This window comes from Parambassis ranga, chromosome 8 (genome assembly GCF_900634625.1).
Source record: "Parambassis ranga chromosome 8, fParRan2.1, whole genome shotgun sequence".
In the NCBI taxonomy this organism is placed as follows: domain Eukaryota; kingdom Metazoa; phylum Chordata; class Actinopteri; family Ambassidae; genus Parambassis; species Parambassis ranga.
Genome location: NC_041029.1, coordinates 3160800 through 3221747, shown reverse-complemented (window position 1 = coordinate 3221747; position 60948 = coordinate 3160800). Strand labels below are relative to the sequence as shown.

Here is a 60948-nt window from a genome sequence, read left to right as displayed (position 1 = left end):
TCCTCTCTTCATCCTCCTTCATCTCTTTCATTTCCTGACCTCTGCTCTCTGTTTGCTTCTCACACAAACTTCACATAATTACTTTTTTCTTTTTTCTCCCCTCACTTCCCGCCCAGCACTGCATGCACACACACACAGAATCCAAAACCACACCCAGCTTCAGGTCTCCAGCCCTCCCACTCGCCCTGCCGGCCAGAGAGTTTCTGCCTCTCTCTCTCTCCCTCTCTCTCTCTCTCGGAGTGTTTGTTTCTGGGAGTGTAGCAGACATCTGCAGCTGCAGTTTGAACACATTTATCGCTCTATATTCACTTTGTCATCACAGAATCTGCACAGCTGGAAGGCTCTGTTTGATCTCTGATCTAACCCTGGTGAGTCGAGGTTCATTTTTATTTTTAGAGTTTAATTAAAACTTTTTCAGTTTTTAAAGTTTTAATTTTTTTTAAAAGTTCTTGTTGAAGTGTGTCGTTCTGTCTAAGAGGTTCATTGTAGAAAAAGACCACGTTGTTGGTGGACTGTTTTCCTCCTCCTCTGTATTTTTACCCAGATCGTAACTCAGACCTCTGAAAGGGGTGTTGTCAGTAACCACTGAGTGTGTGTTCTGAATGAGTGTGTAGTGCTGCAAAGAAAGTTTTTTTTCAGATGATGCAGGAAATGTGTGTGTGTGTGTGAGATCATTGGCGGGCTCTTGTTTGTATTAATTAAATGGCTGCTGTAATGTTCTGAATTTGTAATTAAGTACAATACAAACTAAACATTACATTACAGTTGTACTTTAATACTTAGCGCCCTCTTGTGGTGCACATTGAGATAAAAGCAGGTGAACCACACTAACACTGAGAGGTGGTCATGCTAATGGACAGAACATTTTCAACATGAGGTATTTACACAGCTAGCAGCTATATTTGACACCACTAAATTAAGAAACCTTTATTAGTCCCACAATGGGGAAATTGCTTAAGGCAGCCCGGCAAGGAGCGCCATACAGCAGTGAGTACACTGGAGGCTATGCGGGTAAAGTGTCTTGCCCAAGGACACACAACAGTGACTAGGGAGGAGTTGGGATTGAACCACCAACCTTCCGGTTATGGGACAACCCTGCAGCCAGTTAGCTGTAGCCTACAGTATGTGACATTAGGTCATAGCTAGCAGCTGTATCTGTAGTAACAGGTGAGTTAGCTGAGGCTGAGCTAGCAGCTACAAAAACAAGCTTGTGAGGATGTCAACCAACATGTTTACACAACAAGCAGCCATATTTAGTATGACAAAAACCACTTAGCGAGGGAGCTAATGTTAGCTGCTCCATCTGTTGGAGGCTGTTGGCTCTCAGCAGCACAGAGAGTCTCCTGATTGGTCAGAGGAGGGCTCACTTTAAAGCGTGATGCTTGTGTGGCCTTGCCGTGTGAAGCTGGGCCTGAACATGGCGGCCCCCCGCCCCACCGGATGCTGCGTGTTGATGCATGTCTGAAGATGAGCACAAATCAGCAGTCCTGCTGTCACGGCAGCGATGTCACCCAGTGAGGTTGTGTGTGTGGAAGTCATTACTCAGCACTGTCACAGCAGGAATGTGTGAGGGAAAAACATGAAGGACCCCTGTGTCAGCTCTGGTGTGTAGAAAGCTAGCTGTATATGATCCTCCAGGCTTCCATCTTAGAGCTCGTGTTGAACCACATGTTTGGACCAATCAGCATCCTGAGACCTCAGTTCTGTTTGTGTCAGTTGCTCTGCTGCCTCCCACAGACAGTCCTCTACAGACACGCTAACTGCCTCATGCTAGCTGTCAGAGATCCTCTGGCTGGCGGTTTCCCCTCTGATGACTCGGTGAAACCTGTATTCCTGGCTGTTTTTGGATGTTGACCCACTCTGATGTAGAATATTAGGTCTATCCTCTGGTCACACCTGCAGTTCAAACAGGAACATGTTTGTTCAGCTTGTAGTAACAAATGAGAAAGTTTCCTCAGTGTCTTATCAGCCACGTTTCTGTGTGCTCTCCTCATAAATTATACATTTATGAATAAATTACAACCCTGCGGGCTGTTCTCAGGCTGATCTTGGACAGTTCTCAGGCTGATCTCAGACTGTTCTCAGACTGATCTCAGGCTGATCTCAGGCTGTTCTCAGACTGATCTCAGGCTGTTGCTGTCCTCAGGCTGTTCTCAGGCTGTTCTTAGACTGTTCTCAGGCTGTTCTTAGACTGTTCTCAGGCTGTTCTTAGACTGTTCTCATCCGGTTGTCAGGCAGTTGCTGTTCTCAGGCTGATCTCAGGCTGTTCTCCGACTGTTCTCAGGCTGTTGCTGTTCTTAGACTGTTCTCAGGCTGTTCTTAGACTGTTCTCAGGCTGTTCTCATCCAGTTCTCAGGCTGTTGCTGTTCTTAGACTGTTCTCAGGCTGTTCTTAGACTGTTCTCAGGCTGTTCTCATCCAGTTGTCAGGCTGTTGCTGTTCTTAGACTGTTCTCAGGCTGTTCTCATCCGGTTGTCAGGCTGTTGCTGTCCTCAGGCTGTTCTCAGGCTGTTATCAGGTTGATCTTAGGCTGAAATTAAGCAATTTCCCTCTGGTATTAATAAAGTATTTCTGATTCTGATTCTGACTGTTCTCAGGCTGTTCTCAGGTTTGTACAACTGTCCATAAGAAGCTGCAACAGAGATTTCTTTTTTTTAGAGGAGACTGTTGGAAACATCAGAACATGATGGAGGGACGTTTAGGGACATTTGGACAAATATGAGACACACACACACACACACACACACACACACACACACACCTTAAGACAACAGTTACTTTTAATGTAATGCTGCAGATCTTTTTTAGTTTGGTTCAGGATGTTTGTTTGTAAGAGAAACTGATGCATTGAAAATCTTTCTTTCTATGAAGTAGTCACATGATTTGATGCAGCCAGCATGTGCCTGAAACAAGACATGACATTACATGACTGTTTGATGTAACAGGAGGCTGAATGAGCCTGAAACTGAAGCTCAGCAGGCTGCAGTGAAGGTGGATGAGGGGCCAGAGGGCTCCACAGGAAGCCTTTCACTTCCTCAATCACATGTTCCAAAGAGAGACACAGAGTGTGACAGAGAGAGACAGACAGAGACATACAGAGACAGACAGAGACACACAGGAAGAAACACAGGGGGAGTGAGACAGACAGGAAGAGTGAGACAGACAGGGGGAGAGTCAGAGGCCCAGTTAAGTCTGTGGCTTTGTGTTTTATGAAGAGTAAAAAAAAGGACATTAAAAGTCAGCATTTTCCACCAGGCAAAGGAATCAGTACACACACACACACACACACACACACACACACACACACACACACACACACACAGTGAGTCCCCCCAGTCTCCTATTATAAGGCTGAGTGGAGAGGAGGAATGGCCTGTTAGTCAGTGTGTGTGAGTGAGATGGTGAAGATGGCTGTGTGTGTGTGTGAGAGAGTGTGTGTCCAAAAGTTAAGCTCACAGTGTCACACTGTCAGAACAAACACAGTGCAGTTTTTCCATTTTCCAAATAAAAGCCGTCAGAGGAAGTTTAGCTCTTCTTCTGTGGTGCTCGTCTTCATCCTGATGAGTTCGTTGTGTGACTGTTGTGTTGTGCTGATTGACACACACAGCTGAGGGACATCCTCCTGTGTGTGTCTGTTATGAGAGATAAGGCATGATGATCTGTGAAATATCTGCTCTATGCATACCAGAGTAGCACGACTAATGTATACAACATGCTGACTGTGTGTGTGTAGCTGCTGAGATGTCAGTCGCTTTATAAGGTCCAAGCTGTAGACGGGCAGACAGGCAGACAGACAGACAAACACACAGACACACACACACACAGGCAGACAGGCAGACAAACACACAGACAGACAGACAGACAGACAGACAGACACACAGACACACACACACACAGACAGACAGGCAGACAGACAAACACACAGACACACACACAGACAGGCAGACAGACAGACACACACACACAGACAGGCAGACAGGCAGACAGACAGACAGACAAACAGTATACAGATCATTTATAGAACCTCATCAGCAGCTTTTATCTTTTCTGCCTACAGAGCTCAAATGAAGCTAAATCACTGGAAGTCTCTCATTTTTGTGAGTTACATAGCAGACTGTATTTTTGTGGTTTTGTGCGTGTGTGTGTGTGTTTACGCTCTTTTCTCTCCAATGGGGTTCCCTTCCTCCTCTCCTCCCTCTACCTCCTCCTCACTGAGATGAGAAGACAGCTGTGTGTGTGTGTTGTGAAGAATGTTCCTGCAGGTTAGTCTGGCTGAGAGGCTTAGCAGAGGATTTAGTGAATCAAATTGTTGGTTTTCTTTGTCTGCTCTGTTTTCCAGTCTCCTGCAGCAAACATGTGCATATGTGTTAGATATAGATTAGATTACAGGATTAGGACCACCATAAAACCCAAATATGTGGTTTAGACTTTTTGAAAGAATTCAGACAAGAAAAACTTTGAATCTTCAGAAAACAGTCCAAATTTCCCAGAAAGAACGTCAGGGAGAATCTGGATTCTGTGGCGCTCAGCATCCTGAGTTTAATCTCAGAAAAAGTCAGAATTGATAGATTATTTTTAGACATAAGGCGGAATTCTTCAGCCTGAGGTCTCTCCTGTCGTCACAGCTGTGAGGTCTAAATTCTCACACACACATTTCTGAGTGTTTGTGTGGGAACACTGTGCTGAAAAAAGACGACCTCTGACATGTTGCTGGTAATCCCAAAATAAGTGTGTGTCACATTTCCACCCAGTGTGACCTGCACGTTCACACTCATCCTTCACACAATAATCTGTGTCATAAAGCACGGAGGAGTCCTCACATCAGACTGGATGCTGAAAGATTAACCAAACACTGCAGCTCACTGATGTTACCCCAACACTACACTACACACACACACACTGGCGGCCTGCTTCCTGTTGGCAGAGGCTGTTTTTACTGTGACTCCATTTTGGCGGAGAAGACTAATTCCTCTGCTGTTTGCCTGTGTGTGGGTGTGTGTGTGTGTGTGTGTGTGTGCACTCTCACATGTGTTGCTCTGCCTTCACAGACCTGCTGGTAGAGGCAGAAATCAGAGTCATCTGTGTGTTGGGCAGAGTGCAGATGATGGATTAAAGGACCGTCTCTTCTCTGCTGCTGTCTTTCTTCTGAACTGAATCAAATCAGATTTTCTGGGTGTCTCTCTATTTGTTGTAAAACATAAACCAGAATAAAGCTGTCCATACAGTCATATCTAAATCCACATCTGTCTCACCTGTTGTGACTGTCAACATGTTATCTAAAGCCAGACTCCTCTGGACATTCACTTTAGGCTGCAGCTGGCAGCTCACACTGCACACTGAGGTAGTGTTATAGTGGCTGACCTTAGGCAGCAGTGGCTCAGTGGTATAGCAGGGTTGTCCAATAACTGGAAGGTTGGTGGTTTGATTCCAACTCCTTCCTAGTCACTGTTGTGTGTCCTTGGGCAAGGACCTTACCTGCAAGGCATTTTACCCGCATAGCCTCCAGTGTACTCGCTGGTGTATGGTGCTCTTTGCTGGGCTGCCTTAAGCAACTTCCCCATTGTGGGACTAACAAAGGTTTCTTTCTTTCTTTGACCTGTTCTCCATTATTTCTGCTCATGTTATAATGCTAAGCTAATATAGCATCCTTTATTGCCTGACTAAACAGACAGACGTGAACAGTCGACTCCTCGCTGCTCTCAGCATGTCTGGATTGAAGCCTGCACATTCTACAGGAATGAAGTGTGTGTGTGTGTGTGCGCAGACAGAAAACACAACATGCACATTTTGTGTAATTTGAAAGAAGCTGAGTGTTTCATTAACTCTGTTTGTTTGGAAATGCTGCATCTTTGGTAATTGGCTCCAGATGTAACAGCGGCTGCAGCACCACCCTGTGCACCTCCACCCTGTGCAGGTCTATGCTGTGCAGGTCTATGGGTGTTGTTGTTTTATGGTGTCATCATAGAGGGTTAATCTTTCTATGTGTTTGTGTGTTTTTGTTTCTCCTCACAGATTCCTTTTATGTGACACACACACACGCACACACACTGACAGACCGAGCTCCTCTGACAGCACACTGACGGGCGGCCATGTTGATCATCTTAGCCTTCATCATTCTCTTTCACCTGGCTGCAGCCATCCTGCTCTTTGTCGCCACCATTCACAATGTAAGTGCACGCGCGCACACACACACACACACACACACTCTCTCTCCCTGCAGTGTATGTTCTAACCGTGGCTCCCTGACAGGCATGGTGGTTGGTGTCGCCAGCCGGGCTTGATGTCATCTACACTGACCTGTGGTACTCCTGTAACTCCACCTGTTACCCTGTATGGAACAGCCACACCGCTGACGCAGGTACGACTCTGTGTGTGTATGTGTCCGTAGGTGTGTGTGTCCATAGGTGTGTGACACCTTGTTTTCGTCTCCTCAGCTTATCTGCAGGCTGTCCAGGCCACCATGATCCTGGCCACCATTTTGTGCTGCGTCAGCTTCTTTGTCTTCATCCTTCAGCTCTTTAGGATCAAACAGGGGGAGAGATTCATCTTCACCGCCATCATCCAGCTGCTAGCCTGTGAGGAACACACACACACACACACACACACTCCATGCATGAGTTAAATTTTACGTCTGCCTGACCTTCACTGTTCCTCCTCCTCCTCCTCCTCCTCCTCATCAGCTCTATGTGTGATGATCGCGGTGGCCATCTACACGGCTCAAAAAAACAGCTTCCATGTGAAGAGTCTCCAGGAAGGCTCGTACGGCTCCTCCTACATCCTGGCCTGGGTCAGCTTCCCTATGACCCTCATCGGCGGCATCATGTATCTGGTGCTCAGAAAACGTAAATAGATGCAGATAGAGAAACAGGAAGTAGGACACCCAACGTTTCATCCATTCTTCTTCTTGCTTTTAAATGTTTTTAGTGTGATTTCAGGAGCAGTCCTGACTGATATTAATGTGCTAACGTTGCCTGAGGAGTCTGTGATGGGTTGTTGCCCCAAGTGCCTCATTGCTGACATATCGAACATTTTAAAGGCTCTGGAGTCTGCAGCTCCTCATGAAATCATGTTATCATTAAAAACATTTAAAGGTGGAGGATGGTCAGAGTGGGACACAGCTCTACAGCTCCTGGACTCACCACAGGGTCCACACTGTTTGTGTGAAGCTATAGTCACATTTATTGTGTACATATTTGCAGTGTATGTATAGTTGAACTCATGACATTAAGTAGTTAAAATGTTAACCGTCGCATACAGGGAGTGTAGTGAAGTTATAATATCATGATGTAGGATTTTAACCGTTTGTATTCTGTGTATTCTCCTCTGTGATATTTGGGATTTAAATGACAAAACATGCAAACTTGAAATAAGAACAACAGAGTCTATTTATTGTTTGAAACCACTGCTTTTGGTGTTTTAGCGTCATGTGACTGAAGATGTTTGAAGTACCCCCCCCCCCATTTGTTCTGTTAGTGCAGCAGCTCTGTGCACACATGGATCTAAACACACTTAATGTTGGAACTCCAGCACCAAATGTTTTTTCTCCGCTATCTGAAACTTGAACGTGAACAAAGTGACGTCTTCGAGGCCAGAATGTGATGTCAGCAGTGTGTGTCTGTCATACGCTGTGTGTGGAGCTTTGCTGTATCAATAATCTAATGTTGAGCTGTAAATTAATTTAATTAATCCAGTTAATGTCATTTTGAATAAAACAGTCTGTCTGTTAGCTTTCAGTGTGTAGACAGAGTCATGTGTAGAGCTGTACAAATACCCACAGGGCCACACTGACATCATGAAGCCAGCTGTGTTGAAGTATTAATTCCACTTTACTGCATGTATGGGACTCTTTAGCTTTGACAGCCTCCTGTTTTTTATTGTTTTAGGGTTAATTCATTGATAACAGGCTGTTTATTTAGAGCTCTGTTGCGCTTGTGTTGGTGCACTACTGACACCTGGTGGGCAGACAGATGAACTGCACAGACTGGTGTCAGCCCTGCTCACTGAGTCCTGACCTCAGACAGTTCATCATCTTCTCATCATCCTCACCTGTCAGATATGATCTGTATTTTACAATAAACTCTTTGTACCTCATCTATCAGTCAGTCTGTGATACTTCCACACATTCTCTGCGTAGGACTGTATTGATTGCTGCAGTTTTGATTGATTTTAATGATGTCACCCCTCCAGCTCCCCCTCTGCCTGTAGGCCACTGTCCCCACTGCCAGTCCTGTGCTGGCCCCATCTGGCCTTCTTAACCACCTCAGATACTTTTCTATTAGATTCATGTTTTATGTTATGTATTTACATGTTTATATCTACTACTGTGAGGTAACAAAAAAGTCCTACAAGATGTTTTTTTATTTTCATTCTCTTTGAAACTGGGCTTTATGTAGAAGGTCTGTTGTGGTCAGCTGACTAATGTCTGCCCAGGGTCAGGCTGGGAGTGGACTCTGTGGCTGTCCTGGATTTGGGCAATAAAAACTGGCTCTTGGTTTTTAAGCAACCCTCTAAAACATATCGATTTTTATGGGTCTTGATAGCTCTTAATAATCGTTCTCTATGTTATTATTATTATTATTATTGAAAAATGGAGTCATACTTTATAGTATTTATATCTTGCCAGGGAAAAAGCCAGATGAAATCCATGGTTTTTATTATTAAACTGACACTTAAAATATAAAAAATACACATGTTTCGTTTTTATTTTGAAAGAGCCACACCGGAAGTGTTATTGTTGTAGCTTTTCGCGGGCGGAAACAAAACCGCCAACCCGGAAGTGAATGTGATTAAAGGCAGAAAGCAGCGGATCCGTGTGAGACGCGCTCCGGTTTTAACTTCTGATTTTTAAACCTGACGTTAACGAGCTTCACGAACGGTTCGTCTTCAACTCATTAACCCGGAGTCATAACTTTTAGCTAGTGGCAGATAGCAGCTAAGCTAATTATTCTGTCTAAACAAATACAGTATAAACCGCTGCTTTTCTTATGTAACGATACCCGCTGAGACTCCTTATAATTATATATTGCTACATGTGCAGGAGTCGGGCCCACAGCTGCATCTTTCACAGATCTGAAGCTTATATTCACAATAACCTTCTTCTCTTGTCTTTCAGTGGACAGAGCAGCTGGAAGGATAACAGGTGAGGCCATGAACACAACACATGACAACAGCTTGATGGAGAACCTGTTCAAGTTCATTTTGTTAAATCTGTTATTGTTGTTAGCCGTGATCAGTACAGTGACAGCATTATGAGTACAGTGACAGGCAGGTCTTTGTCTCAGTAAAACTCTACAGTGCAGGTTTAGTAGCTTAAAAAGAACTGTACCCCTTCAGTAAAGATTGATGAGGTGACACAGAGCTCGGGTGAACATTGGCGCGGCGTTTCTGAGGTGGCGAGCACTGAAAACAGCACATGGATTGAGAACTGATGCACAGGTGGCCCTGTGTCTGCTCGACCTGTAAGTGAATGTCCCAGCAGCTTTGTCCGCTCTGTGTTTGTTTGTCCCTATTGGAAGTCATCAAGGCTTTGTCCCCCCGCTTGCTTCTGTCAGCAGTGTCTCTCCTGACCTGTTACCCGCAGCAGGTGTTCTGTGACTGACTGCTGCTGTGCTTCTCCGAGCCCTGTGCACAATGTTTGATCTGTGAGGATGAAGTTTTGGCAGGAAGGAGGTCAACGTTGAGCTCACTAGAAGGAGTAAGAGACACTGTAGTGGAGCAGTCAGTCAGGAAGTTATTCTGTTCTGCAGCATTAGAACTTTAAATGACAAAAAACATGGAGTCTGCTGTTGAGCTGGTTTGAAATGAAAAGCAGTCACTCTATGTGTCTGTGTGAGCTTTCATAGAAATGTTTGTTCTGCGCTTTAATGTCAGACTACAAGAGGAAAAAAGCAGCTGTACATGTTCCTGTTAAAACGAACCGTCCTTCTTGTGTGTGTGTTTGTGTGTCTGTGTGCAGAATGAAGAGGTCTTTCCTCAAGTCAGCTTCTGCTGGAGCCAGGGATGTGAAGAAGTTCTCCAAATCTGAAGTAAGAGGTGACACTACGCCCTCTGTGTGAGTGTTTGTGGTACATCCTGTAAGCTGTGTGTGTTCATCCACAGGTGCAGACACTGGTCAAGCAGGAGGTTCGTCGAGCTGTGAGACAGAATGAAGCCAAGCTGAAGGGTTTGATGGAAAACATTCAACAGCTGGATAGTGGAGTCATCTGTGAAAGGGCCATCCGGAGGCTGGAGGTGGGTGGAGGGAGACCTCCTCTTTGTGTTTAAATTCTGTTCACTTTGTTTCTTCTTGTCCAGATGAAGTTACAAAGACTGTTCTGCTTTGTGTCAGCCATCCTTCATCTGTCAGTCCTGACCTCTTCATCGAGCTGGTTTGTTTGTTCTTCTCATTAGAGTACATCCAGTTGAAGTGTACATATGTCTGTAGAAAATAAAACAACATGTACAAAACAGGTTCACATGAAGACTGTGTAATTTGTTGTTTTATTGTTTTATTCTCCTGAAAAATTATTTGCAGGACCCAAATGTTTATCTGGATGTGAGGGCTTCTTATAATGTTGTAATGGAATAATAGTGATCTGACACATTACACAAACCATGTGACCCTGTATGAACCTCACCTGCTGAGCTGATGGTTGTGTAGTGGTCAGTTGCAGACCTTCATGGCCCTGTGCAGTGTGGGGGTGATGTGGTGATGTGTTGGTCTCTTCCTACAAGATGAGTGGCAGAATGTGAGCAGTTAAGGCTGTTCCATACCCCACAAGAACAAAAAACATTCTTCTGACATCATTTTGTTCTCGGAGCGCTTGTTCGGCAGCTCTTGTTCTCGAGGCATCGTCCATACAAGAACGTTCTTGTTCGCACCAGCTTGTGAGCAAGAAGAAGGTTCTTTGTTCTCGTGGAGTATGGAAGAAGCTTTAGGCTGGCTGTGGTGGATGTTCATCCCTCTGAAGGTCCTCCTCTGCTCTGCTCCTCAGGCTCGGCTTGAAATGGTGGAGAAGCGCTCGGTGGCCGCTCTGGCTCACATGACGAGGCTACAGCAGCAGGTCTGCAGACTAACATCAGCTGTGTGTGAAGAGGCTGTGCTGTGTGTTCTGGGTGTTCATCATGTGATGACTTCTAACATCCTTTAAACATCCTTTCAGAGTCGACCAGCTTCTGCTGATGGAGCGGACCTCCTCAGGTACTCAGCCACAGCGATGAAGACATGACGGGAGTTTGTGGGATTTGTTTTTGACACTTTGATTCCATTTTTTAACCCTGCAGGATCCATCCAAAGAAAGAACCAACAACACAAAGTAAGAGTAAAACCAGAAGCAGGGAATGTTTGAACTTACTGGCACACGGGTTAACTCTGTTCCTTTTTATTTGTGAAGCAGAGGAAGGTGGAGAGCTCTTTGAAATGATGGTAAATATGTTCAGCAGTTATTCTTTCTGTGTTTCTCTGGGTGAGTTAAACATTTATGTTGCCTCACATGGATCTTTCAGTTTGTTCTTTCTCTCTAGGCAACCACCAAAAAATCCTTGAAGAGGCTGCATGAAGACAATGAAAGTAGGTGTCTGAGTAATCCTTAAAGAGACTTTAAATGACCCACATTCAGGGACGTGAGTCAGTCTGTGTGTGAATAAACAGTCCTCTTTCTCCCCCTCTTTCTACTGTCATTAAACATAATCTATGTTAAGCTTTGACGGCTGCCATAGCAGATTTAAGTCAGCCACCTTCACCTCCACCTCCAGCTCCTCACAGTCCTCCTGACAGTAAGGTACAATGTTTTCACTCGTGCACAAGACACTAAACTCATCTGTGTTTGACCTCACCTGCCTGACCTTCTTCTCTTAGGTTGGTGTCATTCAGGACTGTTTGTTTGTAAAGGAGGAGCCAGAGCAGCACCAAGGACACAACGAAAGACACTACGAAGGACACCACGAAGGACACAACGAAAGACACTATGAAGGACACTACGAAGGATGCTGCGATGAGCCAAAGCCTAAGAAAACAAAAGCAGAGCTCCACATCCCAGCACACACTGACACAGAGCAGGTAGGACCCACTCAAATTGACCTGAGGAGTCATTCACACGGTACCTTACCTTCCTCCTCCTCCTCCTCCTACCAGAGAGAGCTCCTGTACCCTCCTCTTCCTCCAACCACCTTCCCCTCCATCCTGAGTATGGAGGCGGCAAAGCACAGCATCCCTCAGAAACCAGAAGTGCGCCTGGCCCTCATCAGGAACCCCACCCGGCTGTCCGTGCTGTGGAATGTGGAGAAGAAAGATCCGTCTGTGGCAGAGATGGATAGTTACACGTGAGTCTCGGCAGTGGACAGCTGTGAATCAGTAGAAATCATTTCTGTAACATCCCATGGTTTTAGTCTGGGTCACCTGTATGGTCTGGTTGGGTACAGTCCTGGAAATGTTGGTAGAAAGGAAAATCCACAAACACCAGCCATTATTGTCACAGCAGGAAAAATTTCAAAAATCCAACAAATGTACAAGCCACAGACAGTTCAATGATGATGGCAGTTTATGCTGCCTTCATAGATGTTATTCATTTTAATTAATCCAATTTAAAAACAAACACATTTGTAAATTTTGGAGAAAAAATAAGTTACAAAACAGTCAAAGTTTTCTATTCCCAGAGAATCCACAGTCAGCTGTAACGTTACAACAAATGTATAAAGTTAATCTCCATCCATCCATCATCTATTAACCCACTTCGTCCTGCAGTGGACCCATAGTTAGCTGCTCCAGCCCCCCATGTCTCTGCACTGCAGGACGAAGTGGGTCAAGTTCATCTGATTTTGAAGTTGACCCTCACTTCCACATTGTGTCCTCCTGTACTGCACTGTCTACATGTTGTGTGACCTGCAGAGGGAGGCAGAGCTCCGTCGGTCTTATCCTTCCTCTGTCTCTGTTTCTGCAGCATCTACCTGACCACGGAGAAGGTTAAGGGGACCTGCGTCTTCTCAGACTGGATGATCCTCGGTGAGGTTAAGGCCATCGAGCTGCCCATGTGTGTGCTGGTCAAAAAGTACAAGCCCGGCCACAAAGTGTGTGTCGCTGTGGTGGGCAAAGACGTGTTCGCCCGCTATGGACCCTATAGCAAAGTTTCAACCGCGGTCATGCCTGAGACGTTGGGATGACGATGCAGCTTCTTACAGTTGGAGTTGATCCAGGTCGGATGTATTTATACGAAGGAGAAAGAACACATGCTGACATGCTGGAGGTTTCTGGGCTGTTTTAGCTCAGACGTCATGTAGGTTGCATTAGTCCCTTTTTTAATTTCACATCATCTCATTTCACACCGAATATTTCATTTTTGTTAAAAGTGCTAATAAAGTTGCACACCTGCTCTGAGTTTTGTTCTGTTTGACAGTTGTTATAATATGTTTGTGTTTAGATGTTGATTTGTGAACATTAGAACGTCCTGGATGTTCCCAGTAAGTCACTTTCAGTCCAGATGTAGGTTCTACACTGTATATTGTTTTTGATGCTTCAAGTAAACTGACTGGTTTCTATGATAAAGCCTCCAGACGTCTTCTCTGACTGCTTCTTCTCTACGTACACCAGTAGCTACTGTTAGCTTGTATCAGGGGTGGCCAAACTTTTTTCGGGGAGGGCCAGATTCGATCATGCCAAACTCTCCGAGGGCCAACAGTCCCCGATGTCATTATTTTAAACTATAAAAAATGTGTATGCTGTTTTGTAATATGTTACATCTTACACAGCAAACAAAATAACATCTTAGCATTCAGATGAACAGATCAGAAAATGTTATCTGAATTTACAGCATACATTTAAAACTTTCAGACACTGTGTGGTTGTGATCACAGAGCAACAGGCAAGTTATTGACTACTGTGAAGGTGAGATCTGATCATATGCGGCAGGTCTGCAGCAGACATCAGTAAAATGTCAGGTAGACCAGGTGGGAGTCATTTAGTGCTGATCTCAAAGGGTCTGTAATTTAATGTTTACACAGGTTTGCAGTGCATGGCAACGAGACGTAAAAACGTAATGACGTGCCTTACGACAGATGCGTACTGAATGACGGAGTCAGTTAAACCAGTAAAACATCACAGTTTATCACAGACAGTCTGCTCACACGACACAAACTACCGTAATTCATGGTTTACAGATGTTCGCATTTCTGGAGAGTTGCTTTTATCCAGCCGCCGGTAAAAAGGCCCGAGGCCAGGACGCAGCCTCCCTGTGCAGCAGGAGCAATGAGCGTCCTTCTCCCTCTCCATCATGTCGCTTTAACTTCTCTAATGGCTCTAATCGCTCCCTGCTGCCCGCTCCTGCCCGCACCGGGCAGCAGGGCGCACGATGCACAGGGAGAGGGACGCTCCGCTCCACCCTCCCTGCGCTCACTGCTGCACGGGGAGGCTGCTCTCTGGCCGGGCAGCCCGCTCCCATGCGCCCCGTCCATGAATTCTAATAGGGCTACTATACTACAACTAATAATAACAATATTTAGTGCGCACGTTATACATAATTCGTGGCCACAATTTATTTCTTTTACCATGTCACAGAGGGGCTCTGTAGTTTTGGAGAACGTCCCTTGTACAGACGCTCTCTGACAGCAGGCTGTTTGCAGCAGCATGTTTAGTCTCGTGGTGAATTGTGTCGAAGGTCTGAACCGGTGTTTGCCCCTTCGGAGCCCTCTGCGTGGCTGGAACCAACAACCAAGCCCTGCAGCACCGCGTGAGGCACCACGATGCAGACAGAGAGATAATGTTCTGCTCAGAGAATCATGACGCAAACGTTACACAATGAGTTAAAAACAAGAATTGCCTGTTGATTTTGTATGATTTACTCTGTTTGGCTGGCGGGCCAAAAATAACACATTTTAATAGAAAATCCGGCCATAGTTGGCCCGCGGGCCGTAGTTTGGACACCCCTGGCTTGTATGACTATCTATTGAAGCCACATAGCTAGGTTGCTTTTATCAGCTTGCTAATGACTGAGTGGATAATAGCGTCGGAACTCCAAGGGATAATCCTGATGCTAAGTTAACTGTTTGTTTGCTACTTCCTTTATCAGCTAAGATTATGAATGAACTCCAGATCCATGCAGTTTAAAGTTACAGCTAGCTGCCAAAGATGAGCTTTCTTGCTAATGTTTGCATGTTATCAAAAAGGATCTTTAGTGAATAGGGATGTTAGCTTGCCTCACCAGCTAACAGTGTGGGTTTTGCTAGTAAATGATGAGTTGAAACAAAGAGTTACAGGAGATGTTTACCAGCCAGGAATTATACAATGGTTAGGGTTAACCCTAACCATGGATTGAATGTTGGTTTGTAGACAGAATTTTAACTTTGTTGTCATTTTTGGTAAAAGATGTCATCGCAGAAGTCTTTAAATATAAGCTCTTCTTTATTGTCCGCGTCCACTCTGAACTTTACTTCCTGTTTGCTGCTGCAGATGTTTCCTTTTCTTGGTGGTTCATGCCAGCTGGCAGCAGCTATCAGTCTTATCAACTTGGAGCTTCCCCTAAAACGGTTAGTGTATCTAACACACACACAGCAAACAAGTGCTTTGTAAACGGAAGTTTAGCTCAACCCTCGGGCGTCATTGGGGACTTTTTTGTCCATTTGGGTAATTTTTGCCTCTTTACCTGGCCACCATTTTATCTGTGTTGGTGCATATGGCACAATTTTCTGTAACAAAGACTCTCTCTAGACACATTTTAGAATTCCAATTTAAATTTTTCAAATACATCACCAGAACATGGTGAAACAAAATTACTACCCTTTTGTATCATTCGTGGACAAAAATGTCCACTTCCAAAAAACTGTTACAAACAGATTGTTTTTTTCTGCTTTTTTCTGCATAGGAATATAATGGGTTAATGTGTTTCTTTATAAAAAAATACTGTGACATAAATTAATGTAACTGGCATTCAAAGGGTTAAATTCCTCAAAATGATTTAATGTTTGGTAGTTTTGAGCAGGGCGGAAGTTGTTTAACTTATCTATGCAGAAAAAAGCAGAAAAAGTGGAAAAGTGGACGTTTTTGTCCACGAATGACACAAAAGGGTAGTAAGACGCCTGAGACTGTCTTCCTGTTTATAAGCCCATCTCATCTTTACAAGCCCTCTACATGTTTAAAGTGAGGTGCTGGCAGAGTGGTGGCCTCATTCTTTGGTCCCATCACACCTCTAAAATGAATAATGTGCAGGAATATTACTCTGTAATTATATAACTGTGAGCTCAGGGAGGATATGATGGCAATCATACTGCCCCCCAGTGAGAATGGTCACAGAGCTTCAGGCTTAGTCATGAAAACTACTTACTAGTTTTACAAAGACTTTCTGGCAGGTGCACATAGCTACTATCTGTGGTAGTTGTTCAACTCTGTGTAAATAGTAATAATAATAATAATAATGCATTGGTCTTATATTGCGCTTTTCTGCTCTGTTGGGCAGGCACTCAAAGCGCTTACATTGAGATGCATTATTCTTTCACACCACATTCACACAGTGGCAGTGGTAAGCTACCAGTGGTAGCCACAGCTCCCCAGGGGGAGACTGACGGAGACGTGGCTGCCAAGGTGCGCCTACGGCCTCTCCGACCCCGCCGATCCATTCATACGCATTCATACACCAGTGAGTGCACTGGAGGCAATGCGGGTAAAGTGCCTTGCCCAAGGACACACAACAATGACTAGGGAGGAGCTGGGGTCGAACCGCCGACCTTCCGGTTATTGGACAACCCTGTGGTGATAGTAACATTAGTCATTCTTATCCGGGTGTAAATAACATAGTTGGCTCCTGATCTTTGGTTCTTTTAATAGCATGCTTTACACCCATGTGAAAAATTTGAACGCATCAAACATGGTTGGTGATGGTCACATCACAGGAACAGTGTTATTTCCTCAGGTGTAAATAGCCACATTGGTTATTCCACCCTAGGTGGAGATGTCAATGCTTTTGCTGTACCCTCAGGTGTAAAAAGCAACCGCATATGGAGATCTTGGCTCACTCAGCAGATGATATTATGCATGTGTGATGTATGCTGCTGTGTAGCAGCTGCATGCCTAGTCCTTTCACTTTAAATTTCATAAGCATGGAGATTGAAGCGACTACACACCAGAAATTCTTTCTCTCCCCCTCCCCCCTCCTCTCTCTCTTTATCACACACACACAGTTTTAGCAGGGTGCACCCATCACGTGTTTACGTCAGCTACGCTTTTGCTTCACCCACAGTGTTTCAGTTCACCGTGTGCTGCAGCTAAAGGACATCACCCACAAAGGTAAGACAGCACATTTGGATATGTATTCTGTAGTTAAAGTTGTGAAATGTATTAAAAGTAAACAAAGTTAAACATTTATGCAACATGTAAGCAGAAGATGCATGCTCATCAAACATGGTGTTTGTTCTCTCTGGGATAAAGGCCTGAGCTCAAAAACCACAAGAGTCCTGAGAGCAGTGGTGCAATAAAACAGCACAGCTATTCATGACATTTGAATACTTTCCAGATGACCGGGTCACTCAAGGAATAGCATGGGAATCAAATGCTCTGTGTTGAGAAGGGGTAAAATGGAGGCCAACCACAACCAGAAGGAGGAAGACGTTTCCTCTACAGTGAGGAGGAAGAGAAACTCATCTCTGCAGGAGGAGGATACAGGTGCAAAGAAAACCGCAAAAGAAACAACTGCTGATGAAAATGATGGCAGTGAGAGGAGCAGACCTCTGGTGCACGAGCAGATTACTGCAGCTGTTACCAGGTGAGGCTTTAAGCAACATTAAAACAGCTTATTGTACACAGACGGAAAAATAAACAAGTCATCAATCACTCCATCAGGACCAGGTGTTGTGGAGCATAATTCTTGTTATAAATTTGGCATCTTGAGTCTCCAGACAGTTGCAGTGAAGATGTCAAAATGGCGACGCCTGAGCTCGATGTTAGCCTCCACATTCTCACAGTGTCAGCTTCACATACTTGAAATGAAACGCTGAACTAAGGCCTGTTGTTCAGCCGAGTGTCCTTGTTTAGGTGTTACAGCTGTGAGACTGAACCCTCTGCACTAAGAAGCTACCAGAACAACAATGATAAGCGTGTGAGAATCCAGTGATAACGTTCAGTCAATGGTGCACAGCGTGATGCAGGTGTGTCAGAGACACAAACAACACACCGCTGCACAGAGTGCAGATGCTTCACATGATTCTTCAGCTTATAGCTGCCACATTCCACTATTAATGTGTCAGCTATATTGAACTGTTTTCAAAAAAGGAAACAAGTAGTTTACAGCGATGAGGTACACCAGTATAACTGAGAACAGACAGTACTGAGATAAAAAATATTCTCAGTTCTATCTTGAAAACAATCAACAAGTAAACAGTGAGAAGGATTAAGACAGCTGCATGGTTTTTTTCTAATGAAATCAATATGAGCCTTGCATAAGAGTTTAGGATTAATCTGGATTCCCATACACCTAAACTTTGTTGAGGGGTGACTGCTCGTTGATTGATTGTAGAGAAGAAGAAGAACATGAGAACATTAGGAGTTATGTGAACAAATAACGTTTCTCTGATGTTTTGATCACCAGTACTAACCACATGGATCCTGCTTCAGCCTTCAGAGAGGAGAAAGGTGAGTTTGTGTTTTAAACACAGCCTGCCACCATGACCAAGTGATCGTCGTCTGTTATGATGCTTTTAGAAAAATGTGTAATGATAATGTTTGAATATTTTTTAACAGAAGCTGCCTGGGTGGACAGCCACAGGGCGGAGCTCATTCAGAGCGTCACTTTAGTGATGCAAATAGCAGATGAGATGCTTGACCGGAATATAATCCAACAGGAAATGTACGACAGAATCAGAGCCAATATGACAACCCAGGATCAGATGAGGGAGCTCTACAGGGCCCTGTCATGTACAGCAGCCAAATCTGCCTTTTACAAAATTCTCCACAATCTTCAGCCTGACACATGTGGAAGTATGTGATCTCCACGGTGTGTTTATGTGAACGATATGGTTGACTTGAATGCATGAACGTGTTCTCTTCTGTTCCTGCAGCAGAGGAGATCATCCAGGAGGCCATCAGAAGGCACAAAGAATATCTGAGGAAACTTTCATTATGGGACTTTGAAGACTTTGAAAAAGCTGAAAGGTCCTTGGACACAATTTACACAGAGCTTCACATCATACAAGGAGAGGTTGTTGATGGACAACATGAGCTCTGTGAGATTGAACAGAAGACGAGTAGGCAAACAGCAGAGGGCGCCAAAATCAAGTGCAATGACCTTTTTAAAAAGGAAGACACTGGAGCATCTGGCAGGGGCAAAGATGTAAAAGAAATCAGGACAGTGATGACAAAGGGGATCGCCGGCATTGGAAAAACCGTTTCTGTGAAGAAGTTCATCCTGGACTGGGCGGATGGGAGAGCAAATCAGGACCTGGACTTCATCTTTATGTTGCCGTTCAGAGAGCTTAATCTAGTCAAAGATGACCAGTATAGCCTTGAGATGCTTGTGAAAGAATTCCAACCAGAACTTAAAAATGTAGCAGCAGCAAGCATATTTAATAACCGCAAAGTTTTGTTCATCCTTGATGGTCTTGATGAGAGCCAGCTCCCACTGAACTTTAAAACAAACACAATATTAAAAGACGCCACGAAGAAATCGTCGGTGGATGTACTCGTGACAAACCTTATCCGGGTTCAGCATCTTCTTCCCTCTGCACATGTGTGGATAACCTCAAGACCGGCAGCAGTTCAGCGCATCCCTCGTCGGTTTGTGGACCAGTGGACAGAAGTCAGAGGATTCAGTGATGAACAAAAAATTCTGTACTTCAAGAGGAGAGTCGAGGACAAGACCATAGCTGAAAGAATCATTGGTTACGTTACCGAGTCAGAGAGTTTATACAGCATGTGTCACATACCGCTGTTCTGCTGGATTGCAGCCAAGGTTTTTGAGTATTTGTTGCAGAATACAGATGATGTTGAAGATGAAAATACAGAGAGACCTACAACTCTGACTGAGATGTTCACACACTTCCTCCTGTTTCAGCTCAGGAGAGCAGCTGAAAAGTATGAACATGAAGATGAGTCAGACACCGAGGCAATCGTCAGGTCTAACAAACAGTTCATCCTAAACTTGGGCAGGTTGGCATTTGAACATCTGGCAGAAAGAAAATTCATTTTTACTGGGGAAGATCTGAAGAGGTATTCCATTGACACAGACAAGGCTGCCGTGCACTCTGGATTGTGTACAGCCATTTATAAAGAGGAAAGCGTGCTGTACAAAAGGAAGCTTTACTGCTTTGTGCATCTGACCGTTCAGGAGTACTTGGCGGCTCTCTTTGTGTACTACAGCTTTGCCAGGAAAAAGATAGATTCTCCAAGCCTTAAGAAGTTCTTGTTGAAGGGGTCTGAGGAAGAGCTCCAGTCCATCCTAGAAGATGAGCCAGAAGCTCTACCTTTGGATGAGCTGATCGAAATAACAATAGCTAATTCCTGTGAGAGAAAGACAGGAGAACTGGACATGTTCCTTAGGTTCCTGGTCGGCATGTCTCTACAATCCACACAGAATCTGCTTCAAGGCCTGATTGAGCAGAAAGAGGAACACTCAGCCGTTGTTGAGGAGATTAAGACCAGTTTGATAAATATAGATTTGTTGGACTGCCCCCCTGAGAGATGTCTGAACCTTGTCCACTGTCTGACTGAGCTCAAAGACACTTCCATCCATCAGACAGTGCAGCAGTATCTGGAACCAAACCATGATCCTGAAAACCAGCTCACCCCTGTTCAGTGCTCAGCTCTGGCTGATGCGATTCTAAGGTCTAGTACCCCTCTCAATGAGTTCAACCTGATGAAATTTAGACCGTCAACAAGAGGTATTTTCAGACTGCTCCCAGCTGTGAAGAACTGCAGAATAGTGCGGTGAGTCAGTCATTGATCCGTTCTTGTCTGTTCAGGTCTGCATTATGATTTGCCGGCAGATGTTTCACACCCCTCTAAGACTATGAACTAATCTCTCTTCTATCTTCTGTAGAATCACAGGTATACACACTTTAGTGTGTGTGCTCGCTAAACCCATCTCTTCAGCTCTGCAAATGCCAAACTCTGTGCTGACCGAGCTGCACCTTACAGACTGTACTTTTGGTAACAAGTCTCCAAAGGTCATGATTGAAGGACTAAAGAATGCTCAGTGCAAACTAGAAGCTCTCAGGTGAGTAACTCGATTATTCTCTTTTCCTTGTTATTCTTGAAGTATATGAATATTCAGGTCCACCTGTTTTTCTGATGTGTTTGTAGCCTTTCCGGTTCTGGATTTACAGACACAGAGTGTGAAAATCTGGCCTCAGCTCTCAAATCCCTCGTCACGAATCTGAGAGAACTGGAGTTGAGTGGTAACGTTCTGCGGGGCTCGTTGCTCCCTGTGCTGTCTGTTGGGTTTGGCTGCTCTAAACTGGAGCAGCTCAGGTCAGTTGTTGCAATGTTTTTGGTTTATGATGGTAGAAGTGGGAGGCTTATTGTATTTATGTATACCTACTTTATGTCATTTTATGCACATTGTTCCAAAAGACTGAACCGGAATCCTCAGACTGCAGAGATCTGCCAGCAGATAGTGACGGCGATCTCGTCCAGCTCGTCTTACCTACGACAGCTGGAGATGAGTTACAGCAATTTTAAAGACTCAGAAATGGAAATCCTCTCAGTGGGCCTGATGAGCTCAAACTGCCCCCTGGAGACACTCAGGTAAATACTCCACTGTTTTAGCAGCTTGTAGTGTAGCCATGTTCCTTAGCTAGGATGAGCTTTCTAGTTACAGCTCCCAGAGTTGAGGTGATTGTTGGCTTGCTCTCCATGTTGCTAATGTGGATCAATGAAATGATATTTCCCTCAGACTCAGTCACAACAAACTCACTGAGAGAGGCTGTGAGACGCTGGCCTCAGCTCTCAGCTCCAAACCTTCCCGTCTGACAGAGCTGGACCTGAGCTACAATGAGCTGCAGGACTCAGGAGTAAGGGCGCTCTGTGGTGCCCTGATGAGCCCACACTGTGGTCTGAGAACTCTCAGGTCAGTTAACAAAGAGCAGCACGTGTCTGTGAGGAGCCTGATGACTGACTCACTTGATGGGTCCTGGGCTGGTCACTAAGTGAACATGTACCTCCACACTTGTAAGGTTCCTGCTGTGTGATTTCTGCAGGTTGTCCTTCTGTAAAGTGACAGCAGATGGAGGTTCCTCTGTGGCCTCGGCTCTGAGGTCTGACCACTGCAGCCTCAGAGAGCTGGACTTAAGCTTTAACCATCTCACAGATCAGGGAGTCCAGCTGCTGACTGACATACAGGAGGATTCAGGCTGCAGTCTGGAACGTCTAAAGTAAGCTTGAACAAGGAAATGTTTGGAATGACTCTGATGCTGATTTACAGGACCATGTGACCATGTTGTCACCTGCTGCCTTTTTATTTCCCATCAGTGTGGACCAAAACGAAGAGTGCTGGGTTGACCTGAAGCTCCTGAGACAGTGTAAGTTTTTCTGAAATGATCTGACATGTATGTTTGCAGGGGAGCTGAAGTCACCTGGCAGAAGACTGCATTCTGGATTCTCTAAATACAAAAGAAAGGAGCTTCAATGATTCCTTTAGCATATGTTATACTGGACCAGCCTTTACCCAAGGAAAGGAGGAAACACCCTTCCAAAAGTCTTCCACGAAAACAAAAGACATGAATCAAAGATCATCCCAGGGCAGCTGACCTTTAGCCCCTGTTAGTCAGACCTGAATATACGTGAGACTAAGAACATTTGTGCGAACAGACTTTTACTGATCATACTTTAGTTTCTGAAGTGTGAGTCTGTGACAAACACTTCAGTGTTTCCAGTATCAGATATCCAAGTCATTCGAAAAGAGGTGAAAAAAAACAATGTGGACTGTTGTGTAAAAAAGTTTGAAGGTGGAGCTCATCTTGCACTCCACACAGGGAGAGTCGCTCCTTTGTGGGTGTTTTTATATTCTCCAGACGTTTGCTAAGACTGCATGTCAAATGATTAGTCGGTAATAAACCTTAATTTTTCTTCTGCTTGCAGACGCCTGTGCTCTGACTCTGGACCCCAACACAGCAGGTGTTTCTGTCTTGCTGACCAGTGAGAACAAAATGGCAGCTTATGTCATCGATGATCAGCCATATCCTGAGCATCCAGACAGGTTTAGTAACAGCCAGGTTCTGTGTAAGGAGGCTCTGAGCGGCCGCCATTACTGGGAGGTGGAGTGTGATTCAGCTGACGTTGCAGTGGCGTATAGAAGCATACGCAGGGCTGCAGACAGTTCCAGTGAATATTCTCTGGGACAGAATGAAAACTCTTGGTGCTGGACTTACAACAGGGGCTATTTGGATAGCACTTCCTGTGTCGAGTTTTTGGACTTCCCTCCAAAACAAAGTGTCATAGGAGTGTACGTGGACCAGCCGGTAGGTGTTCTGTCCTTTTTTGAAGTCCACTCTGACACACTGACCCACCTGTACACTGTGCACACAGCCTTCACTGAACCTCTCCATCCTGGGTTCAGAGTTGATGGATCAGTTCTCCTCCATGAAATAAAACAAGCACAAATATAGAAGGAAACAACAATAAAAAGGAAACATTTTGCTCCATGGACAAACTGAAAAATTAATGATTAAACACAATTACCAAAAAGATACCACAAAGAAAGGATATATTACACCTGTGTAATGTACATGTAAATGTACATGAGAGTTCCCACTGAATACACAAACATGGAGGACAGAGACCATCGTCCCTGAGAAAAAATGACATGGCTGCTTTTTGTTTGCAGAATCGACCAGACATCATGTGTGACAATCACATAAAGTCATGGTGCCACATCACACCACCTGTTTGTATTTTTCATTATGTATATAACTTTTTTTTTCATTGCTGTTGAGGCTAACCATCGGTGACATATTAACAGTCAGTTTAAATGTCACCTTTATTTTATTTTTTTTATTGATTCAGAATATTTTATGTTGATTTCTTGATTAAAAGAGATTAGATTCTTGCTTTCAATCTGTCAACGTATGTTTGTTGCTACAGTTTTTACAGTTGAAAGAGCTTTGTAACATTATTTTGAAAGGGTTCTTACATGACAGTCAGCTATGTCCGGCACATTCCTCTCTCTCCCTCCCTCTCTCTCTCTCCCTGCCTCACACACACACACACACTCTCAGAACGGTCCACACTCCCCCCCCCAAACTCTTGCGTCGTGTCTACAAAAGTTTTCTTAGCCATGTTTTTGTTTAAAGTTGATAATGGTACAGACTTATAAAATGCAGCATTTCTGGTTGAGTTGTGCAGCTGAAGGACATCAGACACAAAGGTAAGATAATATTTAAACATTAACCATATATGCACTTGTCCACTTCTGTTTTATGGCCATGAAGTCTGTTGTAGTTAGACTGCAACATACTGTACTTAACAGTTAAACACTGGATGGATAAAGATCAAACATGGTTTTTACTTTCACTTTCTACAACAAGCATGTCAGTTATAAAACCGCAACAATAAACTGTGGTACATGTAGTGGTGACTTTCAAATACTTTCCAGATGACTGAATCTCTGGAGGTGACGCTGAAGAGTTGACACTATGGGGAGCAAATGCTCTGCACTCAGGAGGGGTAAAACGATGTCCAACAACAGCCCCGACCTGAGGAAAAAGGAAGTTTCCACCACAGTGAGACGTGAGAGCGACTGTTCCCTGCAGGAGGATACAGCTGCGCAGGAAGGCAGAGCAGAAACAGCTGCTGACAAACATGGCTGCAATGAGTGGAGTCATGCTCTGGTGCATGAACACACGACTGCAGACATCAGCAGGTGATGCTTTAATCAGTTTTATGATTCACATTTAAAGAGTTTATCTTACAATAAAAATCTATAATAAATATAAAAGTACAACACCCCAGATTGTATCTAAACCACCTCTGTGTGTGTAGATGCTGTACATTGTCGTAGTAGTTTGGTGGCGACAGGCAGAAATGATTTCCTGTTTGTCTGTGGTGCATCATGGGAGTCAGAGTCTGTGATCAGGCCCTCAGCCAGGTGTCAACTTTATGTCTGCAGGTTCCAACATGCTCCCTCCACTTCTGATGTCACCCATTTTGTCAGACAGTGCCGACTTCCAGTTTGTGATGACCAACAACAGAAACAGTATGAACACTCTTGTGCTTTTTGTGTAGAGTTGATCTCCCTCTGCCTCAGGCAGCACCCTCACCAATCACACCTGTGATTGTATATGTCTTGAATATGAACATAAGAGTACTTAAATGTTTAATTCTGTAATCAAACATTGTCTTATCCTGTCAGTCCTCACCTCTCTGATGCTGCGTCAGCCCTCACAGAGGAGAAAGGTGAGTTGGTGTTTTTGTGGTGAAACACTCTCTTGACTGAGTGACTGTCATCAGTTGTGATGCTGTTATTGTAATGTGTGTTTTCTCTGTTTTAACAGAAGCTGCCTGGGTGGACAGCCACAGGGCGGAGCTCATTCAGAGCGTCACTTTAGTGATGCAAATAGCAGATGAGATGCTTGACCGGAATATAATCCAACAGGAAATGTACGACAGAATCAGAGCCAATATGACAACCCAGGATCAGATGAGGGAGCTCTACAGGGCCCTGTCATGTACAGCAGCCAAATCTGCCTTTTACAAAATTCTCCACAATCTTCAGCCTGACACATGTGGAAGTATGTGATCTCCACGGTGTGTTTGTTTGAACGATATGGTTGACTTCAATGCATGAACGTGTTCTCTTCTGTTCCTGCAGCAGTGGAGGTCATCATCAGAAGGCACAAAGAATATCTGAGGAAACTTTCATTATGGAACTTTGAAGACTTTGAAAAAGCTGAAAGGTCCTTGGACAAAATTTACACAGAGCTTCACATCATACAAGGAGAGGTTGTTGATGGACAACATGAGCTCTGTGAGATTGAACAGAAGACGAGTAGGCAAACAGCAGAGGGCGCCAAAATCAAGTGCAATGACCTTTTTAAAAAGGAAGACACTGGAGCATCTGGCAGGGGCAAAGATGTAAAAGAAATCAGGACAGTGATGACAAAGGGGATCGCCGGCATTGGAAAAACCGTCTCTGTGAAGAAGTTCATCCTGGACTGGGCGGATGGGAGAGCAAATCAGGACCTGGACTTCATCTTTATGTTGCCATTCAGAGAGCTTAATCTAGTCAAAGATGACCAGTATAGCCTTGAGATGCTCGTGAAAGAATTCCAACCAGAGCTTAAGGACATAAAAATTGCCAGAATATTTGCTACTTGCAAAGTTTTGTTCATCCTTGATGGTCTTGATGAGAGCCAGCTCCCACTGAACTTTAAAACAAACACAATATTAAAAGACGCCACGAAGAAATCGTCGGTGGATGTACTCGTGACAAACCTTATCCGGGTTCAGCATCTTCTTCCCTCTGCACATGTGTGGATAACCTCAAGACCGGCAGCAGTTCAGCGCATCCCTCGTCGGTTTGTGGACCAGTGGACAGAAGTCAGAGGATTCAGTGATGAACAAAAAATTCTGTACTTCAAGAGGAGAGTCGAGGACAAGACCATAGCTGAAAGAATCATTGGTTACGTTACCGAGTCAGAGAGTTTATACAGCATGTGTCACATACCGCTGTTCTGCTGGATTGCAGCCAAGGTTTTTGAGTATTTGTTGCAGAATACAGATGATGTTGAAGATGAAAATACAGAGAGACCTACAACTCTGACTGAGATGTTCACACACTTCCTCCTGTTTCAGCTCAGGAGAGCAGCTGAAAAGTATGAACATGAAGATGAGTCAGACACCGAGGCAATCGTCAGGTCTAACAAACAGTTCATCCTAAACTTGGGCAGGTTGGCATTTGAACATCTGGCAGAAAGAAAATTCATTTTTACTGGGGAAGATCTGAAGAGGTATTCCATTGACACAGACAAGGCTGCCGTGCACTCTGGATTGTGTACAGCCATTTATAAAGAGGAAAGCGTGCTGTACAAAAGGAAGCTTTACTGCTTTGTGCATCTGACCGTTCAGGAGTACTTGGCGGCTCTCTTTGTGTACTACAGCTTTGCCAGGAAAAAGATAGATTCTCCAAGCCTTAAGAAGTTCTTGTTGAAGGGGTCTGAGGAAGAGCTCCAGTCCATCCTAGAAGATGAGCCAGAAGCTCTACCTTTGGATGAGCTGATCGAAATAACAATAGCTAATTCCTGTGAGAGAAAGACAGGAGAACTGGACATGTTCCTTAGGTTCCTGGTCGGCATGTCTCTACAATCCACACAGAATCTGCTTCAAGGCCTGATTGAGCAGAAAGAGGAACACTCAGCCGTTGTTGAAGAGATTAAGACCAGTTTGGTAAATATAGATTTGTTGGACTGCCCCCCTGAGAGATGTCTGAACCTTGTCCACTGTCTGACTGAGCTCAAAGACACTTCCATCCATCAGACAGTGCAGCAGTATCTGAAACCAAACCATGATCCTGAAAACCAGCTCACCCCTGTTCAGTGCTCAGCTCTGGCTGATGCGATTCTAAGGTCTAGTACCCCTCTCAATGAGTTCAACCTGATGAAATTTAGACCGTCAACAAGAGGTATTTTCAGACTGCTCCCAGCTGTGAAGAACTGCAGAATAGTGCGGTGAGTCAGTCACTTGATCCGTTCTTGTCTGTTCAGGTCTGCATTATGATTTGCCAGCAGATGTTTCACACCCCTCTAAGACTATGAACTAATCTCTCTTCTATCTTCTGTAGAATCACAGGTATACACACTTTAGTGTGTGTGCTTGCTAAACTTATCTCTATAGCTCTGCAAATGCCAAACTCTGTGCTGACCGAGCTGCACCTTACAGACTGTACTTTTGGTAACAAGTCTCCAAAGGTCATGATTGAAGGACTAAAGAATGCTCAGTGCAAACTAGAAGCTCTCAGGTGAGTAACTCGATTATTCTCTTTTCCTTGTTATTCTTGAAGTATATGAATATTCAGGTCCACCTGTTTTTCTGATGTGTTTGTAGCCTTTCCGGTTCTGGATTTACAGACACAGAGTGTGAAAATCTGGCCTCAGCTCTCAAATCCCTCGTCACAAATCTGAGAGAACTGGAGTTGAGTGGTAACGTTCTGCAGGGCTCGTTGCTCCCTGTGCTGTCTGTTGGCCTTGGCTGCTCTAAACTGGAGCAGCTCAGGTCAGTTGTTGCAAGAAGTGGGAGGCTTATTGTATTTATGTATACCTACTGTATGTCATTTTATGCACATTGTTCCAAAAGACTGAACCGGAATCCTCAGACTGCAGAGATCTGCCAGCAGATAGTGACGGCGATCTCGTCCAGCTCGTCTTACCTGCGACAGCTGGAGATGAGTTACAGCAATTTTAAAGACTCAGAAATGGAAATCCTCTCAGTGGGCCTGATGAGCTCAAACTGCCCCCTGGAGACACTCAGGTAAATACTCCACTGTTTTAGCAGCTTGTAGTGTAGCCATGTTCCTTAGCTAGGATGAGCTTTCTAGTTACAGCTCCCAGAGTTGAGGTGATTGTTGGCTTGCTCTCCATGTTGCTAATGTGGATCAATGAAATGATATTTCCCTCAGACTCAGTCACAACAAACTCACTGAGAGAGGCTGTGAGACGCTGGCCTCAGCTCTCAGCTCCAAACCTTCCCGTCTGACAGAGCTGGACCTGAGCTACAATGAGCTGCAGGACTCAGGAGTGAAGGCGCTCTGTGGTGCCCTGATGAGCCCACACTGTGGTCTGAGAACTCTCAGGTCAGTTAACAAAGAGCAGCATGTGTCTGTGAGGAGCCTGATGACTGACTCACTTGATGGGTCCTGGGCTGGTCACTAAGTGAACATGTACCTCCACACTTGTAAGGTTCCTGCTGTGTGATTTCTGCAGGTTGTCCTTCTGTAAAGTGACAGCAGATGGAGGTTCCTCTGTGGCCTCGGCTCTGAGGTCTGACCACTGCAGCCTCAGAGAGCTGGACTTAAGCTTTAACCATCTCACAGATCAGGGAGTCCAGCTGCTGACTGACATACAGGAGGATTCAGGCTGCAGTCTGGAACGTCTAAAGTAAGCTTGAACAAGGAAATGTTTGGAATGACTCTGATGCTGATTTACAGGACCATGTGACCATGTTGTCACCTGCTGCCTTTTTATTTCCCATCAGTGTGGACCAAAACGAAGAGTGCTGGGTTGACCTGAAGCTCCTGAGACAGTGTAAGTTTTTCTGAAATGATCTGACATGTATGTTTGCAGGGGAGCTGAAGTCACCTGGCAGAAGACTGCATTCTGGATTCTCTAAATACAAAAGAAAGGAGCTTCAATGATTCCTTTAGCATATGTTATACTGGACCAGCCTTTACCCAAGGAAAGGAGGAAACACCCTTCCAAAAGTCTTCCACGAAAACAAAAGACATGAATCAAAGATCATCACAGGGCAGCTGACCTTTAGCCCCTGTTAGTCAGACCTGAATATACGTGAGACTAAGAACATTTCAATCATGAGAGACTCAGCGAACTGAATGAGAAAGATTTATTAAGTACAAAGTTTGAATGTGCATTGGCGTCCTAGACCCCATCGTGAAGACCACATCCGGAAAGGGGGGAAACGCAAGAGGAGAGGCCGCTGGATCATAAGATCCCCCCCGGGGTCTAGACCTGGTGGTGGTGGAGAGCTGGAGGGCAGGAGATAGGAGGCCTTACTGGCGTGGATCTGGTGGTGCTTGGGGTGGAGGAGGGTTGCCGGGTTCGATCAGAAGACAGCTGGAGAAGAGACGAAGACTTTTAAATTTCGTGCTAAGCTGTGATTGGTCAGGAGAGGGATGGAAAGCGACAGCTGATTGGTGAGGGAGGTGCTTTCTATTAAGCACCTGACTAAGAGAGCGGAAGAGAGGGGGAGCAGAGGAGTGAGGGATAGAGGGAGAAAGATTAGGAAGCAGATAGGGATAAATGGTGAATGATGGGAAACAGAGTCTTCCTGATTGAACTTACGCTGAGAGCTACATTTGTGCAAACAGACTTTTACTGATCAGACTTTAGTTTCTGAAGTGTGAGTCTGTGACAAACACTTCAGTGTTTCCAGTATCAGATATCCAAGTCATTTGAAAAGAGGTGAAAAAAAACAATGTGGACTGTTGTGTAAAAAAGTTTGAAGGTGGAGCTCATCTTGCACTCCACACAGGGAGAGTCGCTCCTTTGTGGGTGTTTTTATATTCTCCAGACGTTTGCTAAGACTGCATGTCAGATGATTAGTCGGTAATAAACCTTAATTTTTCTTCTGCTTGCAGACGCCTGTGCTCTGACTCTGGACCCCAACACAGCAGGTGTTTCTGTCTTGCTGACCAATGAGAACAAAATGGCAGCTTATGTCATCGATGATCAGCCATATCCTGAGCATCCAGACAGGTTTAGTAACAGCCAGGTTCTGTGTAAGGAGGCTCTGAGCGGCCGCCATTACTGGGAGGTGGAGTGTGATTCAGCTGACGTTGCAGTGGCGTATAGAAGCATACGCAGGGCTGCAGACAGTTCCAGTGAATATTCTCTGGGACAGAATGAAAACTCTTGGTGCTGGACTTACAACAGGGGCTATTTGGATAGCACTTCCTGTGTCGAGTTTTTGGACTTCCCTCCAAAACAAAGTGTCATAGGAGTGTACGTGGACCAGCCGGCAGGTGTTCTGTCCTTTTTTGAAGTCAACTCTGACACACTGACCCACCTGTACACTGTGCACACAGCCTTCACTGAACCTCTCCATCCTGGGTTCAGAGTTGATGGATCAGTTCTCCTCCATGAAATAAAACAAGCACAAATATAGAAGGAAACAACAGTAAGGGGAAAGCTGCAGGAGCAAAGGGTGCAACATGAAACCAAATAAGACAGAGCTGTATCATTTTCATATATCCTGAATTTCCTCTCTGGAGATCAATAAAATATCTGTTCATCTATCTCTGTAACACATTATTGAGAAGGGTATCAACAAGATGCAACATGGTGAGGATGTATCACACTGGTGCAATGTGGATCAGTGCTCTGTTAGTGTTATGTAGTGAACATAATCTGAAGGCTCTTCCTCACCGCTGTGACCTCTTCACTCACTGTGTGCACCACCAGCTCCCCCCACAGCACAAGAACGGGGTCACATCTCAAACCATCCATCATTTTCCTCCCCACACCTGACGGAGTTCACCACGTCTACGTCTCTGTGTGTGTAAAGATCAGTAAAAATATCCTGAAAGCAGACAAAGAGAATCTAATCAAACAAATAAAACAGAAATATTTTATTATTTATTTATTCAAGAAAATCAAGCACTATTACCAAAAGTTTCGTCTTTGACCTCTCTGTGCAGCAATACCAGTGAAGGGTCCGCAGGTCTGGGTTAGATTCGCACACGGGGAAGGAGTGTCGTTCTTTCTTCCAACATTAACTTTGTTATTATTATTTTTTTTTTTTTAGAAATCTGTGAACTCTTTAGTTTCTTGGATTGTTTTGTGACACATGTTTTTTTATTTTACAACTAAAAGTGCTCTGTTACATTATTTTGAAAGGATTCGTACAAGATAACGTAGGGACGAACGTTATCTTCTCCTGCCTTCCTGCCCCCCTCCCCCTTTTCACTCTCTTCCTCCCTCTCTCGTTACACACACATTCACAGGACGGTTCACACACACCGCTTCATGTGTACAAACGTTCTCTTTGTGTTGTTTACAAGTTCACTTCCACAGACTCTTACAATGCAACATTTTTCCTTGCGTGCTGCAGCCTGGGGTCTTCAGACATAAAGGTAAGAAGACATTTAAACATGCACCAAAGATGCAGGAGTCTGTGGGTAAAGTTAGAGCTGTTAAAACTACTGCAAATCTCAATTATTGTAGTAAAACTAAAAGCCCTACCTACAATTTATGTAACAGATGAATGTAACAGCGATTCAACATTGTTTTTACTTTTCCTTTCACTTTCTAAAAGAACCTCAGACACAATGGAGAGCAAATGCTCTGCAGTCAGGAGGGGTAAAACAACGTCCAGCGACAGCCTCAACCAAAAGAAAGTGAGGCGTGAGAGCGACTGTTCCCTGCAGGAGGATATGGCTGCACAGGAAGGCAGAGCAGAAACAGCTGCTGACAAACATGGCTGCAATGAGTGGAGTCACATGACTTCAGACATCAGCAGGTGAGGCTTTAATCAGTTTTATGATTCATATTTAAAGAGTTTATCTCACAGAGATAATAAGCAGGGGGTGATTGAGAAGTTAGTGGCCTGAGGCAGATGAAGTCACATAATCGTCACCACAGTCTCTACATGAACACACCATGTCCAGCAGTTACAGGAGACTCCTCAGCAGCGATGAGGTATCAGTCTAAAGATGGACATCGGCTGAGCAGGGGGACCATGGTGGACTCTGAATCTTGTTGATTTCCTCATAGCACTCTGAGGTCAGCAGGTCATCCCCTGTAAGAGTGTGACCCTTTTCCAGGTCATCCAACAGCAGCAGTTAAAACACAGAGACCATCACCTTGATGCAGACCTCACTGTTTGGATTGATCTAAAAAACTATAAATATAAAAGTACAACACCCCAGATTTGTATCTAAACCACCTCTGTGTGTGTAGACGCTGTACATTGTCGTAGTAGTTTGGTGGCGACAGGCAGAAATGATTTCCTGTTTGTCTGTGTCCTGTTTGTCTCATGGGAGTGCGAGTCTGTGATCAGGCCCTCAGCCAGGTGACAACTTTATGTCTGCAGGTTCCACCAGTTGATCTCCCTCTGCCTCAGGCAGCACCCTCACCAATCACACCTGTGATTGTATATGTCTTGGATATGAACATAAGAGTATTTAAATGTTTAACTCTGTAATCAAACATTGTCTTATCCTGTCAGTCCTCACCTCTCTGATGCTGCGTCAGCCATCACAGAGGAGAAAGGTGAGTTGGTGTTTTTGTGGTGAAACACTCTCTTGACTGAGTGATTGTCATCAGTTGTGATGCTGTTATTGTAATGTGTGTTTTCTCTGTTTTAACAGAAGCTGCCTGGGTGGACAGCCACAGGGCGGAGCTCATTCAGAGCGTCACTTTAGTGATGCAAATAGCAGATGAGATGCTTGACCGGAATATAATCCAACAGGAAATGTACGACAGAATCAGAGCCAATATGACAACCCAGGATCAGATGAGGGAGCTCTACAGGGCCCTGTCATGTACAGCAGCCAAATCTGCCTTTTACACAATTCTCCACAATCTTCAGCCTGACACATGTGAAAGTATGTGATCTCCACGGTGTGTTTGTTTGAATGATATGGTTGACTTCAATGCATGAACGTGTTGTCTTCTGTTCCTGCAGCAGTGGAGGTCATCATCAGAAGGCACAAAGAATATCTGAGGAAACTTTCATTATGGAACTTTGAAGACTTTGAAAAAGCTGAAAGGTCCTTGGACACAATTTACACAGAGCTTCACATCATACAAGGAGAGGCTGAGAGTGTCAATGAACAACATGAGATCTGGGAGATTGAACAGAAGACGAGTAGGCAAACAGCAGAGGGCGCCAAAATCATGTGCAATGACATTTTTAAAAAGGAAGACACTGGAGCATCTGGCAGGGCCAAAGATGTAAAAGAAATCAGGACAGTGATGACAAAGGGGATCGCTGGCATCGGAAAAACCGTTTCTGTGAAGAAGTTCATCCTGGACTGGGCGGATGGGAGAGCAAATCAGGACCTGGACTTCATCTTTATGTTGCCGTTCAGAGAGCTTAATCTGCTCAAAGATGACCAGTATAGCCTTGAGATGCTTGTGAAAGAATTCCAACCAGAGCTTAAGGACATAAAAATTGCCAGAATATTTGCTACTTGCAAAGTTTTGTTCATCCTTGATGGTCTTGATGAGAGCCAGTTCCCACTGAACTTTAAAAAAACCAACAGGTTGACAGACGCCACAAAGAAATCGTCGGTGGACGTACTCGTGACAAACCTTATCCGGGTTCAACATCTTCTTCCCTCTGCACTTGTGTGGATAACCTCAAGACCGGCAGCAGTTCAGCGCATCCCTCGTCAGTTTGTGGACCAGTGGACAGAAGTCAGAGGATTCAGTGATGAACAAAAAATTCTGTACTTCAAGAAGAGAGTCGAGGACAAGACCATAGCTGAAAGAATCATTGGTTACGTTACTATGTCACGAAGCTTGTACATCATGTGTCACATACCGCTCTTCTGCTGGATTGCAGCCAAAGTTTTTGAGTATTTGGTGAAAAAAATGAGCAATACTGAAGATGAAAATATAAAGATACCTACAACTCTGACTGAGATGTACACACACTTCCTCCTGTATCAGCTGAGGAGAGCAACTGAAAAGTATGAACAAGAAGATGAGCCAGATATAGGAGCAATCATCAAGACTAATGAAGACTTTATTTTCAAATTAGGCAGGATGGCCTTTGAGCAGCTAATAGAAAAAAAAATCATCTTTACTGTGGAGGATCTGAAGAAGTATTCCATTGATACAGACAAGGCTGCCGTGCACTCTGGATTGTGTACAGCCATTTTTAAAGAGGAAAGCGTGCTGTACAAAAGGAAGCTTTACTGCTTTGTGCATCTGACCGTTCAGGAGTACTTGGCGGCTCTCTTTGTGTACTACAGCTTTGCCAGGAAAAAGATAGATTCTCCAAGCCTTAAGGAGTTCTTGTTGAAGGGGTCTGAGGAAGAGCTCCAGTCCATCCTAGAAAATGAGCCAGAAGCTCTACCTTTGGATGAGCTGATAGAAATATCAATAGCTAATTCCTGTGAGAGAAAGACAGGAGAACTGGACATGTTCCTTAGGTTCCTGGTCGGCATGTCTCTACAATCCACACAGAATCTGCTTCAAGGCCTGATTGAGCAGAAGGAGGAACACTCAGCCGTTGTTGAGAAGATTAAGACCAGTTTGTTAAATATAGATTTGTTGGACTGCTCGCCTGAGAGATGTCTGAACCTTGTCCACTGTCTGACTGAGCTCAAAGACACTTCTGTGCATCAGACAGTGCAGCAGTATCTGAAACCAAACCATGATCCTGAAAACCAGCTCACCCCTGTTCAGTGCTCAGCTCTGGCCCACCTGATTCTCATGTCAAACATTCCTCTCGATGAGTTCAACCTGATGAAATTCAGACCTTCAACAAGAGGTATTTTCAGACTTCTCCCAGCTGTGAGGAACTGCAGAATAGTGCGGTGAGTCAGTCATTTAAGCTGGATTTCATTAAATCAGTTTATCATTGTTGGTAGCAAATAAAGATCTGGATAACATCACATTTTATCTTTTTCTGAATAACAATGTTCACTGGAATGGTCCAGCTCTCCTGTTGAAACCCTTCTAAAACATGTTTAGATATGCTGGAGTCCCTCTGAAAACTCTTTACATGTATAACTCTAAATTGTACATTTAAAATGTCTACAGAATATCTGGTGTGGATCTCGATACATGGCTTACTGAACCCATCCGCTCAGCTCTTCAGACGCCACACTCTGTGCTGACTGAGCTCCACCTGACAGACTGCACTTTCTACCCTGAAAGTCCAAAGCTTTTGACTGATGGACTGCTGAATGCTCAGAGTAAACTGGAAGCTCTCAGGTTTGTATAAACTTCTTTAGTACTCACGTAACCTGTGCTTATTTTCTGTTTGATGGTTGTTTGGTGACGTGTTTGCAGCCTCTCTGGTTATTCGTTCAGTGGAAGTAAATCGTTGGCATCAGCTCTCAAATCCCTCGTCACGAATCTGAGAGAACTGGAGCTGAGTACTAACATCCTGCAGGGCTCGTTGCTCACTGTGCTGTCTGTTGGGCTTGGCTGCTCTAAACTGGAGCAGCTCAGGTCAGTTGTTGCAGTGTTTTTGGTTTATGATGGTAGAAGTGGGAGGCTTATTGTATTTATGTATACCTACTTTTTGTCATTTTATGCACATTGTTCCAAAAGACTGAACCGGAATCCTCAGACTGCAGAGATCTGCCAGCAGATAGTGACGGCAATCTCGTCCAGCTCGTCTTACCTACGACAGCTGGAGATGAGTTACAGCAATTTTAAAGACTCAGAAATGGAAATCCTCTCAGTGGGCCTGATGAGCTCAATCTGCCCCCTGGAGACACTCAGGTAAATACTCCACTGTTTTAGCAGCTTGTAGTGTAGCCATGTTCCTTAGCTAGGATGAGCTTTCTAGTTACAGCTCCCAGAGTTGAGGTGATTGTTGGCTTGCTCTCCATGTTGCTAATATGGATCAATGAAATGATATTTCCCTCAGACTCAGTCACAACAAACTCACTGAGAGAGGCTGTGAGACGCTGGCCTCAGCTCTCAGCTCCAAACCTTCCCGTCTGACAGAACTGGACCTGAGCTACAATGAGCTGCAGGACTCAGGAGTGAAGGCGCTCTGTGGTGCCCTGATGAGCCCACACTGTGGTCTGAGAACCCTCAGGTCAGTTAACAAAGAGCAGCATGTGTCTGTGAGGAGCCTGATGACTGACTCACTTGATGGGTCCTGGGCTGGTCACTAAGTGAACATGTACCTCCACACTTGTAAGGTTCCTGCTGTGTGATTTCTGCAGGTTGTCCTTCTGTAAAGTGACAACAGATGGAGGTTCCTCTGTGGCCTCGGCTCTAAGGTCTGACCACTGCAGCCTCAGAGAGCTGGACTTAAGCTTTAACCATCTCACAGATCAGGGAGTCCAGCTGCTGACTGACATACAGGAGGATTCAGGCTGCAGTCTGGAACGTCTAAAGTAAGCTTGAACAAGGAAATGTTTGGAATGACTCTGATGCTGATTTACAGGACCATGTGACCATGTTGTCACCTGCTGCCTTTTTATTTCCCATCAGTGTGGACCAAAACGAAGAGTGCTGGGTTGACCTGAAGCTCCTGAGACAGTGTAAGTTTTTCTGAAATGATCTGACATGTATGTTTGCAGGGGAGCTGAAGTAGCCAGGCAGAAGACTGCCATGCTAGTAGCACAGTTTAGTTCATAAGTCATACACAGAAATGATAAACAGACACAAAGATACAAGATGAAGAGCAGCAGAGTCTGTTTTTGGTGTTTGAAATACAGTTTGTAGAAGGAGTTATTTCAAAAGTTAAATCTCTGATTGAAGAGGAATAATAGGGATCCTGTCCTGGCTGTGGAAGAGTTGATCCCACCAGGATCCTAGAGGGGGCATGGGAGTTCACCAACCAGTCTTGTATGTTTAAAGTATTTGGAGGAGGCATGTGACTGATTCCCTTAGGGTTTTCTGTAGGGGGAGTATGGGATACTGAGTCAGTTGTCATCTGAGAAGCACGTCCTTAGATGTGGAGGTGCTGATCCTCCTGACAGCTACAGGTCTTGACTTAGTGAAAGCAACATGACCGTGTCATCTGTAAAAGACAGACCTGGGATCCAGAGGACACCAAGCTGAGCGCCCTTCACCCCTTGGTGACCTCCTGCCAGTGATGCCCAAAGACAACATGTCTACAGAGTCAAATGTAGAACGGTGCCAAGTGCACTTGTGATGTTCAAACATGGTGTTTGTTGTGGACGGCCTGTGACAGCCGTATCCGGCTCTAGCTGGAGAGATTTGTGCTGAATCCGAACAGCGAGGGGATTGATTTCAATCACGTACAAAGGAGGGCTGTATTTTCCTCAGGTCTGTAATGAACCATGATGTTTCTTCTGCTTGCAGACGCCTGTGATCTGACTCTGGACCCCAACACAGCAGGTGTTTCTGTCTTGCTGACCAATGAGAACAAAATGGCAGCTTATGTCAATGATGGTCAGCCATATCCTGAGCATCCAGACAGGTTTTGTACCAGCCAGGTTCTGTGTAAGGAGGCTCTGAGCGGCCGCCATTACTGGGAGGTGGAGTGTGATTCAGCTGACGTTGGAGTGGCGTATAAGAGCATACGCAGGGTGGACGACAGCTCCACTGAATATTCTCTGGGAGGAAATGAAAAGTCTTGGTGCTGGACTCAGGACAGGGGCTACTGTTATAACAACTCCTCTTTCAGGATCCTGGATTTCCCTCTAAAACAAAGTGTCATAGGGGTGTATGTGGACCAGCCGGCAGGTGTTCTGTCCTTTTTTGAGGTCCACTCTGACACACTGACCCACCTGTACACTGTGCACACAGCCTTCACTGAACCTCTCCATCCTGGGTTCAGAGTTGATCAGTTCTCCTCCATTAAAATAAAACAAGCACAAATATAGAAGGAAACATTTTGCTGCATTACCACAGCATGCTGTGATAGAGAACATAAACAGAGCAGCAGCAAATTTAGAAAACATCTGAGATCGGACCCGAGAATGTCCGAGCAACGTCTCGTCTCTGACCCTCCTGGCCCACGGGGCACTCTGCAGTCACATTTTGGATCCAAAAAACGGTGGACAAGCTAACAAATAGTGGAAGGAAGGCTGTTTCTGAACTCAGCCACTCACTCCCTGCTGCTACATCTGGAGTTCAGTGTCATCAGGTAAACACTTTGACACTCCCACCATCATTTCCTGTCGCTGTAATGACGTCATTGCTGTCACATAAATAAAACATGCTTATCTCTGCCGGCTAAACAAGCTACGACTTATCACAATCACGACAATTATCACCTGTACTGTACATGATTTATTAAATAAATGTTTGAACTGAACAGCTCATGTTACCTTAGTTGAATCAGCAGCAGACTTCAATAACTTTCATTAACAATCAGGTCCGTCTGGAAACATGTTGTTTGTGTGTTATGAAGTAATCAGCTGATTTTTGGAATAATTTTTGAGCTTTTATGTGTGTGTGTATTTACAGGCTCATTGTTTTCTTTGTGTTAGTTGTTCAGTGAAGCCATCAGCCGTCATGTGAAGCACACGAGCACTAAAATAAACACCATGCTAGCATCACAGTGACGACTGCTGCTCACAGAAGCGTCACCGTGTGAGGCTGCTTTGTCACTTTTTATTCCTTTCAGGTGTCAGCTGAGCGGGAGCCTTGTTGTTCTCTGATGTGCACTGACACACACACGCGCACACGCGCACGCACGCACACACACACACACACACACACACACACACACACACACACACACACACACACACGCACGCACGCACGCACGCACACACACAGGTTCACACAAACACTCACTGTTACCTGCTGGTACACCCACACTCAGTGTTTTAGCCATGTAGACACACACGCACACTCGTCTGCATTCTGGTGATGTAACACTAGAGGGAGCTCCTCAACAGGAAAAGGTGGTGCAGCAGGTGGAGGCGTGCTGGCTGTGCAGTCAGTGTGCTGCTTTCTGCAGCTGTTTTCAGATTGTCAGAACATTATATTTGACAATATCTCAAGAGCACAGGGATGTTGTAGCAGATGGACACACACACACACACACACACACACACACCCAGCTAAACTCCCTCTCAGAGAGGACCAAAGCCTTCGTGCATGAGTCACCTTCTGTTTGAGATTATTTATGCATATTATTTATTCTCATGGTGACTCACCCATATGTTTCAAAGGTTGAGGAGCTTTAACAGTTTTAGAAGGTTAAAAAGTCAAACTTATCCACGGAGTGTTTGCAGAGTTCAGCTGGTCAGAGCAGGACCATTAAACTCCACATCAATCTTTAATGGCCGCCATTTAAACCTGCTGTCAACTTTGTTTCTCTCTTTTAGGTCAGTGAAGCTCCCAGATGGGATGCCAACACACACAAACACACAGACTGACATCGTTCAGCATTTTGTCTGCACCTGCATGTATATATTTAATTCTCATATCATCACACTTATCTGCCCGATAAACCGTGGTCACCTCTGTCTGCAAAAAGCACTGAAGCAAATGTCCCACGTGTTTCAGTGTAACAGTTCCACAGACACACAAACACGTCTCAACAAGGGATTCACTGCTGCAGCGTCACTGTGGTCATATCCATAACAACTTATAGATCAGAAATGTAGAAAACAATGTGATTATTAAGATCATTATTTATAAAGAAATACATTTTAAAACAAAATAAAGGGCAGTATATCACCTCATCTTTGAGTTGATGTTTTATTTTTACAGCGTTTCTTCGACCTGTGGTCAGACGGACAAACGCCTGACACCCGGCGCTTTATTAACACGGTGAGTCAGCCTGCCTTTCTATTTGCACAGTTTTTGTGAGCTGGCTTTATGAAGCTAACTTTAGCATTAATATTTCAGAGAGCAAGCTCTCAACAGTAACTCGCAGAAAGTGAGAGCTTTTATTTATTTTTTCAGAAACAAAAGCAGCAGATAAAACCCAGAGCATGACTGACGTGCACTGCAGGTTAGTATCAGCATCATTGCAGTTTAGGAATTATGTAAGGAGGCATTTTATAAAAATATTAAACAAAAAACATCCTGCATTTCCTGAAGATATCACTTAGGAGCTCACCTGTCCTGCACGTAATCCTGAACTACACTCTGTGATATATGCAAGCTTATTGTTCTCTGGCTCTGTTTTTCTCTGTGTGCGTGTTTGTGTGTGTGCCGGAAGTGGGCCTTGTAGAGTTTGATGTTTCCTTTCTTTGCTATCATGAATATTTGATTCATCCCCATCCCCAGAAGGTTCCATCCAAATGCAGCTTTAACAACAACTACAGCAGCAGCAGCAGCAGCCAGGGCAGGAACATGCAGCCAATCACCTACAGTCTGTGAGTGTGTGTGTGTGTGTAAAGTAATACCATTACTTCTTTTCCCTTCACTCTTTGTCTCATAAGAAACAAAAAATTGCACATTATCAGAAAGTCAAATGCAAATCGAAATATGAAAGACACACACACACACACACACACAGCATGTCACACGAGGAGGTTACGTGTCAGTGTGCAATGCCATGTGCACTCTAAAGCTATAGTCAAGAGTGTTTGTCTCCCCCTGCTGGCACTGAAGGTTATTACAGGTCAGCACAGAATATGATGCATCAAGCTAAAGGCTAAGCTAACCCAGCTTGGTCCACTAACTGATGGCTCATTGTGTTGAACTGTGGAGGTGAGCCTGGGCTGTGATGAGAGCAGGGCTGTGTTCAGATGTTGGTTCCATTCTTCCAGCTTTTTGCTGCCTCAGATTAATTTTATGGACTAAACTCCACAGAGAGACCTTAAAAAGTTCTCTTTCTGTGTGCCACAGCTTGGTTCCATGGTGAGCGCTGGCTGCCACTGTCCTGCAGGGACAGCCGTCGTCATGACAACCAGAGTACATGTGACAGCCAATCAGATTAGAACCCCCGGCCCTCGTCAGGTCCCATGATGTCTGCTCTTTACTCATTATAAATTGTTTGTGGTGTGTGTGTGTGTGTGTGTGTGTGTGTGCGTGCGCCTGCTGGCTGTGGTGTCCATCTTGGCTGTGTCATCGTGTGCTGACCTGTCTGTGGTGATGGTGTGTGACACCGCTCTGTCCTCTGCCCGGGTCTTTGTTTAACATGACTCTGTTTCCCAGAAAATGTGTTAATGTGAAGAGGAGTGTGTGTGTGTGTGTGTGTGTGCCTGCAGGTCTGTGGAGACTTTTATTTGTTTTGTGGCTGTCATTGATTATGTGGATGATGATGATGTTGCTTTAATTGCCTCTATGAAAATGTATCCTGACAGCATGACCAATATGAATTAAGAACAGAAATTAATTGTGTGTACGTCTGTGTTTGTGCTGTGTGTGTGTGTGTACATGTGAGAGTGGTGTGTGTGTGTGTACGCCTGTGGGTGCAATTCTTCTTTACATGATGTGGAAACTTTGCTCCTTAGTTGACCTCAAAGACTGCGAGGCAAAAACTAGGACACTGCATTAAGTACACATTAACATGCACACACACACACACACACACACAGACTGACATCGTCCAGCATTTTATCCGCAACTGCATGTATGATGTATATTTTATAGACATGTTAAAATTCTCATATCATCCACCACATGCTTGCCTGATAAACCATGTTCACACACACACACACACACACACACACACACACTGGTGTTCAGCCTACACCAAAGACCACCCATTTAAACCAAGATCACACTTAAAAGAAGAAAAAAAAGCTTGCTTGCTTGTCAGCAGTGTTATGAAGGAGCTGCAAAAATGACACAAAAACTCTTTGTTTACAGCTGTGCGCCCTCTTGTGGTTGTTTGTTTTAGTGCCTGCACAAAAGAGCGGTGAGGTTTGTGGCAGACGGCAATTTTCCTTGTTGTAGTCTGTGTTGAACTGTTAGGAGCTCAGGTGTGATCATTTCCTCTTGCTCAGTGTTGTGTAATTGTTGTGTAATTGTTGTTCAGCTGCTGCCTGTCTTGATGTGTCCCTGCAATGAGAATGTAAGAATCTGCTCACATTAGGATGCTGCTAGCTTCCTAAGCTAGCGCTGCTGGGCTGACTGTGTCGGCTGTTTTCATATGTGGAGCTGCAGCTTGTTCAATATTTGGAACAGTTAGCTCCTTCCACAAAGCTTCACATACATTCTGTTGGACTGTTGGACTCAAATCGTCCAATAAGTGCACATGGATGACCCACTGGTGGGTCAATGAATTATTTACTGTAGGACATTATTGCTGATAATGTAGAAGGGAATGTCTTATTTCACTGGTGTGTGTGTGTGTGTGTGTGTGTGTGTGTGTTGCCTCATCTAGTTTCTTTCCATTTTGCTGAAAGGACTCCTATTAAAAGGTGATCGTGCCACCTCTGTGTGATTCTTCTGCTCAGATAATGAAGCCGCAGGAGACACACACACACACACACACACACACACTCAGAGCAGAAATCATCCCTCTCTCACACACACAGGAGACACACAGTCTGCGATCGGAGTTAAATCACTTGACCTCTGACCTCTCTCTGGACCAATGAGAGCCCTCCTGACGGGCGGGTGCAGCCTGGACGACAGCCTATAAATAGCAGCAATTTAGAAGCAGAGAAGAAGAGATTGATGACATCACTCTGCATCTATTTTAACACTTTGTCTTCGATCACTCTCTCCACTCTTTGGCTCCTCGCTCACAGCCCTGTGACATAGTCACAGGAAACGAACCTTCACACTCACATCACCTAATTTTGAGAAGCTCCACCCTGCTCCAACTCCCCCAACATGTCAGTCACTCCGTGAAGTGCCATAAACAGCAGGAAGGACTGCAGTCCAGATCCAAAGTTAAACAGAAAGTTTCAGCCGCAGCATCACTGTTGTCATGGCAACATCTCCATCTTAGTGAACAGTTGTGAGTCTGAGGGTGTAGTAAATAGTTATAAAATTTACAATAGTCCAAAAAACGCCCATCATGCCCTCTGTTTCCAACTTCTCCTCCTCCTCCTCCTCCCTCCACTATCGATTGTCCTCCATCATCCTGGTGTTGCATTTAAGCCACACTTCAGGCAGCTAAACGCTTCAGGAGGCTCACTGCCGGGCTGCTGGGGTTTTAGGAAAAACTGACGCTGCACTCTGCCTCGGCCTCAGGAGTTGGAAGAGAAATATCCCAATTAATCAGTATAGAGGAAAAAAAAAAAAAGAAAAATAAACCCTTGAGTCAGGTCCACTCCACATCCCCTTTAATCAAATCCACCAAACTTCCCTTTAATCACAGCACTTTTCTCTAATGCTAAATGCTAAATAAAGCCTGCAGGGCACGCAGGGCTGAGGGGGCGGAAAAGCCCCCCGAGACGTTCTGTCATCAGCTGAGCTTGTTACTGGAGTGGAAAATTAACCTCTTCATGGACACTTGACGCAGGGCGGTGCGTGAACACACACACACAGTGACACGGTGCAGCTGCTAGCTTTGTTTCTTGATGGAGCTAAAGCCCTCTCTGTGGTCGACGTCTCCATCAGTGGATCAGGATCAGCTGATTTGGTGTCACTGCGTCAGCCCTGATGAAGGCTGTGGCTGTTAGGCCTTCAGAGCAGGACTTTTCCAGCCTCACACACACACACAAACACACACACGGACACACACTTGCCACCAGCGCCCTCATTAGGGCTTCCTGCCCGCTCAGCACTTTGCGTCCTGTCTGGTTGTCGCAGAGCCAATTTAAATGAGTGGTGTATGGATTTGAATCATTTATAGAGCATTCCAGGATTTTTTTCCATGTAATGAAACATTTCCTGCTCCTCTGACTCTGACTCTGAGCTCCTGCTCGGTGAGGAGGTTGGACCTCCTGCCTGCAGCTGTTTGTGGAAACAGGGAAGCAAAGTAGCCGCTAGCTGCTGACCTGCAGCTGTGGATCCTCACTCTGACTGGACGGATGCTGGGTCTGTGCAAGGATCAGGCTTCAGTGTGAGCAGTGGTCTGATGCACAAAGACTGTTGACTGTGTGTGAATATGGACAAAGTTTCCATGATGTTTCTCAGCTGGACGCTGCATCGTCTTTGTTTCACTAAATCACTGAATTCTCTGTTGGAGTGCAGATCAGCACAAAGACACTGACGCACAAAGTGAGCAGTCTGTGTCGTTGTTTACAGAGCATCGCTTTTATTTGTGTTGTGAATACGTTTTCTGATGTTGGTTGTGTGTGTTTCTTTGTGTGTGTGTGTGTGGGCCAGTTTAATCTGATGATACAAATGATGTTTGACATTAATGAAATGTTTAATGAAGCCGTGGCTGGAGGGCAGGTGCAGGGAGGCACGTCAACACACCTTTGTGCACACAACGACACACACACACACACACATTATAAAAGGTCCCATCACTCTAATCAAAGGTGACAGGACCTCAGTGCCCATGACATCCCCTCCACCATCACTCCATCCTGAGTGTTTTTAAAATGGCCTCTGTTAGCAGGGCTAATGTTAGCAGAATAATGATGTGATATATGAAATATATATAAAGTGCATTTGTGCAACCAGGAGTCACAGGAAGCAGCCGGTCCTGATCAGACTGTGTGAGCTCAGCTTACAGCCTGATCAGGGACGGGGCAGCTGATCCTAATGAGCCTGATCGTCGCTTTAAAAGCAGGAAGCGAGTTTCTCCTGAGGAGAGAATCAGAGTTTCCAGGGTTGGGCTGAGTGACGGGTGTGAGATGTGTGTGTGTGTGAGAGAGGCTGCTCGGTCTGACCGTAAAGTGTGTGAAAGGGTGATAAAAGCCAAAAGTTGACCAAAATAAATAGAATGTTTTCACAGACAGAGCCAGAACCCAAGACGACCAATTAGAAGGAAACAGCAGAGAGAAAGGCTAAATGTTGAGTGTGTAATTGGTCTGAAGTCGGAGGATGAGCGTGCTGCAGTAATTAGGTCTGAGAGACGCCCTCATTATAAAAGGCTCTGTTAATTAAATGCAGGAAGAGCCATGCAACAGTGGCTCTCACTGTGGATCAGTGTATCTCTGCTCTCTGTGAGGCCACACACACACACACACACAGGGTTTGGTGGCAGAGTTTTTGGGGAATGGTTTGGGTGGAGATCATCCATCATTCACACAGTGTGGGCGTTTCTCGGCTCTAATGGGACAACACATCAGAGCAGGTGTAAATTAATGATGGCTGAATCCTCTTTAATCTGGAACAGACCTGAGCGTCATTAATAGCAGCTGCGCTCAAGATGTCCTCCATCCTTTATTGTGTTCATTGATGCCGGATCAATCACCTGTTTGATGTCACACTCGGGGCTTCCTCAACCTAAATTAGCCGTTAGCTGGTAAACATGGCGACCCATGTAACAGATCAAACACATGGAGGAGCAAACAGGCCAAAAGTAGTGTAGTCACCGTATGTTTCAGTGTTTATCTGGTTATTTGGACATCTTGATGTGTGAAATTTAAAAAAGTTAGCCCACATTTAAAGTTTAGCTGCCCAAACTTCTTTTTTCTTTTGTCCCACACTTATAAAAATAAATAAAAGCACAGCAATAAAGAAAGAGTAAAGCTGCGTTTAGAAATCTACAAATTGATTCATGATAAGGAAAAAGCAGTTAAAGTGTTAATAAATATATTTATCCATTTTTATTTGGTTACTTTATATTTTGGAGCATTTATGGCATGTTCCATTATTTGTACTTTGGTTTGTAATGAAGAGTGAACGGCAGACTGGACACTTGACTCCAAACAAATTCTTTTTCCTTCCAAACAGAAGGTCAATCATGGTTTTAGTTGTATTGACTGAATCACTGTGTGATACTTTTACCCTGCTGTGACACACACACACACAAAGAGCTGTTTTTTCTGAACTACGTGTGTTGATGTGATACGTCAGTTGTTACTGTTGTTAGTGTTGTTGCTGTGTGTCAGTCGAGGCCATGTGTCAGTTGTTGTCGTGTCAGTTGTTGTCGTGTCAGTTGTTGCTGTGTCAGTTGTTAGTGTTGTTGCTGTGTGTCAGTTGTTAGTGTCATTGCTGTGTGTCAGTTGTTGTCGTGTCAGTCGTGGCTGTGTGTCAGTTGTTGTCGTGTCAGTCGTGGCTGTGTGTCAGTTGTTGTCGTGTCAGTCGTTGCTGTGTGTCAGTTGTTAGTGTCGTTGCTGCAGCAGACTGTCCTCTGTGTTTATTGTTGTTGGCACATCCTGCTGTCCAAATGACTGCAGCAGCTCAGACCACCTACAGCTTTACTGTAGCTGCACTCTATGTAGGTCAGCTGGTTCTCTTCCATCAGCAGCAGGAGGACATTTTAGAAACAGCAGAGATGGATCTGGAGGCGTTCTGACAGACAGGAAGTGTCTGTTTCTGCCCTTTCAGATGTTGATTTGTGGATTTGTTGCAGGATCATAGTCCTGTTTAAAGACCACTTCTGGTCCAGCTGTCTGTCAGATGGGCTCATTCTAGGAGTCAGTCTGTCAGTCTGTACATTGATGCTGCTCAGCCTTTGTGTGTGTGGTAGAATGAAAACCTGCTGAGCTCGTGTACACACATCTGACTAACAACACACACACTGAGGGGACAGGAAGTGCTAACATGCTAACAGGTTTCTGGGACTCTAAGATGCTAAGATAATGCTAAGATAAATGAAGCCGAAGTCTGACTTCCATCCATCCATCCATCTTCCACCGCTTATCAGGGGCCGGGTCGCGGGGGCAGCAGTCTAAGCAGGGACACCCAGACTTCCCTCTCACCAGACACCAGGCGTTCCCAGGCCAGCCGAGAGACATAGTCTCTCCACCGCGTCCTGGGTCTTCCCCGGGGCCTCCTCCCAGTGGGACATGCCCAGAACACCTCCCCAGGGAGGCGTCCAGGAGGCATCCCGAAGTCCCCTCCATGGACCGCCACCTTACTGTGGTGGAGGGGTTTGAGTGCCCAGATGATCCTAGGAGCTATGTTGTCGGGGGCTTAATGTCCCCAGCAGGGTCTCCCAAGGCAAACAGGTCCTGGGTGATGGGCCAGACTAAGAGCGGTCCAAAAATCCCCTTATGAAGCAAAGAAAATCAAGGACAGTGACGTCGCCCGGTATGGCGCAGCCGGGGCCCCACCCTGGAGCCAGGCCCGGGGTTGGGGCTCGAATGCGAGCGCCTGGTGGCCGGGCGTTTCCCCACGGGGCCCGGCCGGGCTTAGCCCGAAGGAGCGACGTGGGGCCGACCTCCCATGGGCCCACCACCGGTGGGAGGAACCGTAAGGGGCCGGTGCAGAGTGGATTGGGTGGCAGTCGAAGGCGGGGGCCTCGGCGACCTGCTCATATATGTATGTGCATTTATGTATTTAAATCAGGGTGGATCACATGTTCAGTTTTAACACTGGATGTCTGTCTTTTCCTTACATGAATGTACTTCCTGTCAAACTCTTAAAGTATTTAATAGCTTTCAGTGTAAACAGTGTGACTGTCACATATGGAAAAACATATGGAAGTAACATAAAGGGGGGGGGGATTGCATGTTGAATCATGAATCCCTGTGAGAGGAGGGGGAAGGATTTCAGGTGAACACAGGCTCACATGCAGGACAGAAGAGCATCTGTGGTTACAGCAGTATTTATGTTTTACAGTACCCCCCCCCCCCCCCCCCCCACACACACACACACACACACACTCACACAGAGACACAAGGTCGAGTGCACTCGGTAATGTATCATCCAGGAGTTCACAAGGGACTGTTTGAGGTTAAGAGGGAACATGTGTTGCAGTTAGGTGACTGCTGTGTGTGTGTGTCACAAGGGTGTGGTTAATACAGGATGAATAGAAGGTTATGTCAACATTCTGTCTATTGATTTCTCCTCAGCCTCTCTCTAACCTTTTCACTTACAGCCTCTTTAGCCTCTTCCTCTCCTCGTCCTCTTCTTCCTTTTTCTTTTCCTCTCCTACTTTCTCCCCTCCCTTTTTCCTCTCTCTTCCTCCTCCTCTGCTCCTCCTCTTCCTTTAACTCCCTGTCTCCCCCTCTCTCTCCTGACCTCCTCTTCTTCTCATTTTACTCTTTCATCTGCCACATCCTCGACTCGCCCTCTTCCTCCTTCTCTCCTCCTGCTCTTCATCTTCCTGTTCCTGTCTGCACCCTCTTCCTCCTCTTCCTCTCATGCTGTGTGCATGTGTCGGTATGTTATTTGTTCATACCTGCAGCAGATTTTTCAGCTGTTCTGCTGCAGTTTTCAGACTTCAGAGCTTCAGAGCTTGAACCTCTGCTCTGCCCGCCTCCTCTGCTGCTCTCTGTGCTGTCTAACCATGTTACAGAGCCTAATGGAGGTGATTACAGTAAAACTTTGGTATCACATCAGTGTGATGATCAGAGAGGAGTCCATCGCTCCATCATCACTGCTCCCATTCAGACATCAGTGTGATGACAGCAAACAGAGGAGAGCGTCCTCACATCAGAACAGCTGTGTGTTGGTCCATTCAGCCAGAGCTAATCACTGAGTGACGCAGGACAGAATCCAAACTGTGTGTGTGTGTTAAACTCTCAGGTAGAACTGATGGACAAGAGAAGCAGTAATATGAGGCTCAGGGTGTGAATGTTAATAGACGCCTCCTTCTCTTGTCTTCAGCTGCCTTCATCACCAGCATCTCCTCCTCCTCCTCCTCCCTGCTCTGCTCTTCTCTTATCCTCCTCCTCTCTGCTCTGCTCCTCTCTGATCCTCCTCCTGCAGAGTTTTTGTCTGTTTGTGGCTTCTTTTTGGTTAAACGTGTGTGTTTGTGTGCAGACACGCAGCTCTTCCATGTGTGTGATATGAATCGGAGCCCTGACAGCACACTGTGCAGCTCTCTCCCAGGCTGAGGCACTGAGGGGAGTGTGTGTGTGTGTGTGTGTGTGTGTGTGTGTGTGTGTGTGTGTGTGTGTGGGATGTGCTTGCCACTGCAGTAAATGAGGGAAAAAAAGAAGTGCTGTAAAAGTTGCTGAGGCTCACAAAAGAAAGCAGAGAGACAGAAAAAGTCTCTTATCCTTAATTAGAGCTTCCGCCTCCTCCTCTCTGTTTTCTGTCCACTCTGCCTCCATCAGAGTCCACATGAATCTCTTCTGTCATAATTCTGTCTCTGAAGATGAAGCATAGATGAAGTCTGACTGATAAATTTGTGGCTTAACGTAGAGCTATAGTCTACTCTTATATTTTAGAGTCTGGAATGTCTACATCATCAGCATCACTGTTGTCATGGTGATCACTGAGCTCCTCCATCGTGCTGAAGAGCTGTCTTAGATCATGTCCGAGGTCTTATCAGTGGTCTTGTACCTTTGAGGACAGGGTTCTTCTCCACCGGTCTCTCCTCCTGTAAGGTCGCCAGTTCTCCTTCAAACTGATGTTGAATCAGATAAATCAGAAGCACCACTCAGTGTGTAGAAGTGTAGCGCTGTAACCCTGTAATCTGCATGAACCTGGTCTGTGTCATGCTGTTCAGCCCTCACACGTGTAGGAGCAGCAGAGGCTGCTGCAGCTGCCGGTGCCTCTGACAGTGAGTCTGGCCTGGTGTCTGTGGAGCGTGGCAGCTGATGGCTCATTATGGTGGAGATATATAGGAGCCTGTAGCTCGTACATATTAACCTTGAAGGAGCCGAGACTTATCCTGATTTATGCTCAGAGTCTCTCTGCTTTGCTGCACAGCCTGACACACACTCACTCACACACACAGACACACACCGAAAAGACACATAAAACCACAAAAACACAGCCAGATGTACAGCACAGTGTTTATTGACTGTTCCAGGTTCATTTTTATGAGAAACTGCACAACAACAGAGTCCAGACAGGCGGGTTTAATGTGCTCATACAGCTACTACTTCCAATATTCCCTAATGTCAGCAGGTCGATTGTGATAAAGTCCAAATCTGAACAATTCAGCACCAAACACACAATCGCACAAGTTAGTCTGTCCTCATGATGTGTTTCTGTAGTTACAGCCAATCAGATTTCTTCATTATCAACAACAACTAACATGCATTCACAACATTCGGGACACAGTGAGGGGACAGGAAGTGCTAACATGTATCTGGGTGTCAGGACTTGCTACATTGAGTCCCTGTTAATCCAAATATGGGCAAAGAGGCGGAGCATGCGACTGTGTTGGCACAGAAGCTACTTTCTTAAGTATGTAAACTTGTAAGCTGTTCTATGATATAAACAGATGTGAAAATTCACCCTGACCGCTGTCACCATAAGTGGACATTTGGGTTCTTCGTTCTCACTGTGACATCAGAGAGCTTTAAACGGGGGAAGTTGAGCCCTCACTTCCTGCTGCACATGCAGAGTGTGAGGTGATGAATCACTCTGCGGCTGAACGCAGCGACTGACAGCCCGGGTTTGAAAATGAAATCAGTTATTGTCGCCGCTGACAGCCGAGCTTATTCTGCATAATGGTCCAGAAATAGTTCACTGTGAGTAATTTCAGCAGCAGCTGGCAGCTCTGCTCAGTCTGCAGTGTAGTGACACGTCGTGCAGAGAGTTAACCACACACACACACACACACACACACAGAGCGGTGATTCACACACTGCTGATAAATGAAACTAGCAGAGTTCAATTACATCCTCTAAAATATGAGATCTGGGGATATCATTACCAGTGTTCACTCTGACCTCTCTGTGTGTCCCATGACCTCACATCACATGTGCAACCTGGAACATGCTAACTACATGTCAGGGTGGAGCTCCATGTTAAACTGGTCGGAGCCGCCACACACACTCAAATTATGTTTCCATGATCGTACCTGTGATTCAATCAGCATTCACAATAAATCTATAAATAACATGACCTGATGTCATATTCATATAAAATTGATATTTAATATTTATAAACAGTTTGACCGTCAGTTTTCCTCTTTTGTCTCCACAAACAGCCGCCTCCATGATTCCCCCGACAGGTGATGGCGTTTCCTTTTAACCTCTGAGGGGCTTTGTGTTGTCTGTCACCTCTCCAGGCTTTAATAAATGATGGATGATTCCTCCATCAATATTTATTGATCATTAAGAGGCTGTGCCGAGGCTCCCACATGACAGCTGATAAAAGTTTAATCCTCCAATCAAAAACTGCTCTGAGCCTCATCCTCCGCTTTGATAGAAGAAGGAAATGTCCCATTATGTTCTGCTGAAGCAGCACACACACACACACAAATCATCGACGGCAAACATATCGAATCATCAGGTTTTCCAGAATAGATGATTTCTCTGTGTGACAAACAGGTTTCAGTTCATTTGTTCTTTAGTTTCTTTCGTTTCTAAAATTCAAAATTCTAAAATTCAAATTATGTTAATTCATCTGAAAATGTTCCAAATCCTACAAAAAGCAGCTGATCACAGCAGCTGAGAAAAGACAGTGGAGGAGTCTGATTGGCCGTTTGTGGAGATGCTAACTTCCTGGTCAAAATGAATAAAGAGAGCGGTTCATTGGGATCTGAGGCTGTGTGCAGAGTGAGTGTGTGTATGTGTGTGTATGTGCAGTAACACATCTCAGCACCTACATGCAGTTTGGATTAAATTAGCATACGCCCTTGAGACAGCCTCCACACCCTGTTAATATTCTCCTCAGCATTAGCGGTGTTATTGCTCCATCCACTGCCCTCCTCCTTCTCTGTTCTGCATGGACCAGCTCTTTTTGTCCTCAGAGGGTGGGCTAATCAGTTGTGTGTGTGTGTGTTGTTGATGCATGCACATGTGAACTTTTATTATTCCCCTCTCTAATCACTGCTTTCTGCTTTGGTCTTGTTGCCAAGCGGCCTGATTAGCAGAGCTCGGCTGCCATCAACGCCCACTCTCACTTATTAGTCCTGCCGGGTTAAAAGTGTCTGACACATGCAGACAGTGAGGCAGAGGAAGTAATAAGAGGAGCCGGGCGGGGGAGTTCACTCATAATTGACCGGCCCCTGATTCTCTCAGCATCGGCTGAAGTTGTCCTCCTGCTCCTTCTCCACCTCCTCCCTGCAGAACAGCAGAGCCAGCACTTTGAGACTCTGAAAGGAGGGCACAAGTTTACCTCTCCAACAAGCTCTCTCCCTCGCTTTTTCTCTGTCTTCCCCCCGAGTGTGACCTCTGGGAACGAGCAGAATGAGACTTCAAGTCAAGTTCTTACTGTGGGGAAAGTGCAGAGAGGCAGAGACCGATGGAGGTGTTCAGGGGTCGGCATCAGTAGTTAAAGGCAGATCTACAGTAACACCTGGGGCTGATCTGAATGCTAAATTAATTAGCTTGATGTTTGCTAATTGACCTTATGAAACCCCGCCCTCATTAGTAACAATGTACTTTGTTAGCTGATGTTATGACCTGAACAACACCACACAACTTCATGGAGTGCTGTCATATTAGCTACAGCTGCTAACATGGTTTTAGTCCAAACAGTGTGGATTTTAGCCAAGAATAAATGATGTAATGCTACCAAGCTAAGGTGGCTAACTATAGATTTCTGATGGCCATGAGTGATGAAGTTAGCCACCTAGCTGTAATGTAGCCGGGCTTTTAGCCTAAACTTTAAACTGATCTCACATCGGTTGCCAGGTGGTGACGTGATGAAGAGAAACACTGATCAATCCAGTTTACTGTTGTGGTGTATTCTCCTCCTCCTCCTCCTGCTTGTCGCTCTGCATTTGTCTCCCTCGTCTCTCCCCCTCAGCCTCAGACGGTGACACACTGTTGACATCGGATGGGTTGAGACAGACGGGCAGACGAGTGATGAGATGAAAGTCAGATGTGATGAAAGCTGATCGAGCCAACAGCAAACTCATTTACAGACCAGTCGCTGCTCCTCCTCTTTCCCAGTCTGACATGTCAAACTTGTTCCAGTGTTTAAGTGATGAAAACACACGATCAATAAAATGATTGTTTCCAGTTATATCAGTGATGGAATGCGTTATAATTATCTATTATCATCCGTGGTTCCATTTCTGCACAATGAACAAAATGAGGCCAAAAACCAACCTGCAGGCGAGGTGGAGACAGGAAGCAGCGACAGCTACTTTGGCAGCTCGCTGTGATGTCACTTCCTCCTTTTTAACCAACAATAAACTAATTAAATACAAATGTATCAAAAATTCTTATCTGAACACAGATTAGTGTGATAAAAACTAGCTAACATGTGAGGAGTACTTTTAGTTTTAGTTGGTCTGTGTCCTAATCACTAACACGGAGGAGGCTTATGACCCATACTTCAGCCAGCCACCAGGGGACGATCACGATGTTCAGGTTGCACTTTTGTAACACTGCCTCCTGGTGGCTAAACAACTACAACAGGAAAATGAACCAGGCTGCAGCTTTTAGACTAAACTGACCTCAGGTTAACTCTCTGCTGTGCACACACACACACACACACACACACGCACCACTAGTGTTAGCATCCTCAGCCAGATGTTAACACATCAGGGGTCTATCAGGGGAATAGAGCTAACCTGTGCTCCTGCTAGCTAATTTTATGGGTTTATGGGACTTAGCATGCTAACCAGCTACTTCCAGTGTGTAGCTGTGTCAACATGTGACTGCTTTCTGTCTAACATAAGAGCAGAACCGTTTCCCTCACCTAGAACTTTAACCTCTTGTTATTAATCATTGTTGTTGTGTAATTCTAGTAGCTTCAGCATCACAGCTTATTTACAGAAACAACAACACCCTCTTCAGGAGAAAGGAAGGATTCCAAATCATCAAGTAAAGAAGTTTAGTTCAGGGTGTCTCCTGCGGGCAGCTAGCAGCTCCACCAGTGTCGACCTTCACAGCCTCACACTGAAGCTAAAATCTGAATTAATGAGTAATAAGCAGGTTAACGGGCTGATTGACAGGCCTGACATCAGAATCAATCCATGAAGCGGCCTCAGCGTGTGTGTGGAGCAGCTCCTCCACCTGTCCTCTGCTCTGCCTCTTTAGTGTGTGCTGGAGTGTTTCACTGCAGTGAGGAGGACGAAGAAGAGGAGGAGGAGGAGGAAGATGAAGAGGAGGAGGAAGAAGAAGAGGAGGAGGGGAAAACAGTGTTGTTGTGTAGTTCTACCAGATGGAAACACACACACACTCTTAGAGAGCTGAGGTTTCTGCATCAGTGAGTGTTTTCACTGAGCACACTGTTTTTTAAGCAGAAGTAAGTGTGTGTGTGTGTGTGTGTGTGTGTGTGTGAGGGGCATGAGCTGAGGCTGAGGATGCTCCACCTGTTCCTCTCTCTGGCTCGGCCTCTGCTGGTCGGGCAGTCTGAACATTCTTCTGGTTTTCCTCCATCCTTCTTATGATTGGACATTTTTAAATGCACAGATTTATCGTGTCACAGCTGCTGTGGAAAGTTTTACTTGTTACAGTGTGTGTTCACTGTCTGCAGAAATGTTAATATAGGACGGGCTCAGACATGTTGTTAATGTACGTGTTGTAAAGGTCTGAGAGTAATGTGTTGTTGTGTAGTTTACCGATGTTTTATTCAGACATTTGATGTGAATGACAGAAGTTTGTCTTCTGGGTTGTGTGTGTATGAAAGTGTGTGTGTGTGTCTGGTGGGCTGAGGGCGGAGGCACAGTGTTGGTGTAGCTCCCACAGCAGCCTTTAAATGTGTGTGTAGAAAAGCGTTCACCATCAGTTGTGCGGCTGCATGTCTGCATGCTGGCTGCATATGGTGACTGCAGAAGGTAAACCCTGGTCTGTACCCTGCTGACCTCAACCACTGAGCGGTGGTGTCAGGTGGACATGTAGCCTGGACTCATCCTCCTTCATCCTGTTGGAGAGGTGTCGTGTGAGGGTGTAGATCAGGTGAACAGGTGTTGGGTGATGGTGGACTTGTGGTCTGAATCTCCTGTAGCTGTCTCAGAGATCAGTGTTGTCGGCCCCTGTTCAGTGGGATTGACTTCCGATTGTCTCTGAGTCTGTTCCTGACTGTTGGTTTATTTGTTGGTAGATGATCCGACAAGTAATGTGCAGCATGTAATCTGCTCCTTTACAGAAGGCAAAATGCTGTTTTCTGGAGGCAGCGGGCCGCTCCTCTTCATCAGGCAGCAGGCTTGATGTTTGTGGTTGGAGCTGTCCTTGAGCCAGGCAGGGCCGCTCTGTGAACGGCTGATGCTGCGCCTGTTAGACAGATGTGTGTTATTCAGCCGGGGTCATCAGTGCAGCTGTTACAACAAGCTTCCTGATTTCCTCCTGACATCACTCAAGCTCAAAAGCAACAACACAAACACTTTGTGCGCTTTGTTTCTCTGTTGTCGCTCCTTTTCTTCTTCTTAAAACATTTGTTCTCTCCAGTTACAAAAAGCAAACAGCAGGTGTTTGATTGGAGCATGGTGTTCATCAGGAGGAGAGGAGGAGAGGCGCGCTCAGGTTGGAGGGGTGGATGCTGGGTAGACAAGCAGAGCGGCAGTACCGTGCATTGACCAGTAGATGGCAGCTGGTGTCACTGTTTCTTTAAGAGTAGGAGGATGCACTGCAGTGATGGAGGAAAGGAGTGGAGGGGCTGGAGCTGAACTTTAACACTGCGAGAGAGAGAGAGAGAGAGAGAGACAGAGAGAGAGAGAGAGAGAGAGAGAGAGAGAGAGTGTGTGTGTGTGTGTGTGTGTGTGTGTGAGAAAGAGAGATAGTGATCTGGACAGACACACCGGCAGCCTGAAAGGCGACCAGCCAAACGCACAGCTCAGCTGACAACACAGCATCCAGAGGGGCGGCGGCCTAAGCGAGGCTGACAGCAGGTGGACAGAGACAGATAAAGTCTGCAGGACCAGGTCAGCTGGTCCACCAGGGTTTCCTACAAACTGTATGCTGTCAGAGTGAACGTCTCAGACAGAGTGTCCTGCCAAACACTTTCATGAACAGAAAGTCGATGTTTTTGGAGGTCCAGCAGTTTCTGTCCTTGTTATGTTAGCTGGGGAACACTGAGGAGCATTTAGCACCTTAAAGCACCAGATGTCCCTCCAGGAGCTGACAGCACAGGACAGGGCCGACAGGAGAGCAGCTTTGAACCAGCAGGTTGTAAAGCTTTACTCTCTGATCCTCCTGTCCCATAGGGGGCGCTCTGCAGATGGTCCAGAATGACTGAAGCCCAAACAATCATTATGCTATTAATTCATAGATATAGTTCCATTTTTATATTTGTTACATCCTTACGAATCTATAAAAATCTACTCTCAGCGCCCTCTGGGGGAACTGCAGCCTGGTTTCATGGTCTTCCTGCCTCGTCCTGGTTTGTCTCTTATTGTTTCTTCTTGTTTCCAGTCTGTTCCTCTGTCGGGCTTTCAGTCTGTCAGTTACTGTCCCGGTGCTCCTTGTCTGTGTCTGAACATTTCAAAACACTGAAGCTTTCCTTCACATGATGCTGAGAAACTGCCTGCGTCAGACCGTGGACCATTTCTGTGTGTGTGTGTGTTCTCTTTCTGCTTTTTACAGCCTACTTTCCACCAACTAGGTCACATCGTATACAGTGCTTCACCCATAACCTCCGTCTGCTGCAGTGTGTGAGCACAGTATTTATAGATGTGTGTGTGTGTGTTCACAGTGACCACCTATTTATACTCACTGTCCCAAAAAAAAGGCCTGATCCAGGCTCCACAGCGCCTTCCCTCTGACCTCAGCTCTGTCTCTTGTCCTTCATCACTCAGGGTGTGATGAGGAGTCAGCGGAGGACAAGTTTGTGACACAGAGACCCTGCAGAGACAGATCTGTCTTCTTAAAGGTGTCTTCATGTTTGCTCTCCTCTTCCTCTCTGTTTCTGAGCCTCTGATGGCATCACAGTCCACCTGAACTGTGGAGGACAGAGGACACAGCACAGCCCTACTCGGGCTTGAAGGCAGGAACTGAGGCCATGAAGTGTTTTATTTAAAGAGGTGCACTCTTACAGAATAGAGTCGTGAAAGCTGCATTTAAACAAATGGATGTTTATCCCGGAGCAGCAGCACATAATACCCAGGTGGCTGCTTTCAGAGAGACTGTATGAAAACACAGCCTGAGAGGCTCCCTGTGGATCACTGCAGTGTGTGTGTGTGTGTGGGGGGGGGGATTGTAGTGTTGGTGTATTATTTTCATCATGTCTGAAGCCTTCTCCATGAACAGGTGTGCATGCTGTGAAGCTTCAGGGTGTGTGGTCAGGGTCAGTCTTCATGTCTTCACATCAGCTCTGTCTCGTCTTTTAGCGGCTCGTTGTTCCTGCTGGTTACCTGATGGGGGCATGGCCTCTCACCCTCTGGTGGTTTCTAGCTTGTTGACCTTCCTTCTCAGCTGTCCAACCTTCCCTGTCACCATGCAGCACTCTGCCTGACTGACACTTCAGCGTCCTTGCTGTCAAACCTGTAAACTCATGAGGTGACCTTTGCTTCCAAAAGTAAATGGACACCCAATCAGTAAATCTTAATGCCCCAGCTGATGATTGTTTACATTGCATCTGATTGATTAATCATGGAGTGTTCTGACATTTGATGGAACATGTTCCTGTTTCCAGACTAACAGTTCAAATCTCCATTCATTGATCATTGTTGCAGATTTAGAGCAGGTAATGAGGATTTAGACGAGGACTTTGTGTGTCTGTCTGCACAAAGAAATGATCTTCACAGTCTGTTGAGGAAGAACAGGTCTGTCCTGACCTCAGGACCCTTTATTAGACTTTATAAGTGCAGGAACTAAAACCATGGAGGCCAGCAGACTCGGATGTTCAGCTGGCTGTCCACATACTTTTGAATGCAGAGTGTTTGATCCTGAGTTTCCGTGTTGTGTTTTGCCCTTTGTGTTGTTAACAGCTCTGACTTTGACAGAAGTTGTTGTCACACACACACAGAGGTGAAGTGCACTTTACCTCCACGCAGCCGCCCTGGGGAAACACCGTCACTGCCCCCACTCAGTGTGTTTCTCCTCCTGCACAGTAACTCATCATCAGGCGCGACCTTGGTGCAGCAGGTTTAGAAGGAAGTCAGGAAAATAAGTATGTTTCTATGATGTACAAATGATGTCTGTTCTCCTTCCTGACCTCTTATTTGGCTGTGCAGGGTGTGTGTAGCAGCGGTGACAGATTCACTATGTGAAATAACTCTATAACTCTGTGGCTGTCCTGAGCAACACTCTTTCACTGTGCGTGTGTGTGTGTGTGTGTCCGTCCAGCGTTCCAAGGTGAAAGGAGCTGATGTGTGATGGCGGGCAGAGTGCTGACCAGACAAATGCTTCACCTTTCCCTTCTTTACTTTGCTCACTGGCTCCTGTTGCATCACCGTCCTACCTTCAAGCTGCTTCCAGAAACTCCAGCACTGCAGGTCTGATCTTTTCTACACATGCAAACATCTCCTGTGTTCCATCCACAAACAGCCAATCAGATTCCTCCGTTGTCTGTTGGACTATCACATTAAATCAATAAAGTTAATGATCCTCACAGGTGTAGTTCAGCAGGATCATCTTTACTAATGAACACCACTTTATGATGTTTCAAGCCTAAATATGAGCACCAGAAGCTAAAAGCTAATGCTAAGCTATAAACCAGCTACAGCACGGTCACATGACTACAACATCAGCACCACCAAGTTCACCGCTCTGACCTCTTCTACAGTACAAACACCTTCATGACCTTTGATGACAATGTTTGTAGTCCCATTTAGCCACTTGTTAGCATGTAGCCTGGCATATGTACTACAGCGTTTTCAGTGCTTGTGTGTGGATTGGTGTGGACGCACACATTTACAGAAGCAATGCCATCTATAAGGAAAAGGTGTTGGAAAAGAAAATGGCTTTGTCTCCGTGTGGATGGGGCCTAAGTTGCAACTTCTGTGGTTTACAAAGACAAAACAGCTACAAGTCAATGATGAACATGATGAAGTTCAGCTGTGTGTGTTTCCATTCATTTGTATAGATACCAAGTTATTTATTCATACACACCTGTTGTTTCTGTAGAGAAGTGATAAAAGTGTGTGTGTGTTACTGTAGAATTGTGCATCAAATGTCAGTGTTCTGTCTGGGTTACCTCGGGTCATTACGACATCACACTGGAGGACAAAATGGGAGTAAAACTGACAAATGAACCTTAACTGTCCATCAGAGCTCACACACACACACACACAGATGGTAGGACAGTCCCGTACATCAGCAACCTGATGGAAATGTGGTCTGGACTAACCAACTGGAAAAGTGACCCTTTGGTTAATGAAGGGGAGAGAGAGAGAGAGAGAGAGAGAGAGAGAGAGAGAGTGTGTGTGTGTGCAAGAGAGGGAAGAAAAAATTCAACTTGGGAAAAAGGGTGAAACAGGAAGTGGCCAAACAAGCTGTAAACATGCTGATCTGAACTTCTGCCTGTTGAGTCTGGAGTGAAACGATGAAACGATGAAGAGTGGTCTGGTGTTATGGAGCAGAGCGGCTGAAGGAGGAGGAGAGGATGGAGGGAAGGTGTGACGGAGCAGAAACAATGGATGTTTAAGGCTTTGACTTAAGGTCTCTAAAACACATCCTGACACCCGAGCAGTAACTCATTAAAATGTCAACTGTCAGGTGGACGTGATGAGGCGCTTCATTAACCCTTAGTGTCCAGGACTGTACTACGACACGTTCAGGCCACTCTCCTCCTCATAGTGTTCCTCCTGAACAAAGCTCTGCTAACACAGATTAGCATTAGTGTGTGTGTTCTTGGTTGATGTGTGTGTGATGACTACCTGCAGGTCACAGAGCACATGACTCTCAGAGTCGCTGTTTCTGAGTTGGCTGGCTAGCACGGGTTAGCGTTGGTGTGTGTTTTTGCATAAATAAGGACTGGCAGATGTGTGCTTGCTAAATATTTGGATGGATTATTGTCTTGTGGATGAAGAGACTCAAACTGTTTGTCCTAATTAAAGTTGTGGATCAGAACCATCAGAGTTAGCTTATCAGCTTACTGTCAGTGTAACCTGATGGCGCAGCTGCTTCGCAGGAAGCTGCTCATTCTCCCAAAAACAATCGTCTGCATTCAGCTGCTGTGGTCACAGCTGGAGGAAGGCGAAACTCATAAATAACAAAAACATATTTTTTTTTTGTTTTAATTATACGCTCTAAAAAGGCTCCAACTATCTGATTTGATGGAACTGATGCTGCGGGTTGCTGCTGCAGCCAGCGGAGCATCCTCTGTCTGATCATTCTGAGCACACAGATGTGCACATCTCATGTTTTAGCAGGTTGTCCGTGAGACTGCAGGAGCAGGACAGAGGGACCACCTCCAACTGCACAAACACATCTGTTATCATGCATCCACCCAGAGTCAGAGAAGTACAAACATCGACTCGGCCTGTCGTCATCCGTCTCTCTGTCACGCTGCTCCGCTTTCAGCGCTCACGGCAACCATTCTGTTTCAGATGGAAATAGGTTCACCTGCGAGCAAAACCACAGCGATCATTATTAATGACTCCCCCCATGTGTGTGTGTGTGAGCAGTTCATTAAAACAAAACAATCTTTCGCTCAGTGGAAGGTCAGTCACAGAATCTCACAGCTTCATTCTGAGATGATTATTAATTCTATGATCTGATATTTTGTATTGTTCAGTTTTCATGTTTTTTCAGGTAAACCAGCACATTAAATGTCTTTGTACACCTTTATGGATGCATCAGGTCGTGTTGTCGGTAAAATGAATACGTTTTCTGTCCAATAATAACACCTTACCTAACTGCTCCACCCTCGCACCCTTCTTCCCATTCTGATTGGTCGTTAAAAGCAGTGTCACATTTTCAGCTAATGCTAAAGAAAGGAGACGACGTGGGTCCTGAGGTTCAGAAGGCTTTAAATGCTGCTGCTGACCTCTGACCTGTACATA

General features: G+C 45.3%; 5 protein-coding genes across 9 annotated transcripts; all 5 read left to right on the top strand.

Moving 5' to 3' along the window:
• Window positions 1-201: 201 nt before the first annotated feature.
• emp2 (epithelial membrane protein 2) lies at window positions 202-8090 on the top strand. The gene is made up of 5 exons (XM_028411335.1): window positions 202-368; window positions 6012-6166; window positions 6249-6357; window positions 6434-6574; window positions 6680-8090. Exons 2-5 carry the CDS (start codon window positions 6089-6091, stop codon window positions 6847-6849), a joined length of 498 nt encoding a protein of 165 aa, XP_028267136.1. The 5' UTR covers window positions 202-368; window positions 6012-6088; the 3' UTR covers window positions 6850-8090.
• A 679-nt stretch (window positions 8091-8769) lies between these two features.
• LOC114439383 (activating transcription factor 7-interacting protein 2-like) lies at window positions 8770-13459 on the top strand. 3 transcript variants are annotated; one of them, XM_028411303.1, is made up of 14 exons: window positions 8770-8874; window positions 9112-9138; window positions 9955-10024; window positions 10098-10229; window positions 10973-11041; window positions 11141-11178; window positions 11262-11293; window positions 11372-11403; window positions 11502-11547; window positions 11679-11758; window positions 11836-11902; window positions 11951-12036; window positions 12112-12299; window positions 12917-13459. In XM_028411303.1, exons 3-14 carry the CDS (start codon window positions 9956-9958, stop codon window positions 13134-13136), a joined length of 1059 nt encoding a protein of 352 aa, XP_028267104.1. In that variant the 5' UTR covers window positions 8770-8874; window positions 9112-9138; window position 9955; the 3' UTR covers window positions 13137-13459. The 3 variants fall into 3 exon arrangements, with proteins under 3 accessions (XP_028267104.1, XP_028267103.1, XP_028267102.1); XM_028411302.1 differs by having other exon boundaries at window positions 11375-11403; window positions 11836-12036; XM_028411301.1 differs by having other exon boundaries at window positions 11836-12036; window positions 12917-13458.
• A 3717-nt stretch (window positions 13460-17176) lies between these two features.
• LOC114439342 (NACHT, LRR and PYD domains-containing protein 12-like) lies at window positions 17177-23976 on the top strand. Of its 2 annotated transcripts, none has more exons than XM_028411220.1 (12): window positions 17177-17247; window positions 17474-17722; window positions 18545-18588; window positions 18697-18933; window positions 19014-20877; window positions 20990-21166; window positions 21253-21420; window positions 21523-21696; window positions 21845-22018; window positions 22149-22322; window positions 22420-22469; window positions 23029-23976. In XM_028411220.1, the coding sequence occupies exons 2-12, from the start codon at window positions 17499-17501 to the stop codon at window positions 23553-23555; spliced, it is 3813 nt and encodes a 1270-aa protein (XP_028267021.1). In that variant the 5' UTR covers window positions 17177-17247; window positions 17474-17498; the 3' UTR covers window positions 23556-23976. The 2 variants fall into 2 exon arrangements, with proteins under 2 accessions (XP_028267021.1, XP_028267020.1); XM_028411219.1 differs by having other exon boundaries at window positions 17209-17247; window positions 17389-17722.
• Window positions 23977-24169: 193 nt separating this feature from the next.
• On the top strand, window positions 24170-38181 carry LOC114439340 (NLR family CARD domain-containing protein 3-like). 2 transcript variants are annotated; one of them, XM_028411211.1, is made up of 15 exons: window positions 24170-24313; window positions 24542-24808; window positions 25055-25141; window positions 25298-25341; window positions 25440-25676; window positions 25757-27611; window positions 27725-27901; window positions 27988-28155; window positions 28237-28410; window positions 28559-28732; window positions 28863-29036; window positions 29134-29183; window positions 30254-30792; window positions 31524-31528; window positions 38162-38181. In XM_028411211.1, the coding sequence occupies exons 2-13, from the start codon at window positions 24582-24584 to the stop codon at window positions 30778-30780; spliced, it is 3894 nt and encodes a 1297-aa protein (XP_028267012.1). In that variant the 5' UTR covers window positions 24170-24313; window positions 24542-24581; the 3' UTR covers window positions 30781-30792; window positions 31524-31528; window positions 38162-38181. The 2 variants fall into 2 exon arrangements, with proteins under 2 accessions (XP_028267012.1, XP_028267011.1); XM_028411210.1 differs by lacking the exons at window positions 31524-31528; window positions 38162-38181 and having other exon boundaries at window positions 30254-30871.
• LOC114439345 (protein NLRC3-like) lies at window positions 31617-38536 on the top strand. The gene is made up of 12 exons (XM_028411223.1): window positions 31617-31747; window positions 31930-32133; window positions 32842-32885; window positions 32984-33220; window positions 33301-35161; window positions 35388-35561; window positions 35640-35801; window positions 35904-36077; window positions 36226-36399; window positions 36530-36703; window positions 36801-36850; window positions 37638-38536. The coding sequence occupies exons 2-12, from the start codon at window positions 31943-31945 to the stop codon at window positions 38159-38161; spliced, it is 3765 nt and encodes a 1254-aa protein (XP_028267024.1). The 5' UTR covers window positions 31617-31747; window positions 31930-31942; the 3' UTR covers window positions 38162-38536.
• Window positions 38537-60948: the final 22412 nt, after the last annotated feature.

Excerpts from the sequence above, each read along its gene's own strand:
- LOC114439342 (XM_028411220.1), top strand. The coding sequence starts at position 17,499 with ATGGGAATCAAATGCTCTGTGTTGAGAAGGGGTAAAATGGAGGCCAAC. Across the intron at positions 21,167-21,252 it reads TGCAAACTAGAAGCTCTCAG|CCTTTCCGGTTCTGGATTTA; the intron begins GTGAGTAACTCG and ends ATGTGTTTGTAG. Across the intron at positions 22,470-23,028 it reads CCTGAAGCTCCTGAGACAGT|ACGCCTGTGCTCTGACTCTG; the intron begins GTAAGTTTTTCT and ends TTCTGCTTGCAG.
- LOC114439383 (XM_028411301.1), top strand. The coding sequence starts at position 9,956 with ATGAAGAGGTCTTTCCTCAAGTCAGCTTCTGCTGGAGCCAGGGATGTG. Across the intron at positions 10,025-10,097 it reads AGAAGTTCTCCAAATCTGAA|GTGCAGACACTGGTCAAGCA; the intron begins GTAAGAGGTGAC and ends GTTCATCCACAG. Across the intron at positions 11,294-11,371 it reads GAAAGAACCAACAACACAAA|CAGAGGAAGGTGGAGAGCTC; the intron begins GTAAGAGTAAAA and ends TTATTTGTGAAG.
- LOC114439340 (XM_028411211.1), top strand. The coding sequence starts at position 24,582 with ATGGGGAGCAAATGCTCTGCACTCAGGAGGGGTAAAACGATGTCCAAC. Across the intron at positions 28,156-28,236 it reads TCTAAACTGGAGCAGCTCAG|ACTGAACCGGAATCCTCAGA; the intron begins GTCAGTTGTTGC and ends TTGTTCCAAAAG. Across the intron at positions 29,037-29,133 it reads TGCAGTCTGGAACGTCTAAA|TGTGGACCAAAACGAAGAGT; the intron begins GTAAGCTTGAAC and ends ATTTCCCATCAG.
- emp2 (XM_028411335.1), top strand. The coding sequence starts at position 6,089 with ATGTTGATCATCTTAGCCTTCATCATTCTCTTTCACCTGGCTGCAGCC. Across the intron at positions 6,167-6,248 it reads TTGTCGCCACCATTCACAAT|GCATGGTGGTTGGTGTCGCC; the intron begins GTAAGTGCACGC and ends GCTCCCTGACAG. Across the intron at positions 6,575-6,679 it reads CATCATCCAGCTGCTAGCCT|CTCTATGTGTGATGATCGCG; the intron begins GTGAGGAACACA and ends CCTCCTCATCAG.
- LOC114439345 (XM_028411223.1), top strand. The coding sequence starts at position 31,943 with ATGGAGAGCAAATGCTCTGCAGTCAGGAGGGGTAAAACAACGTCCAGC. Across the intron at positions 35,802-35,903 it reads TCTAAACTGGAGCAGCTCAG|ACTGAACCGGAATCCTCAGA; the intron begins GTCAGTTGTTGC and ends TTGTTCCAAAAG. Across the intron at positions 36,400-36,529 it reads TGTGGTCTGAGAACCCTCAG|GTTGTCCTTCTGTAAAGTGA; the intron begins GTCAGTTAACAA and ends TGATTTCTGCAG.